This window comes from Coffea arabica, chromosome 8e (genome assembly GCF_036785885.1).
Source record: "Coffea arabica cultivar ET-39 chromosome 8e, Coffea Arabica ET-39 HiFi, whole genome shotgun sequence".
In the NCBI taxonomy this organism is placed as follows: Eukaryota; Viridiplantae; Streptophyta; class Magnoliopsida; order Gentianales; family Rubiaceae; genus Coffea; species Coffea arabica.
In genome coordinates, this window is record NC_092324.1 from 26,383,036 (window position 1) to 26,455,124 (window position 72,089).

At 38.2% G+C, this 72,089-nt stretch overlaps 3 protein-coding genes and 1 long non-coding RNA gene across 7 annotated transcripts; 1 reads left to right on the plus strand and 3 right to left on the minus strand.

The window, feature by feature from the left end:
• Positions 1-14,398: 14,398 nt before the first annotated feature.
• Positions 14,399-27,684, minus strand: LOC113704131 (putative disease resistance protein RGA1). Of its 4 annotated transcripts, none has more exons than XR_011820041.1 (4): positions 19,377-27,684; positions 18,558-18,714; positions 17,983-18,196; positions 14,399-15,713 (listed from the first exon to the last, which is right to left on the minus strand). XR_011820041.1 is itself a non-coding variant. In XM_027225795.2 (2 exons), the coding sequence occupies exon 1, from the start codon at positions 20,483-20,485 to the stop codon at positions 19,409-19,411; it is 1,077 nt and encodes a 358-aa protein (XP_027081596.1). In that variant the 5' UTR covers positions 20,486-27,684; the 3' UTR covers positions 14,399-18,196; positions 19,377-19,408. The 4 variants fall into 4 exon arrangements, 1 of the variants encoding a protein (XP_027081596.1); XR_003451584.2 differs by adding an exon at positions 19,003-19,033 and having other exon boundaries at positions 14,399-18,196; XR_003451585.2 differs by having other exon boundaries at positions 14,399-18,196.
• Positions 27,685-27,801: 117 nt separating this feature from the next.
• On the minus strand, positions 27,802-30,799 carry LOC113704124 (uncharacterized). Its single transcript, XM_027225793.2, has 2 exons — positions 29,115-30,799; positions 27,802-29,024 (listed from the first exon to the last, which is right to left on the minus strand). The coding sequence occupies exons 1-2, from the start codon at positions 30,085-30,087 to the stop codon at positions 27,922-27,924; spliced, it is 2,076 nt and encodes a 691-aa protein (XP_027081594.2). The 5' UTR covers positions 30,088-30,799; the 3' UTR covers positions 27,802-27,921.
• Positions 30,800-30,801: 2 nt separating this feature from the next.
• Positions 30,802-32,401, plus strand: LOC140012978 (uncharacterized). The gene is made up of 2 exons (XR_011820043.1): positions 30,802-30,930; positions 31,360-32,401. It is a non-coding gene; the product is annotated as an uncharacterized lncRNA (long non-coding RNA).
• Positions 32,402-59,403: 27,002 nt separating this feature from the next.
• On the minus strand, positions 59,404-61,450 carry LOC113704125 (protein NRT1/ PTR FAMILY 5.5-like). Its single transcript, XM_027225794.2, has 3 exons — positions 61,279-61,450; positions 60,629-61,134; positions 59,404-60,414 (listed from the first exon to the last, which is right to left on the minus strand). The coding sequence occupies exons 1-3, from the start codon at positions 61,447-61,449 to the stop codon at positions 59,667-59,669; spliced, it is 1,425 nt and encodes a 474-aa protein (XP_027081595.1). The 5' UTR covers position 61,450; the 3' UTR covers positions 59,404-59,666.
• Positions 61,451-72,089: the final 10,639 nt, after the last annotated feature.

Below are 72,089 nucleotides of genomic sequence, written 5' to 3' on the forward strand. Positions count from 1 at the left end.
AAGGGTTTGTTTACTTTTCTTTCCAAAAATCACTTTTTGGGTGACTTGGTACACCCTAACTCTATACCAAGTGGCGACTCCATTTTCTATTCAAAAAACCCTTTTTAAACTATATGTTTGGCCAAATCGTCGCATTTCACAATCCCACGGCCTTTTATCTTCATTTTCACACACGTTCACATACATATCTCACACTCAAAAAGTGGGGCGCGACATCCACTTTCCCCAGATTCCCGTCACCGTTACTACCCCTATACCGGGCCCGCTTTTCAAGATTTTGATATTACTCGAGTATATCGTGGCAATACTACGCAAGTATGTCAAGTAAGGTCTCTCCAATAGATAAAGTTTCATGTTTGCTCATGGTTTACTAAGCTCCTCGACCGAGCCCATGCCGGCTCGATTGGCAAAGTTAGCCGATGAGTTTGGACGTCCCCCACGAGTAGGATTGGTCGACGAGACATCGCTCCCATCGACACCAAGTCACATACGAGTATAGTTTCAAGTATGAGCAAGTCAAGTAACTAGTCAAGTAAATTGAGTAACAAGTCAAGTAAATCAAGTAACATGTCAAGTAAAGAGAGCGAGTGCGATAAAATACACACTCGTCTCGACAAGTTAAATTCACGTATTCAACTAGATGTATTTCAAGTATTAGGCAACAGGTCATGCACTTGACACTCAGCAATTCAAAATAAGTGAGTAAATAAGTCCTTTAGTGTTCCGCTCCGAGGTTTCCTTCAATATCCTCTTGAACGCCTGAAGAAATAGTGATCAATTATCACTCACATATACTCACAATCACTTAACATACAAGGAAGGAAATGTATTTGCTTAGATTTAGAACAATGTCTCAAAAGAGCTCCATTCTATTGAAATTCAAGATTCAAAAGTGAGGATTTAAAGTTACAAGGGAAAACTTGTATCCTCCATGAAGTCAGGTTTAAAACAAACTATCAATATCAAAAGGAAATGAAAAGTTCTTAAAACTTATTTCCTACGAAATCGGAAATTTTTCGCTTTACGCGATAAATTTCGTAAAATCAGATCTTGAGTTTACGAAGTCCAAAATTGGAAAACTTTATACTGTTGGAAACTAGATCCAAAGTGCTAAAATTTTTCCAGAAGACACTTTTCTAAAATTCCAAACGGAAGGCATTCATTTTTAAGCTCAAAGTTACTGATTGAAGAAGGTAAGACAGAACCAGTCTTGGTTTTCGGTAATATTTGGAAATTCAGCAAAATTCACAGAAAGTGAATCAGCTTTTGAAATTTGTAACACAATAAGAGTTCTATACAAAGTTTCAAACACAATAAGCGGAACTAAATTCGGAGTTTTGAGCAACAACATATAACAGTTTGAAGTCAGTTGATTTTTGTAATCTGATCAATGAATTTCCAGATTTTAAGAGCAACGTTTGGGGCATTATTTAGGCATCGAAATGGTATTAAAATTACACCAAATTTGGTCCACTTAAACCTCCATATAGGGACTACTTCTCTATAAAAATTCAGGTAAAAAATCAGACGGAAAGGCAGTTAATGAAACTACCAAAATTTGGAAAAATTTCAAAGCTAATCTGCCAACCGTAGTTCTCTTCCTTTCTCAAACGTTTTGTCCAAGACAATCCGCCCCAATTCGCTTCAATTTTGAAATCAAGATTCCAGAAATATTTAATAAGTAATTTATGGTTAAATGACACTAAAATTTTTGAAATATAACATCTCGAAACAGATTTGACCATTCGGTCAGCAAGAAAGGGAAAAGTTTCCAGTTTCCCGCTTTGTCGCGTTTTCGAAATCAAGCTATACCTAACTCTATGCAGCTCCAAATTGATAATGGTTGATGGCGTTGGAAACTAGGTTCAGAATGCTACAATTTATCAAAAGACCTCATTTTGAAAATTCTTTCACAAGTGGGACAAAATTGAGCCACAAAATGAAGCTTCCCAATTTCATTCGAACACATAGGCAAAGCAGAACAGCCGACTTTGCCGATTCGCTACGAATCACTCAAAATGAACTAGTAGGAGATTTTTATACCATTGAAAATCTATGAATGTCTAGTTTTGAATGCCATAAACGGCACTCAATTTTGACTTTTTTACAAAGAGTTACATTCGGACAAAGAAGCACTGTCTGAGTGCACTGTTATACGTTTTCCAAATTTGAATCTTTACCAAAACTCAAGTTTTGTGTAATCAAATGAAACGATTTTTGAAAGAAAATTTGTACACACAATATAAAACATATATCTATCAATTTCATGGTCAACCAAGCATCAAAATTTCGAAATACAAACAGGACAACATGGACAGAATTTTCGGCCAGCTTCCTTTCCAAATTTTCGTTCGATTTCTCCCTACTTTCTAACCGTAATGAATTTATATATCACATAAATAATCACAACCAAACTGTTAATCTTGATCCCTATCTTTTGATATTTACAAAATAATGGATAATACTAATATCCCTTCAAGAAATATTTTCAGTTATGAAGCAAATCAGATTCAAAGATCAAGTGCAAATGAAAGGGACAAAGGCTGCTGAAAGCTGTCGGACGCTTGGATCGAACGTCCGATAATCATTACGCAACTTCGGACGCATGAAGAAGTCCACCACCGGACAGCCGAAGAAAATAAGACATTCCCCCTGGCTCACTGACCTCGATCGGACGCAAGCATCGGATGTCCAATAGGATCGTTCAAACTCGACGAAAGCTGTCGGACGCTCACAAAGACAATACCGGACATCTGATAGAATTGAGATATTCCTTCTAACTCATTGTCTGCTTTCGGACGGAAGCACCGGACGTCCGATAGAATTGAAAAAGATTTTTCAAACTCACTGCCTATTGTCGGACGCAAGAAACCAGACTACCGGACGTCCGATACTCCAACGGCTAGTTGACTCTTTAGCTACTTTCTATCCGTTGGAAGCATTAATGAAGCACTTTCTTGGTCTCCTATAAATAGAGTATGGTCAGAAACTTCAAACAACTTTTGCACACTGAAAATACAAAAGATCTAGAGTAGTTTTAGTGAGAAAACATTCTCCAAGGAAGATTTGTAGTCTTAGTGGTGTGAGGTTCATTGTAAACTTTTCATTTGTGAGTGAATACTTCATGAGTGTAGCTCTGTGAGGGTTGTCCTGAGGGATAGTAAAACTTCCTAACTTGACTGAGTGGAGTTCTGGGCAAGGAGAATGTGAACTTTCCTTTGTACACAAGAGTGATTGTAATTCATCAATTTGAAGAAACTTGTTTGAATTAATCTACAAGCTCAAAAGGAGTTGGGTAATTAATTGGTTTGCAACTCTTTCCTTTTTATTTACTTTTTGTTACGTTTGTGATCTTTACATTGCTTATCTCTTCTACTTCTCTCAAGTGATTTTGTTCATTCATTAATTGATTCATTGTGGGATCACTTAGAAAAGAGGGTAAATTTCATATTGAGCAAAAAGTGCTCATAACTTAATTAGGTTTTTAATCAACCTAATTCACCCCTCTTAGGTTGTTTTCGATCCTTACAATTGGTATCAGAGGTTGGTCTCATTGAGATTAACGTCAATCGGCTTAGGAGTAAAAATGACAACCAATAATGCCATATTTTTTGAAGGACATTCTGTCATTAGACCACCTATATTTAATGGGTCAAATTATATGAGTTAGAAAGAAAGAATGATTATTTTTTTGCAATCAATTGATATTAAATTGTGATTTATTATTAGTGAAGGTCCATATGATGCCTCTCTTATAGATGAAAATACTCATAGATCTAGACCAAAAATAAGAAATGAACTGACTACTATGGATAAAGCTCATCTCACCTTAAATGCAAAAGTCATGAATGTGTTATATTGTGCTTTACACTCAAATGAATCTATTAGAGTCAAGGGTTGTAAGTCCGCTAAAGAAATTTGGGACAAACTTAGAGAAATCCATGAAGGAAGTGAGAATGTGAGAGAACAAAAGAAGTCTATTCTGGTTGCCAAGTATGAATCGTTCAAGATGGAATCTCATGAAAATATTGATGAGATGTACTGTAGATTCAACGACCTTATTAAGGACTTAGAGGTGCTGGAAAAGGAATACTCTCTAGGTGAGAAAAATAGAAAAATTCTGAATGCTTTATCCAAGAATTGGGAGAGTAAAGTTACTGCCACTGAAGAAGCTAGGATCTAAATTCCTTGCCCATTGAATCTCTTATTAATTCTCTAACCTCTTATGAGTTGAAACTTAAGTCCAAAGTGCAAGAGGAAGAGGATGCAAAAATAAGAAGGAGCATTGCTCTAAAGACATCTCAAGATGAAGATGATTCTGTTTCATTAGATGGAGAAGATTTGGATGTTGATGATGATGATCTAGCTCTCATCACAAGAAGATTCAAAAGAATCCTAAACAAAAGGAGATTCAGAAGAGGAGGACCTAGCAATACATTTCTAAATCAGTTCAACAATGTAAGGAACAAAGGAAAACAAGAGGCCAATAAAAAGCAAACGGACAAATGCTTTGAATGCGGCCAACTTGGACACTATATGAGTGAGTGTCCAATGAAGAAGAAGAAAGAAGGAAGAAAATCAAGATTCAACAACTTCCAACTCACATGGAATGAATGCAACTCTGATGGTGAAATTGAAGAGAAAGAAGAATCTGCTCAATTGGCTTTCATGACCATTGAAAATGATGAGGTAACAACTTGTAATTCTCAATTTGATAGTGATGATGAAACTGATGATGATCTTGAATTTTTCATTATAAAATTGCATGATAGTTTAAAAGAATCTTATGCTAGAAACAAGGAATTAAAACATAAAATTAGCTCTCTTCTTCAAGATAATGCACGTTTTTTCAAGAAAATAAAAAGCTGAAAATTGAAAATGATTCCTTTAAAAAGAATGAGATTGATTTACAAAATAAGCTTGATAGAAAAACAAGATTTTGTGAAATGTTCCAAAAAGAATAAGGTGATTTGAAAAGTAGAATGGATAATTTAAATGAATTGTTCCAACATAAAAAACACGACTGTTTTCAAGGTAATAAATCAAAGGATCATCTTGACACTCATGAGAAGAAGTTGAATTCTGGTGCAAATGAATTTGCTATTTATAAAAGAAGACAAGTAAGATTCATTAAACATGTTCATGTAAATAACTCTTTGGTTATGTGTAATTTTTGTTGTCAAAAAGGTCACATGAAAAGTGATTGCTATGTGAGGAAGAACATGAGAAGAGGCATGAAATGCATATGGATAGTTAGACATGATACTAACTCTCAAGGACCCAAAAATTAAAGGGTACCAAATATTAGTTCTTAAACTCTTGAGTAGGTGAATCTGGTGAACATCATTAAAGAATCAAAATAATTCGTAGACAGTTGATACTCAAGACACATGACCGATGATCCATCACATTTCATCAAATTCAGGCCAAATCAAGTAGTAAAGTGACATTTGGAGATGATATAAAAGCAAAAAATTAGAGAAAGAGATGTTGGTAAGAATGATCAGATTTTTGTTCATAACGTTCTGTTTTAATTTTTTTTTTAATGTTTCTGATATTTTGAACTGAGTTTCTTTGATGTTTTTAATAATTAATGGATTTCAGTTGATATGAATGTGGGTATAAATGTTGGTTTCATTGATGTTTATTGTTATTTTTTGGTCTCTTTTGATGTAATTTTTCTGTTATTGACTGATGATGGTTGCAGCTACTGTTCTTTTTATGGCAATTACTCTCTACTTTAATGATGACAAAAAAGGGGAGAAATTATAAAATGGATGTGGTTTGGGATGCAATGAGTATGGGGGAGTTTCTCCTCATTTTCCTTCCTTCCATCCATTATTTTGTCATCATCAAAAAGGGGGAGAATATTGATCTTGATCCCTATCTTTTGATGTTTACAAAACAATGGATAATACTAATATCTCTTCAAGAAATATTTTCAGTTATGAAGCAAATCGGATTCAAAAATCAAGTGCAAATGAAAGGGACAAAAGCTGTTGAAAGCTGTCGGACGCTTGGATCGGATGTCCGATAATTATTGCGCAACTTCGGACGCATGAAAAACTCCACCATCGGACGGCCGAAGGAAATAAGACATTCCCCCTAACTCACTGATCTCGATCGAACGCAAGCATCGGACGTCCAATAAGATCGTTCAAACTCGACGAAAGCTATCGGACGCTTACAAAGACAATACCGGACATCCGATAGAATTGAGATATTCCTTCTAACTCATTGTCTGCTTTCGAACGCAAGCACCGGACGTCCAATAGAATTGAAGAAGATTTTTCAAACTCACTACCTGTTGTCGGACGCAAGAAACCAGACTACTGAACGTCTGATACTCCAACGACTAGTTGACTCTTCAGCTACTTTCTATCCGCTGGAACCATTAATGAAGCGCTTTCTTGGTCTCCTATAAATAGAGTATGGTCAGAAATTTCAAACAACTTTTGCATATTGAAGATACAAAAGATCTAGAGTAGTTTTAGTGAGAAACACTCTCCAAAGAAGATTTGTAGTCTTGGTGGTGTGAAGTTCGTTGTATACTTTTCATTTGTGAGTGAATACTTCGATAGTGTAGCTCTGTGAGAGTTGTCCTGAGGGATAGTAAAACTTTCTTACTTGACCGAGTGGAGTTTGGGGTAAGGAGGAAGTGAACCTTCCTTTGTACACAAGATTTGTTGTACTTCATCAACTTGAAGAAGCTTGTTCTACAAATTGATCTACAAACTCAAGAGGAGTTTGGTAGTAAATTGGTTTGCAATTCTTCCCTTCTTATTTACTTATTGTTATATTGTGATTTTTTAATTGCTTATCTCTTCTACTCCCAAGCAATCGTGCTTTCTTACAAATTGCTACATTGTGTGGTCATTTAGAAAAGAGGGTAAATTTCATTTTGAGCAAAAAGTGCCCATAACGTGATTAGTTTTTTAATCAATCGAATTCACCCCCTCTTAGGTTGTTTTCGATCTTAAAGGGGAGTTTCTCCTCATTTTCCTTCCTTCCATCCATTGTTTTGTCATCATCAAAAAGGAGGAGAATGTTGATCTTGATCCCTATCTTTTGATGTTTACAAAACAATGGATAATACTAATATCTCTTCAAGAAATATTTTCAGTTATGAAGCAAATCAGATTCAAAGATCAAGTGCAAATGAAAGGGGCAAAGGCTGCTGAAAACTGTCGGACGTTTGGATTGGACGTCCGATAATCATTGAGCAACTTCGAACGCATGAAGAACTCCACCACCGGACGTCCGAAGGAAATAAGACATTCCCCCTGACTCACTGACCTCGATTGGACGCAAGCATCGAACGTCCAATAGGATCGTTCAAACTCGAAAAAAGCTGTCAAACGCTCACAAAGACAATACCGGACATCCGATAGAATTGAGATATTCCTTCTAACTCATTGTCTGCTTTCCGACGCAAGCACCAGACGTCCGATAGAATTGAAGAAGATTTTTCAAATTCACTGCCTGCTGTCAGACGCAAGAAACTAGACTACCGGACGTCCGATACTCCAACGGTTAGTTGACTCTTCAGTTACTTTCTATCCGTTGGAAGTATTAATGAAACACTTTTTTGGTCTCATATAAATAGAGTATGGTCAGAAACTTTAAACAAATTTTGCACACTGAAGATACAAAAGATCTAGAGTAGTTTTAGTGAGAAAACACTCTCCAAGGAAGATTTGTAGTTTTAGTGGTGTAAGGTTCATTGTAAACTTTTCATTTGTGAGTGAATACTTCATGAGTGTAACTCTATAAGGGTTGTCCTGAGGGATAGTAAAATTTCCTAATTTGACCGAGTGGAGTTCGGAGCAAGGAGGAGGTGAATCTTCCTTTGTACACAAGAGTGATTGTAATTCATCAACTTGAAAAAGTTTGTTTGAATTAATCTACAAGCTCAAGAGGAGTTGGGTAGTTAATTGGTTTACAATTCTTTCCTTTTTATTTACTTATTGTTACATTTGTGATCTTTACATTGCTTATCTCTTCTACTTCTCTCAAGTGATTTTGTTCATTCATTAATTGATTCATTGTGTGATCATTTAGAAAAGAGGGTAAATTTCATATTGAGTAAAAAGTGCCCATAATTTAATTAGGTTTTTAATCAACCTAATTCACCCCTCTTAGGTTGTCTTTGATCCTCACACAAACAATCAAGCCTCAAGCCAGCTACCTACAAGCCTCCTCAAGACCGCTAGCCTATGATTTAAAGTGAAATAAATGGTTTTCTCAAATCCTCTAACCTATTTTCTTGCTCAGGGGTTGTAAACCCATGAAGATTAACCGTTAAACTTCTTGTAGATTGAAAGATAAAAGAGGTGGAGTGGTTACCCTTAAAACCCTTGAAAAAAATCAGATTTTCTACCGAAATTTCCTCCAAGAAATTCCACAGGATTGCTTCTTACTCCAAGTTAGGATGAATCTCCAAGAAACTAGAAAGTTGGATGAAGATTTGCAAGTTAATTGGAGCCAAAGAAATGGAGTTTTTCTTCTTCCTTTTTCCTCTTGGTTGGTCGGGCTGAATGAGGTGAGAGAGATGAGGGTTTTGTGTGATGAAAACTTGGAGAGAAAGAATGGAAAAAGCTACTTTAAGATTGTGCACAACAGTCAACTCTTAATAGTGCAAAATAGGGTTTCGTACAACTATTTTCTCTCGAATTTGATACACTCATGCACTAATCCTCCAACATAATTCCTTTAATACTGTAATTACTCACTCTTACGAGTCTAGTATTAATTTCTCAAATCTCCACTTAGTCGTTTCGACGCGAAATGCGCGAACTTTCGACTCGCGCGCGATAAAACTCACTCACCTCTAATCCCTCAATTAACTTTTCTTAGTCTACTAATGATCATTCTTAATTCTCCAAAATTATTGCATTCTCGGATCGAATATTGCCTCAAACAATGTGTACTCGTTATTCCTTACTAGACGAGCCGCAGAAAAATTAAATTTGCTAATAGGACGTTTTAAAAATATAAGTGAGACATTGTTCCATGTAAATGAATTTAAAATGATTGAAATAAACTATTCGGAGAAAATGGGTGAATAAATAATTAAATAAACCAGTAAAATAAAATTAAAAGTAAGTAAAATTCGGGTCCTCACATCTTAAGTTCGGCCAAAAGGAGGAGGAAAACAATCAAAGCTCTTTGGCACACAGATTTGTTATATCACACAACTCTCTTTATGCTAACGGGAAAAATAAATTTCTTCATTTTCTTTTTTAATATTAGTAAAGGTCATAACACGCATCCAAGGTATAGTTAGGTTTGCTTGTAATAGTTGGACAATAACAGCGTGGGTAAGACTTACTCACATAATATATGCTACACTTTAGATGGAAATTAAAAAATTGTCAATTGTAGAAAGTAAATGTTAGAATCCTTCTAGAAAAACCGGAAACTTCTCATTGTATTTCAATCTTAGAGTTAAAATTTCTCAATGGCTTCCAGCCCAACTTGAGATTCAAAGCCCATATGTTGATTGAGTATATGATTCTAAAACAGACACCTTGTAAAGCCCTAGGTTCATGGGTTGATCCAAGCAATTTTTGAAATGAAATCACAAATGATAACTCAAGTTACTCAATAGTTCATGATTCATGAGTTATATACTATTCCTTTCTCTTGTCCAATCTCAACTTGGGACATTTCACCTTTAGAACTTTGCCTGCATAGAAACCACATGAGATTTGCTTTAATATCGTTTTTAATGGTTCTAAATTCACGGGTTGGCCCAAGTAACTTTTGAAGTGAAACCATGGGTTCGAAATAGTGAATCCAAATTATTCAGGAGCTCATGAGTAGTAGGTTATATATGGTTCCTTTCTCTTATTCCGTTTTGATGTGGGACATTTAAGCCCTTGTAGCCAAATTCAGTTTTATATTTTTGATCTTATCAAAGTCACCTTTTTAGTCTTGTATAGGAGATCAATATTTCCTGCAATTATTGGTGCTTATTTAAAGTTCTAATGTTAATTTTCAAGATGAAATTGTTAAAAGCAAAATGAGAGATATAATTGCTCTTTGGAAACGTTAATTTCAGTGGTTTATCCTTGGAAAAAGGCCTTTTGCAAGCCACCAACAGGTAACCTTACTCGGAGTAGAACGAGTGGGGCTTTGAAGAAAGGAACATTGATAATTAGTCCGCGTAGAAGTGCAGCTCTTCTTTTAGAAACTTTCTTTATATTAATGCTTTTGTAACTTTCTCAATTTCACTTTAACTTTCTCAATTATTGTAGCTTTAGATGCTTTTCAATCTTTTTTTTTTTCTGGAGCCTTCACATCTCTCGATCGAGTGCTGGAGTCTTCATTGCTTTTGACTGTTCATATCGTATTAATTTCATATTTTTGACCTTCTTTATCTGTCTCAAACCTTAAAAATATAATGATAATAATTTTTCCACAAGCAGGTTCAATTAATAATCGCATCAGTGACAATATACTAACCATTCAATAATCGTCATTCTAAAAAATGTAAAAATAGAATGTCGTTGCATAAAAATTGTATGTTACTGGGTCTAGATTGTTGTTGCAACACACATTAACTAACAACCATATGATCTGCAGTGTTGGTTTGGAAGACAAGTGCTCTGATTGCATGCTGTAATACAGTTCCTATTGCAAATAATTTCAATCAATGAGAAAGAGGAAAACATAATACACAAAATTCAACTTTGAAGATTTTGTTATAGCTTGATAACGCCTACGTCGTGTTCTTTGTAGGGGAAAAAAAAGACGAGAACAAAAGCAAAAGAATGGCACTGCCAAACAGGAAAATAGAATTTCCATAAATCAATCATAAATTTATCCTATCATTCAATTTTTTTCTGGGTATTATAAGTGCAAATTTTGATGCCAAATGGATAAGAGTGTCTTCTTTAACTTTATGAAAGAACTTCCTTTCAAAGTAAAAAAAAAATTATTATTAGCAATACTTTTCAATAGAAAAATAATGAGTTTGTAAGAAAGAAGAGTTAAATTATGTATTTAGAAAATGTGGCTGTCCTATAGTTGGATTTTTATTGGCAAGTAAAAAGTCTAACCAAAAGCTATTCTTTCTTGTCTACAAACGGCTTCTCCATCTTTTAATCTAATCCCTCATTTTAATTGCAAGAGAAAATGTAAAGTACTCATTCAAAAACACATTTTTATCTTTTACCTCAAAAATAGTTGGCAATTGGTGCATGTAATAAATAATGTGATAATTGATGTTCGGCAGTGTTTGTTTGATTAGTTAATCGTTGGAAAATGAACTAGAAACATAATTTGGTCTCAGTTATTGATCCTTGAGAATTAGATTTAGAATGCGTATCTTATTTTGTTTGGCTTCCTAAAGCACTGGGTGCGAGAAATTTTATCTAATCAGCTAATAGTTTGTTTTTGACTAATTAAAATACTTTATGTAAGATTGTAAAATCAATTAATTTTATGTACAGTCCAAATAAGATTTTCATGTATAATGATTGTGCTTGCCAAATAATTGGCGGTGCTATAACAAAATTTCTCTGTTGGGGTTCAAAGTTCTTCCTTTCTGTACTAACCGTATTGCATCTTCTTCTTGGCTAAATAATCAGGCTTGTGATTTCAAATTGCATATTGATTAGCACACAGGCACAGAAACTCCACCCCTATTACTACTGAGTAAGAAATTTCATTTGTAGAGGGCGCTATCCACGTTTTATCCATCTCAAACTCTAAATTATTTCTGGGTCTCAAAAAATTATTTTTTTGTTTTGAAAGAAAAAGGAGATTGAGTGATTTCAACTATGGTCATCGCCACGGCTAGAACACAGTAGACTTTTGTATTTATTTTTTCTTTTACAAAAGAAGGAAAAAAAAAAGGAAGTCTGACTAAGAATTAGGCTAGCTGACAAGAAAAAAGCGATGTCAATCGATTTGATTTTGGCCCAAGGAAAGTACATAGCAGTTGAATGTTCATTCAGTAAAATGGTCAGATCCTTCAGAATCTGAAAGTAGAAGCAATGATTCTATTGCCAAAACCTGAAATAATTTTCTGTGGTTAGACATACTTTGGCATAAAGCTTCATTTCTTTTATATAAACTCATTATCTTCCTTTTTCTGGCAAATCAGCAATAAAACTCAAACATTTTCTCCGAGAGGCCTTTAGGCATCGGCAATTGTAGCACAAGCAAAGCAATAAGATGTTCAATTCCAGCTATACATATGGCAGCAAGAGTTGCTGATCTCAATCCGCATGAAAAATGAATTGAGATGCTAATTTGAGACGAATGAATATACTACTGGCCGCATGTAATGCCCTGAATCGAAAATGGCGACCATTTCAATCCATAGAAATATGATGAAGGAAACTGGACTGCAACATGGACTAATATACTTCAAATGAAACATTGAATCCGACAAATAAGGCATGACAAGCTGTGATTAATGCCATACAAACCTGAGTTTATCTTTACGATTTATTCAGGAAGTTGCTAATAGTTTCATTAAATTAACAGAGAAGATAGTGAAGAGTGAAGAGCAGAGCCATTCCAAAATGCCAAAGAGACAGAGAGATTATAAAGATGATCAACTAATCATAATCAGCCACATACCCTTCAAGAAGGGCATCATACAGGGAGGCTTGAAAACAACTTTCAGTCCAACATAACGACATTCAACTGTTGGAGGTTCCGGTGAAGGTGCCGCACAGCGTGCTGTTGAGTTTGGCCAGAGACATCGGGAGAGATTGGGACATTGATTACGAATTGGAGCTTGGTCTCATCATCGACCTCCCTGTCATTGGAAACTTCACAATTCCCTTGTCTCAGAAGGGCGAAATCAAGCTCCCTACTTTCTCTGACTTGTTTGGTGGTGGTGGTAAATCCAAGGATGATGACACTGCAGCTGCTGAATGCTGATGATAAGAGAAAGTGAGAGATCTGCTTCCAATTTGATCAATAAAGCAGATGCATCTGGACTTGGCTGATAAGATGTTGGTGTTATTAGTCAATAAATTGGATACTGATTTGTATTAGTTGCAGCTTATGATCCTTTTTCTTACAGTCGATGATGATACGTTATTAGTAGTTGCGCCCTTTTTACTCATGGGCGTGGCAAATTGGGAAGGCAACAAGATGGTGAAATTAGCGAGTAATCTTCCTATTCTCTGTACAATTGCCCCGGAAAACTATCTTCTATACGAGCACCTGAACTTACTGAGTCACCAAGCGTGTTAATTTGCTGGATTGAATTCTTCCCTGCAAAACTAAATTCTTAATTCCACCCATATTAGTAGATTTGTTTAGTGCTGGTTCATCCAAAACGTTATTCAGTTAACCCAAGAAAATCTCGTTCATTTTGGTCACTGAAAAAAATATGCAACTGAAGCTTTAAATGTAGTACTGAAACATGGATGGTATTGAACTGGACCACCATTTGCCATGTTTGATCTTTGCAACAGCAAATGAGATGTGACACAACGGGAGAAATACCAATTTGACATTTTAAATTAGCCCAAATGATTGTTTAGTTCCGTTAGTTTAGATTGGTATGGAACCATGCATGGTTTATTAGTCGAAAAGGTTATGAAATATTGCACTTATTCATGATAAGAGTTGCCTGTAACTTACAATCGTGATGAAGAGAGAGAAGGGACCGACTCTGCATCCTACTCTGTTGTTGCTCCAATTATCACTTGATATGCTTTAAAGGAAAGAAAGGACTTTGAAAAGTAAAGACGGTGATTAGGAGCCAGCAGGGTTCCCTACAGAGCTATAAACCTACAGTCACTGCAAACCAGAAAACTCAGACTCAGGACTTCACATAGCAAATCCTGAGGCTAACTTGAAATTGCATGACATTTTTGTTTAGTGAATTATTCAGAAAGCTAAATCAATATTTGTTTTTGTTGTTCTTTTCTAACGTAAATCGGTAAGCAGATATCAAATCTTTCTGCTCAGTCCACAAGTACCAGAAGCATCACAAAAAACTATATTAGCTGAAAAAAAAAAAGTTCTATAACAATAATGACTGGCACCCACAAGCAGGAGAGGCAGAGAGTCCCAGAATTGCCTTAAAAGCGAACCATTTGAGACTGCAAGATGCAACAAGTAGAGCTAATTACGACTATTTTGCTCTTAAAATCTCATGTCATTGCTTTTGAACTTAGACTTCAGAAGAGGATAGTCTACCAAGTCTCTACTGCTTGAGAAATTGTCTTAAACATGACAATTTTTTTAAGGTTTTAGTTAATGCACTGGTTATTAAACTGCTTCAAACCCAATATTAAGTAGTGGAAGAAGATGGTATTATAAATTATCAGACCACCAATCCCACAACCAAGGGCAGTGAGAGTAACTCGATTGACCATTGGATTTAGGTCAAGAGATCATAGCTGAAGAAAGTAGAATCCCATCATTTAAGAGACATAATAAGAATACCAATAATCAAATAATTTGGAGCAAGATGATAAATACATTTCCAGGAGATGGAAGTTCAGAGCAAGCATTTCCATCCCGGTAGAATCTCGAGTTTTAAGAGAATTAGCTCCTTTCAGCAATCATGATATACTGCTGGAGGTAGCAGACATATGAGATGAGCAAAAGCAAACTGCAATTTTTTTTTATTTAAAACAAAGAATTTTGTACTGTAGATGTAAATACAAAAAGTTTTCAGCTTTGACATCATGTTTAACTGTCCACATCAAATAATCTGCTCTTGAACACCTGTATTCCATAATTGAATTTAATACATGGTTAGCGATATTGTTTTCTTCCTGAAACAGCACTTGTTAAGTTTTTCTGAATCAGACTGAAAAAGCCAAGAGAAGTTCAACAAAGCAGACTGCAAACCTTCAACAAACTAAAGTTCCAAAATCGCCAATTTACTTCGACAATTCACAGCTTATAAGGTAGTACAATTAACAATTGAGATCTCTAAGTGCAACCTGCAATCAACTTGCTAAATGATAATTCTTCAGTCCTTACTGTTACATTACTAGACAACATCTTGGAAGCAGACGTTTTAAAACTTCAGATATTTTGCAACTAAATCATCTTGCTGTACAATTTTTATCACCTGATATTGGATGGATTTCAAAATATTTAGTAATGTTTTCACTGGAGTATGTTGTTCTGAAGAGACAAAAAAACTAGAAATTGACTCTTAAAATCTTTGTCCATCATTGCCTACTTATAATTTTCTGTGTTCCGTCAAACTTTGATTTAACAATCTATTTCATAAATGTAAACACATTATCATTCTCTCCTAGCAAATTGATAACCAAATGAACTTTTAGAGTACGTATTGGATGAGGAGGTTTTAGATTGAAAATCTCAAGAAGGCATGTTTGCCTGCTTTAAATTAAAGATAGAAGAGCAAATTCCATGTCATTTTTGAGCTCAGAATCTTACAGAAAGAAAGGGTTTCTTTTTGTTGCCTTTGATCTAAAACTAATGAGCAAGAAATAAGACTTGATACTAAGTACATCTACTAATCCATTTGAAATAAAATCGCTAACCTTACAGTACTTGAAAATTTGTAAGCTTCTCATTGTCAGTCGGTTTCTCTAAAACAATCTCTGTCACCAACCAAACCGCCCATGATCATCAGCAGAAATTCACGGTAATGATGGCTCTTGATCTTGAGAAACATTACATAACCAGCAGTTTATCATGTTTTAGACACGAGGAAGAAAGAAAAATGTGCCAGTATTGTGCCATTCTAATCATATCTGTCCAATTGAAACAGGATTGATTCAACAAAGTTTTCAAAAGCTACAAGCTGCGTAATTCAGCAGTAACTAAGAGCAATTGTAGATTCTATTTGACATTTGAGCTTGAGTCGTGTTTACAATTACAGTAGCAAGTAATTACAACTCATAAAATGAAACTAACAATGGGCAATTTGTAGCGCATGGAAAGCATTTCACTTGAGGCATTGAGCAACAATAAAGCTGTGGGCCACTGAGGCACAATAGAGATCCACATTTAACTGCTACCAAAACACCATTTAGTTCTAACTTCTAACTATGAGCAGTATGCCGGAGATGACAAATTCAGTTCTAAAACATGTAAATCAGCACCTCATTATCATGACTTCATATCACCGAATCATTTGGACAATTTAAAAGAACCATACCCTAATGGATATCTCAGACTCTGGCCATATGAGGCACAGAGAAAAAGAGAATGCCATCCTAGATGTTGCTATTCAACTGAAGAAAGACGTTGTTCAGCAAGGAATTACAGGACTTTCAAAAAGTAAAGACAGTAAGTAAGAGCCATTGATGAGGTTCCCTCTTAAGCTTTGTGCCCAAAATCACTGTATTGCACAAAAACTCATACTCAAGATGGCGTTCAGGGTAGAATAAAGCAAATGAAAATTTTCAGATAATTGCAGGTTTTCTGTCATTGTGACCCCAAAAGGAGAAACTTAACATAAAAAAAGAATCAAACAACAATCATAAAAGCAGAGAGAGCTTAAGAGCCTCTATCAAGGTGGATTCATTAAGAGCAGCAAGTCACAACAAGCAGACTTGACTGACTACCAGAATGCTTCAAAACATTGCGCTTAGACTTGAATGTTGGAAGATACTGTATCAGGTTTTGTGCAACTTCATTGCTCGAACAGTACACCTTCCTTGGCTACCTCAAAAATATCTTCATGACGACAAGATTTCTTTCATTTTATACGTAATATATTAGATATTAAAGTGGTTAAAAGTCAAAATGGAGTAGTGAAAGAAGAGAAGCATATCTAAAATTACTAGAATTTTTTAACCAAAGCATGAAAGTGATGACCAACAGCTGCGAAAACTCCTCAATTGACCATTGTCTTCATGGCTCAAAAGCCAAAATCAAGGAAAAGTGAGTCAGAAAACCATCATATATGACTCTGATTGAGCAATTACTAGTCAAATAGTTCAGATAAGTATGCAAGTTCATTAACAAGAGGTAAAAGTTCAGAGAAACCATTTTATCCTCTTAGAATCACAATTTTAAAAAGATGACTTTAGCAATAATAACTTGAAATTCGCAGAAGAAGACATGTAAAATAAACAAAAGTAGACTACTAGTTGTTCTAAACGTTGATAGGCTATTTGTAGGAAAATGCAGGCCAATAGTTATTGAGTTTCCAGTCATATAGATGGTGTTGAAGAAGCTTCAAAATTCTGACCTCTGTTTGTCTAAGCAAGAGACCACAAAAATCAGCTTGGAAAGTTCTGAAGAGAGGAGTGTCATCAGAATTGCTGATCTAAAAACATATAGAAAAAGTTTCACAAATTTTCTGCATATGCTATGGAATATAGAATGCAAATACATTTTCCACAGGCAAAGGTGCAGAGAACTCATTTCATCCTAATGCAAATTGTGAGTTTAAAGCTAGGGCTAATCTTAGAAATAATCTTTCACACTGTTACTTGATTAGTTGATTTGTTTCACTTCTCTTTTATGCAGAACTTGCTTTGGTAACCCAAGAAAATCTTTTGCCTTTGGTTATTCACTACAGAAACAAGATATTAAGTCAAGCTTCCATTGAAGACATGTAACCAACGCCTATTTATGGTAATGTTTATGGACTACCAATAACTTTCAATCATGATACAGAAACCTAAAAAAGACGCCAGACAAAATTGAAAAGGACAACATCATGCTATTCTTCATTTTTGGTCAAGTGACTACCAACATAAGATTTACTCAACATCATATAGACCCAATAATTTTGGAATAACTATGAATCTTGAAGTAAGAGCATCATTCTAGACATACGATTTTTAACTGCAAATGGAGAACAGGCACTCTCATAAAATCATGTTCTATGTAATGGAGCTAAGATACAACTTCAAGAAGGGTGGGAAGTAGCTTGCAGAGGCCAACTAACAGACAATAAGCAGTCATAAGACAGACTGACAATTTTCTGCAACTAAATTGCAGCTAATTTGAGAGGCAAGCAGTATGAGACAGAATAGCAAATGAGGTCCATAATTGATGAATTACTACCTCATGTCATGACCAACAGGTTGAAGGCATCGCATTCACAATGTAGATCTCCAGCTTTGGCCATCTCAGTCACTTAGAAGCGAAAGAGAGTGCCATTCTATATGTTTGTCATCAGTTTGAAAATGATGTGCTTGAAGAAGGAATAATGGGATATTGATAGGCACGACAGTAATTGAGCCATTAAGGTCTCCCATGAGCTCTGAGCATAGCACCACTGCAAAACAGAATACTCAAAACTCAAGACAGTGTATAGAAAATGATAAAGCTAACTAGAAAATTCGGGTAATTGCAGGACATTTCTTTTCAACAAATCCTACAGAAAGTTAGAGAGAGAGAGAGAGATTTTGTCATTGATATCAAACCTAAATTAGTAAGCAGATACAAAATCTTTCTGGTCAGTCTACAAGAACCAAGTATTGTCATGAAAATTGTTCCAATTTGTGCCCAAAATTCCAAAAAAATGACCGGTTGAGTAATTTGAAAAAAAAATTGTTGCAACCAAAAAACATGACAAGCAGAGACAGCTGAAGAATCTTCATGAAGCGAATTCCTAGAGAGTAGCAACCAATTACTACCTCGAGAATCTTCATGAAGGCAAATCTTCATCAAAAAGTCCTGGTGATGATAGCTGTTCAAAAACATCCAATAAGCTGGGGCAAGGAATTTTTTCCGAGCAGCTCGTACTGGCCAGCTGACAGTCTTGAGCAATCAAAAACATAGACTGAAAACTTTCTGCAATTAGGTAACAACTAGTTTCAAGCACAAGAAGTCAGGAATTCTTATTGCTAGACCTCGTGACTGAAATGGCAGATTGACAGTGTGCAAGCTTCGACAATAAGGATATTTGGCTATTTGAGGCAGCAATATGAAAGAAAAGAGGGCCATCATAAACATTTCTGTCCAAGATACTGGGTTTGCAATTGAATGAGCAATTACTGCTAGTTGTTCTAAACGTTGATAGGTCATTTGTAGGAAATGCAGGCCAAAAGTTATGGTGTGAAGAAGCTTCAAAATTCTAACCTCTGTTCGTGAAGCTATTCTTCTATCAATCCTACAAAAACAAAGCATAGAACAGTAAAACATCAAAGCACGAAACAGAACAGGTGCTTGGGGTCATTCTAATTGATAGTTACAAGAGTATTACTATTATGTTGTAAGGAGTAAATGAAGAGCACCAATATTTTGGACCTAATAAGAAATGCTAATGCCGCAGCTTTGAAACATAATAAATAGGACGATAAAAAGGGAGAAGAGAAAATTGTGAAGAATAACCACGGAGACTTTTTAGTTTCTTTTTTTTCACGAGAAGGTTAATCAGAGGGTAAGGTGAAGAGAAGGCAAATCTCAAAACCACTGGGAGGCGAATTAGAAAAGTAGGTAAGAGGCAATCTTACATGATTGAATTTGATTTGAAGATGACGGTTAATCAAAATATGCCTAGGTATTGAATGTGAGAAACTTTGGACCACTGGGAGTCGGGGCCGCTGCTCTCAGGAGTGCATCTTTCTTTTAACAGAGGAGAACCTTCAACCTCCAGATGTTTTAGTTTGGTGAGACTTCTCATGGCATCCTCAGAGGGTAGATGTCGAAGCTCTTTGAAAAAGTATAAATATAGTTTTTCAAGAGCAGCGAAGTTTCCGAACCAATCTGGCAGAGCTTTTATACCTCCGAAGTTAAATAGCCATAGTGACGTCAGAGTGGTCAAGTATTGGATCTGATGTGGCAGGGACTCCATGTGTGGCAACCCACGTAAGCATAATACACGGAGTGCGCATGACGAAGAGGAGGAGGAGGATATCAATCTAGACCAATCAAACTCATTGTAAATTGAAGAATTTTCATGATCATCACCATCATCTGAGAAGGGACCAATTGCAAGCCTGTTTAAGCTGGTTAGAAAACCAAATCCTTTGGGCGTCATGCTTGTTTTCAGTTTGGGACACTCGTATAATTCCAGCTTCAAGAGAGAAGGTGTTTGTTGCAAATCAAGCGGAAAGGAGATAAGATTGTCGCACCAACGCACCCGAAGCTTCTGGAGGGAGGCACAAGAGTGTAGCATCTCACCGGGCAGATTCGTCAACCCATCGCAACCCCAAATCTGCAGCTTTTTAAGAGGCGTAAAGTTTTGCAGGGGAAGGAGTTCTCTGCATCTGTGGCAGTGATAAAACTCCAAACTCGCTAACTTGGGGAGTCTTGTTGTTGTTGGCAAATCCATTAACCATCGAGGAAATTGATCGCCCATAAAACCCCAAATTACCAACTCCTCCAAATTTGGGTGGGGTTGAAGGCCATCTAACACATCTTCATCATAGTTGTAGTTGTCGCATTCTCGATCACGGGCCCACTCAAGTCGCAGCCCAAATAGATTTGCCTTTTCAGATAGTTTTGCTTCCTCAGCTTCTTCCTTATCCTTTACTAGTTCCAGATTGCGTATCTCCAAATTGCCTTTGAGGTACTTCAAGCTTCCAAGCTCTCCAATTCGTCGACCCTTCTCTTGACCCATTTTAAAGAACTCTAGCGTCTGAAGGCAAGTCAGCCGTCCATATTCAGTGGCATTTGAAATTCTTTATTATTATTAGTGGTGTAAAAGTGGAGATGCCTCAAGCTAATCAAATCGCGCATCCCCTTCGGAAGATCTATAACTTCTGAGCGACTTAGCGTCAATGTCTGCAAATTATAAAGCTTGCAAAGGGAGTCCGGCAAAATACTGATTGAAGACCTCGAAAGGTTAACGTACCGCAAATGTATCAGTTTGCCAATTGAGATTGGCAAATTCTGATTTTTTGCACGAGACAAATTCAAAACGTGCAAATTCTTCAACTTCATTAACATATCGCCAGATAAGTCCCCCTTACTATGAACAATGTATGAAGTGAAGTTGATAGACTCTCCAAAAGTTTTTCTTTGTCTTCTCTGCCACCAGATGAGTCTATTGCAAGGTAACGAATCTGATCACCATTGTCTACTGTACATATATCCCGATCATTAATGACTTTGGAAGACTTTGACAATGACTCTGCAAGGTCGTGGACCAGATCATGCATCTTATAAGATGTTGATGTTTCTGACTCATCAATTATTTCTTCAAACAATGAACTCTGCAATAAAATTCTCAGATAATTAATTCCAATTTCCTCCATCATCATTTGGCTGTTGACGTCTGCTTGGAGGAAACCTTCTGCCATCCAAAGTTCGATTAGCATATCTCCTTTCATCTCAGTATCCTTAGGAAATATAGAACAATATGCAAAACATTTCTTAACGTATGGAGATGGCAAATTATCAAAACTCAACTTAAGTATTTGCATCACACGATCTTCATCTCCACTCAAACTCGAAAGCCTATTCTCCAAAATTGATCGCCACTCCTCTTTTATATGTAAAGATGATAGACCTCCGATTGCACTTGCAGCCAATGGTAGACCATCACATCTTTCGATTACTCTCTCTCTAATTGCTTGTAGTTCATCAGGTACTTCTCCCTCTCGAACTGCTTTTTCTTTTACGATAGACCAACAATGATCAACAGGTAGTGTAGTGGGGCCCACGTGCACGTCGGCCTGGCCCGCAAGCTCGGCTAGAAGGAGGTTCTCGGCCCATCAGGTCGGCTTGGGGGCCCAGAGGGCGCGGTCTCCCCAAGCGGATGGGCCGCGCGGGCTGCCGAGCCCAAGCACGCCTTAACTGAGTTATGGAGCCCTAGGGAGAGTTCTGCTCCCATAAGGACTCCCTGTTCTACTAGGAGACTACTACCTGTGACTCTATAAATACCACGCGTAGGAAAAACACAAGGTACGCTACTCATAGCATAAGCACTACTCTTTTATTTACAAGTCTGTTCTGACTTGACCGTCGGAGTTGCTTCAGGGGACTCAGCCCCGCAGCTCATTTCCGTGCAGGTCGAACGCTTGACCAGCTCGATCCCCGATCACGAGGCCAGTTCGGACCTTCACCTCGGCAGTCGCATCAATTGGCGCCGTCTGTGGGAACACGTTACTTTTCTTCATGAATCATGCCGAAAACTAGGTCGCAAAGAAACGCTGTTGGATCCAAGGGGATGGAGCGAGGCGGCCCCCAAAACTCTCATCGGGATCCGACACCTGAAGAAGGAGGGGCGGGGCCCTCACGAATTTCGCCCGAACAGCTGGTTCAAACGGTGGCAGCAAACCTGCCCACCTTCGAGGCGATCATGAACTACCTCAAAGAGCAGTCGGGAGGTCAGTCCGACAAGGAGCCTAAGGTCCAAGGAGCCGACCTGTCAGGGTCCCGAACTGGTAGTCCCAATCACGGGGCCAAGCGGGCGCATCGGGAACTCACGCGTGAGCAGGTCGAGGTCGTAGAGCCATCTCACAAGAACTCCCGAACTGAACATCCGGAGCCCGTCCGGAGGCTCTCCCCCCGGAGGGAGCGACAACAGGTACGGGACGAGCTGGACCTAATGCTCGACCCGGAGGCGGACAGGTACATTGCTTCCCCCTTTGCGCTTGACATCGAGGAATACCAACTGCCCGCGAAGTTCAAAATTCCAACGATGAAATCTTACGACGCCACTATGGATCCGGAAGACCACCTGTTCGTGTTCATGACGTAGATGCGCTTACAAACGGCCGCGGAGGCGGTCAGGTGCAAGACCTTCCCGATGTTCCTAGAAGGAAGGGCTCGGCAGTGGTTCCAGGGACTTCCCCCCAGATCGATCAGTTCTTTCACCCAGCTCGCGCGACTGTTCTCAGCACAGTTCGTTTCCTCACGAGCCTTCTCTAAAAGCACCGCTCACCTTCTGACCATCCAACAAAGGGTCGAGGAATCACTGCGTGAGTACATGGTGCGGTTCAATAACGAATCCCTCCAGGTCCGCGACCGAGACGACAAGGTGGTCATGGCTGCCTTCATTAACGGGCTACGGAAGCAGAAGTTATACACCGAGCTCGTGGAGAGACCGCCCAAGTCAGTTCGGGAGATGCTGGATCGAGCTCATGAGAAGGCCAATGCTGAGGAGGCCAATCGCTTGAAGAGCGCTCAGGAGAGGCAGAGGGATGACAAGCGCCGAAGGATAACCGACCAAGGGGACGTGCGACGTGACCAAGGGCGGAAGAATACCTATGACCACCCGCCTAGAAGCCGGCCCTTAGGGGGGGACAAGCCTTGGACTTCCCTCACGGCCCCCCGAGCTCGGGTCCTTGCGGTGATGGAGCAGGAAGGGCTTTCCCGACCTCCCCGACCCTTGGCCGGGGATAGAGGCAGACGAGATCAGGACCTGTACTGTGCATATCACAGGGATGTGGGGCACGACACTGAGGACTGTCGTCACCTAAAGAAGGAGATCGAAAAGCTGATACGAAGAGGTCATCTCGGGCAGTTCGTCCGTGACGGGCGAGCAGATCAGAAGCCAGGGGGATTCAAGCGAGATCGGACGACCAGCTCGCACGACCGACCTCGAGGTCCCCGTGATCGGACTCCGGAGCAGGGGGTTCAGAACCTAGCCGGGGTAATCAACACCATTACAGGGGGACCTGCGGGGGGAGATAGCCATACGGCTCGGCGGAACAACCGGCCTCCCCCCAGCGGGGAGAGCTCGAACAAACGTTTAAAGATGTACGAGAAGATCATCTATGGGCTAGAGGACGCGGTACCTTTAGCCTCCAACAACCATGAGGCGATTGTGATAGAAGTCATCACGTGCAACTACAAAGTAAAGAAGGTATACATCGACAATGGGAGCGCCATCGATGTGTTGTATTACAAAACTTTCAAAGAGCTGCAGTTGGAGGATAAGCAGCTCATTCCAGTTCGTACTCCTCTGATAGGATTTGCAGGTCCGCCCGTAAGACCAGAGGGAATGATAACTCTCAGGGTCACTGTGGGGGAATCGCCGAAGTGCCGAACTATTCCGGTGAATTTTGCAGTGGTAAAGGAGCCGTCCTCCTACAACATGATACTAGGGCGTCCAACATTAAACGCACTCCGAGCTGTCTGCTCGACCTTGCACCTCAGCATGAAGTTTCCAACGCCTGAGGGGGTGGCTGAGGTGCTAGGAGACCCGGAGGTAGCACGAGCCTGCTATATCGCAACCCTCAAGGGTAAGGAGAAGCTGGTGGCGCAGACAGTCCTTCTGGAGCCCTGGGAGCCTACTGAGAAGGAGGAGAGGTTGGAGACGGACGAGAATCTGGTTGAATTGCCTATCTGCACCGAGCGACCCGATCGTGTGGTTAGGGCGGGATCTGGACTAAACGAACTGACGCGGAGAGCCCTGGAGTCTCTCCTGGAGGAGTATGCCGAGATCTTTGCTTGGAGTGCTGATGACATGCCGGGAGTTCCTCCTGAACTGGCAGTTCACAAGTTGCATGTGGATCCAAGCATCCGGCCAGTGAAGCAGAAGAAGAGAAACTTTGCACCTGAACGCAACGAGGTTGTCAAAGAAGAGGTAGGCAAGCTGTTGGAGGCCAGAATGTGAAAGAGATCTACTATCCGACCTGGCTGGCCAACCCGGTGCTGGTCAAAAAGGAGGACAAGGCTTGGCGAATGTACGTGGACTTCACCGACCTGAATAAAGCTTGTCCGAAGGATTGTTATCCCCTCCCTCGCATCGACCAGCTGGTAGACTCGACTGCTGGATGCGAGATCTTCTGTTTTCTGGATGCCTTCAAAGGGTATCATCAGATAGCCCTGGATGAGAAGGATCAGGAGAAGACTGCCTTCATCACCGAGTACGGCACGTACTGTTATACTACCATGCCCTTTGGGTTAAAGAATGCTGGCGCGACCTATCAGCGGCTGGTCAACAAGATGTTCAGAGGCCAGATCGGCCGAAACATGGAGGTATATGTGGATGACATGCTGGTGAAGAGCCGGACTCAGGAGCAGTTGATCAGCGACCTCCGGGAGATCTTTGGCGTCCTAAGGAGCTCGCGGATGCGGCTAAACCCCAAGAAGTGCACTTTCGGGGTCAGGTCGGGCAAGTTCCTTGGGTATATGATATCTAAGGGCGGAGTAAGAGCTAATCCCGACAAGGTAAAGGCTATCATGGATATGGCTCCTCCCCGAAGCATAAAAGAGGTCCAACGGCTGGCGGGCAGGATGGCGGCCCTAAACAGGTTTTTGTCCAAATCTGCAGTTCGGGGTTCCCCTTTCTTCAAAGCTTTGCGAAGAGGGCCTCAGTTTGAATGGACCCCCGAGTGTCAGCAAGCGTTTGACGAACTAAAAGCCCACATCGCTCAGTTGCCATCCTTGACCTCTCCCGCGCAAGGAGAAACCTTATTCATCTATCTGGCAGTAGAGGAGGAGGCAATCAGTGCGGTTCTAGTTCGGGAAGAGGGCAAAATCCAGAAGCCCGTATACTACGTCAGCCGGGCTCTGCAGGGCGCGGAGCCAAGGTACACCTCGATTGAGCGGTATGTTCTGGCATTAGTTCACGCGGCCCGGAAGCTCAGGTCGTATTTCCAAACTCATCCCGTGATAGTAATGACCGACCAGCCTCTCAAGCAAATTCTTTCGAAACCCGATGCCTCGGGAAGAATGGTGAGGTGGGCTGTGGAGCTGTCCGAGTACGATCTCAGCTACCAACCCCGCACGGCCATTAAAGCCCAAGCATTAGCAGATTTCATAGCCGAAGGAATTTCCTTTGGGCAACAGGAATCGCATGCCGAGCAGTCCAGAGACGCAGCTAAGGCCGAGCAGGCCGGAGAGGCTGCCGAGGTCGCGCAGGCCACCAAGTTCGAGCTGACCCAAGACGCAGCTGAGGCCAGGCAGGCCGAAGAAGCTGCCGAGGTCACCAAGTTCGCTAAGACTTCCAAGGCCGAACAGACCATAGACGCAGCTAAGGCCGAGCAGGCTAGTGAACCTGCCGAGGTCATACAGGCCACAATGGAAGCCACGGACGATCTAAACGGAAACGCAGTGGAGGCCGAGCAGGTCAGAAAAGCTGTGAAATACGAACAGGCCGCCGGAAAGGTGGGTCAGTCCATTCCAACCTGGACTCTGTTCGTGGACGGCTCGTCAAGCCAGGAAGGATGCGGAGCAGGACTTCTCTTGACCAGCCCCATGGGGGATGAATTAGCCTACGCCCTAAGGTTTGATTTCAGGGCCTCCAACAACGAGTCCGAATACGAGGCCCTGGTCGCGGGGATGGTGATAGCTCGAAAGTTGGGGGCCGAATCAATAGAAGTCTACAGCGATTCGCAGCTGATAGTAAACCAGGTAGGGGGAAGTTTTGAAGTCAAAGAGGAGCCACTAAAAAGGTACGTCGCAAAAGTGCATGAGCTGAGAGCTCAGTTCAAACTGTTCACGCTCAAGCAGGTCCCGCGAAGCCAGAATAAAAGGGCAGACGCACTGTCCAAGCTCGCCTCCACCTCAGTCGGCACATTGAACAAAAAGGTCTTGGTGGAGGTCGTCAGGAGCCGGGCATATGATCAGGTAGATGCGGCCGTTATTCAAGTAGTGAGCTCCTGGATGGATCCCCTCGTGCGATACCTGGCCAATGGAGAGCTCCCCTCAAGTCGGGTGGAAGCACGACGAATCCTTCTCAAGTCGCGGGGGTACGAGCTCTCGAATGGGGTACTCTACAAAAAATCATACCTGCGTCCATGGTTGAGGTGCGTAACTCCGGAGGAGGGAGACTATATCCTGCGTGAGCTGCATGAGGGTATCTGCGGGAACCATGTCGGACCAAGAGTTTTGGCCAAAAAAGGAATGTTGTCTGGATATTACTGGCCCACTATCTTCTTGGACTCAGCCGAACTGGTGGCTCGGTGCAAACCCTGCCAGCTGCACGCTCCGATCCACCACGCCCCAACTCAGGAGATGGTGCCTCTTCAGAGCCCTTGGCCTTTCTTCCAATGGGGGATAGACTTGCTGGGTCCGTTCCCTCGAGCTCCTGGGGGCTATGAGCACGTGGTGGTGGCTGTGGACTACTTCACCAAGTGGGTGGAGGTCGAGCCCCTTACCACCATTAGCAGCAGGTCGGTCCAAAAATTTCTCTGGAGAAATATCGTTTGTCGATTTGGTATACCTCGGGTCCTGGTCTCAGACAATGGGCGACAGTTCGCGGACAGTTCTCTCCAAGGCTGGTGCACGGAGCTCGGGATCCGACAGCACTTCACCTCGGTAGGTCATCCCCAAGCCAACGGGCAGGTCGAAAACGTTAACAGGACTGTCCTGCACGGTTTGAAGACGCGGATGGAGTCCGCTCGAGCGGGGTGGCTGGACGAGCTGCCCACCATCCTATGGGCCTACCGAACCACTCCCCGAACTGCCACTCAGGAGACTCCTTTCGTTCTGACCTATGGAACGGAGGCTGTGATTCCTGCGGAGATAGGTGTTCCTTCGAACAGGGTTCAGAACTTCATAGCTCAGGACAATGAAGATGAGCTGCGTCTTAACCTGGATTTGCTTGAAGCAAGGAGAGAAGAAGCGGCTATACGCATGGCTAAGTATAAAGGACAGGTTGCGCGACATTACAATGCTAGGGTGAGGCCTCTATCCTTCAAACCAGGGGACCTGGTCCTAAGGAAGAACAGCGTAAGTCGGTTTCGGGGCACGGGCAAGCTGAATCCAAATTGGGAAGGACCCTATGTGGTGAAAGAAGCGGACCGAGCTGGATACTGCAAGTTAACTCACCTAAGCGGAGAAGAGGTCCCGCGTACTTGGCACAATTCCAACTTAAGGATTTTCCGTTAAGCTCGCGCATGACAGTTCGTTTCAAGGTCAAGACTTTGATTAATGTTAATGTATTTGGCTAGTAAGTTATTTCAGCTTATAGAATAGCTCGTTTAGGTTGGCATAGGGCCGAACTGGTATGTCTTATTATGAGAAACCTTGCGAATGCGATTAAGTATAAAGCAAGAGGAAGGCTTTTCATTTCATTCAATAAAAACTGTACAAGGAAGAACAGAGCTCATACAAAATGAATTGCCTACTGACAGTTCGGGTCATATCCTAAGTCTTACTCTAGTTCTCCCCCTCCTCCTCCTCCTGCTCGGATTCGGGGGTGGTCACTGGCAGCAGGGGGTCAGCGACCAGGTCGGTCAATTTCCGTCCATGAGTGTAACCCTCTACCAAGCGGTCGAGCTGCTCCACGGCCCGGGGATTGTAGCTGGGAAAGTTTCCCAGGTCGAACCCGGGCAGACCTAGCCCTTGCACTTCCTTCAGGGCTTGGGAATACCCATGTTGCAGAACGGGGGTGTTTAAGATAGCCAGATCGCCCCTGAAGTCATCCGACCTGAGGAAGGCCCGCACGCCCTCCTGGCCTCCCTCAGCCCTGGCCGCTTCCGCCTGAGCCGCCAGCTCGGCTGCCTTCTGCTGCTCCTCTTTCAGCTGGGAGGTCAGCTCGGAATTTTTCTTCAGCTCTAGCTCGAAGTTTGTATGGACCTGCGCGAGTTGCTTCTTCAGGCCTTCAGCTTCGGCCACAGCTGCTTCGTTCTGGCTGAGCAGTTTCTCGTTGGCCGCCTTTGTTTCATTCAACAGGGGGAGCAGGCTTTCGTAGCGCTTGGCCAGTTCGGACCCAACCAGGTTCACCTGAGCCGTTCCCGTGTAGAAGTAGTTGAGGAGGTCGGATGACTCCATGGCCTTGGTCAAATTGTAGTCCCGTGGGAGGATGGCCCCGTGAGCGAGCTCCCGCGCCACCTCGGGGAACTGAGCCCGGTCATTTATGGATAGCTTCCACTGGGGGCAGAAGTGCATGGGGTGCTGGTGCGTCGTCAACCGAGTCTGGGGGTCGAAGAGCAGGGAGCTCTGGCGTTGCCACAGGTTAGGGGGAGCTTCAGCTCGGGCTTGCTCTTCGGCGGTGGTCACGCCGTAGTGGCCGCCTTGGGCAGGCTCAGGTGTTGACCTCTCCTCCCTAGCTGGGGACGAGGGCGTCTCCACCCTGGCTCTCTTAGCAGTTGTCTTCTTTTTCTTTTTCTTTCCAGCCTCAACCGCCTTGGAGGATTGGGCGGGAGCTGGCTGAGGTATGGGAGCTGGCACCGAGCTGGCTGGAATGGCCGAGGGACTCTGAGTGGTAGCGCCTGGGTTGGTAGTACCACCGATGGACAGAAGTGAGGAAAACCGCTTCACTGCACAAACAGAAGTCCAGGAGGTCAGCAGATGCCCATATATACAAAAAAAAAAAAAAAGAGGAAAAGACGGAAGGGCAGGATAGTTACAGGTGTCCAGCTCGCCCGGGGTGAGTGGCCTGTCCTCTGGCGAGGGATCCGAGGAGCTAGCTCGGATCAACCCCGCCGCCCAAAGCTGGTCATTGCTGAACTCTTTCACGTCCAGCTTCACGTCCGAGCTGAGTAGGCGGCTAAGCTCGGACACGGGGAGCAGGGATGGAAGGGGATCTGAGACTTGAGTCTCTGCTCTCCAAGTAAGGGGAGGAAAACCTAGGTTCTTCACGAAAAAGAACTGAGGCTTCCAGTCCTTGATAGAGGAAGGTGCCCCCGTGAACAGCTCGCGGGTGGGGGTTTTTGCTCCACTTCGGCGGGCAAAGTAGAACCACCCAGGCACCTTCCCGCTGACCTTCATCTGGAAGAAGGCACGGAACAGGTCGAGAGAAAAGGGAATTTCGAGTGTTCGGCAAAGGATGAAGAAGCCTATGATAGAGCGAACAGCGTTGGGGATGACCTGGGTTATGCGAATACCCCAGAAGGTAAGAATGAAGAAGAGGAAGTTGGGGATGGGCAGACGGAGGCCAGCCATTAGCTGGTCCCTGTAGATCGCCACGAAACCAGTGGGAGGTCGGATGGCAACCTCCCCTGGATGCGCGGCCCTGGGCTCGAATTGGGCTGGGATTTCATATTTTTCCGCCAGCTCGTCAACATCTTTTTGCTCCAAGGCTGGGGGAATAGTGTCGACCTCTCCGAAGTCGCCACTTGGCCCCCTCGAGGTCCCCGCTGCCATCTGACCCGGAGCTGCCTGATCAGCTGCTCCGACTAGAGGCTGGGCAGGTCGCTCGGCTGGGCTCATTACTCTAACAGGGGACAGGTTAGGAGAGGCTACTGGTCTCGGTCCAAAGGAAATAGAAGGAGAAGAGCTAAAGGAATCTGAAGAGCTGCTATCTAAGAGTATGGGGCTAGCTGCTCTATGCCTATGGGTTGAACTGGTGACGTCAGAACTATCAGAACTGTAAGAAGACATAAAAAGGAAAGGGGGACTTACTGGTGAAAGGATGACCTAAGGAATGCGCGGGCTGATTCTGGGCTCCTAGGGCGGGGCGACCCGACGTGTTCTCGAAGAGAAAAGGATGAAGCAGCGAGCTAGGGATTGAAGGAGCGAACTGAGGAAATGAGAGAAGGAGAGTGAAAATGACGCTTGGAGGATCCTATTTATAGGCAACGACAGCGCGGGAAAGCGAAGAGGCGCGCATTTATTCGAACAGTTTATGGGGAACCGTTCCTAACCGCCCTAATTAGCCGAGGCGACGGTTGAGGTGACAGGCGCGAACTGACGCGACGGTTGCTTGCGCCACTCTCTGACGGGGGGTCCCACAATGAGCTGACACGACCTCCTGGAATCCGGCCTAGATTCACGCGCACGATCGATGACTCTAGACCTGAGGGGGGGCTAGTGTAGTGGGGCCCACGTGCACGTCGGCCTGGCCCGCAAGCTCGGCTAGAAGGAGGTTCTCGGCCCATCAGGTCGGCTTGGGGGCCCAGAGGGCGCGGTCTCCCCAAGCGGATGGGCCGCGCGGGCTGCCGAGCCCAAGCACGCATTAACTGAGTTATGGAGCCCTAGGGAGAGTTCTGCTCCCATAAGGACTCCCTGTTCTACTAGGAGACTACTACCTGTGACTCTATAAATACCACGCGTAGGAAAAACACAAGGTACGCTACTCATAGCATAAGCACTACTCTTTTATTTACAAGTCTGTTCTTCAGGGGACTCAGCCCCGCAGCTCATTTCCGTGCAGGTCGGACGCTTGACCAGCTCGATCCCCGATCACGAGGCCAGTTCGGACCTTCACCTCGGCAGTCGCATCAGGTAGTTTTCCTAATCGATAGGCTTCATTTTCCATCATGAAAACTCTAGACACACACTGCGCCACTGGACCTGGACGAGTAGTGACCAAACACCAGCTTCCATTGGTTGGATTGAGCCCCTTCAAGGTGTTGAAAAAGTCCTCCCACAATGCTTGATCATCATTCCACACATCATCAAGGACTAGGAGATATCTTTTTCCCCCTGGGTTGTTCCCAATTTTTTCAACGATGACGTCCCTAAGATCCACTTCAACCTTTTCTTTCGTCAAATGCACTAATATGAGTTTGAAAAGCTCCTCTATTGGAACTTTTTTCGATACACAAACCCAAATCTTTATGTCAAAGTGTTCATCAATTTGCTTGTTGTTGTATATGGATTTAGCCAAAGTTGTTTTGCCTAAACCTCCCATACCAACTTTGGGAAGAACAGAAACAACCTTCTCAGACAGGCTCAACAAAATCTTCACTATCTCTGATTCATCATCGGCTCTTCCAACCATTGGAGCAACAACAGAGTCGGTCTGCCGACCTCTCGTGCCTCCAACAGCAGGAGCAGCAGGGAGGGCAGCAGGCACGACTGACTTACTTCCAGTCCAAAATCACGGGCTTGTTGATTTATCTCCTTCAACTTCAGTTTGACGTCCCTGACCTTAGAAGCCATTCTCCAACGAAAAGCAATATTAATGTTAGAGAAGGAGAAGAAGCAGCATACCTTGAGCTTGTGTCGGTTTCGGGACTCCACCTGGTGACGAAGAGATTCGTAGTGGAGCTCATCCAACACATTCTGAGCATCATAAGCCACCTCCTCGAGACACTTCAACCATTCATGCACTACCCGGTCCTGGTTTTGTTGCTTTTCCTCAGCATCAGACAAGCGAGCATTGATAAACCGAAGAGATCGAGTCATGCTGGCCAGATCCTTCTTGAACCCAACTAACATACCAATCCTATCAGAGGCAAGAGACAGTGCCGTTTCCAATGTGACCTGAATTGTGGCACCGATAACAGGGTCGGCCATTGGTGTTGCCTTGGATTCAGTGTTGAGAACAAGATGTTTTTTTTTTTTTATGGAAGGTTTTTTGCAGCGAGGAACTGGTAATCTTACCTAGGCTACTATAATTGGTTATAAAGAACGGAGCGTTAATAATTATTGCGCGTAGACCTGGAGTTCTTCTCTGGCAAATTTGTAAGCTTTTGCATGGGCGTGTTTACAGAGTAACTTTCTCAATTATTGTAGTTGTTGGGGCACATGTTTTCTGATTAAATGCCGGGGCCTTCAGAATTTTTGGTTGTGGACCATATTTGTTTTTGTCCACGATCAAATCGTAAAAAGGAGAGTGAGATTCTGCTTTGGTTACATGCATGTCATTGTTATTTGTTAATCCTTGGAAAATGAATTTATGACATAATTTGGTCTGAATGTTGTTCGGTTTTGGGAAGCAATAATAATAATGTTCTCTGTTTTCGCACTAGCTATGATGCATTTTGCTTCTTGGCTTAGCAATCAGGCTTGAGATTTTAAATTACCTTTTGTACTTCAGCGTTTCAAGTATATAACATGATCGGTATGAAACCCTAGCCTTCTACTCCTCTCTTTAAAATCTGATAGTCTTTAATTCAAATCGATATTAATCCTTTTTGTTATATTATTTCTTATTACTTTCCTTTTCTAGTTGATTTTGGATCCTTTTTTTTATTACTTTTCTAAATTTTTCTCCTCAAACTGGATGTCTCTCAATCTCTCTTGTGGGAATTCAACATACTTTAAGATGAATTTCATTTTGTCATTATCAAGTTTGCACTTGAAGAATTAAAGTTCATATGGGGCTAAGTCATACTAATTTCATATCTTTGACATTTATTTATCACAAACCTCAATTCTTCTTTCCTCTAGTGTTTCTTTTCTATATCAACTCTCCTTAATCCCATTATTGTCTCACAGCATAATCCAGAAAGTGTCAGTATATAAGAATTCTTTTGAAGTAATTATTACTAATATATAGTTTCCGTTTCTTGTGGAATGTTCTGAATCTTTCCTAAAGCACCATTTTCCAATTTGAGTTCCAGAATTGTTGCAAACTTTTTTGATTTGCGCATCACTTTGCATGTAAGAATTCAAAATTTCACCACCAATTAAATATATAGTTTTCCTCGCAACTTGTCCCGTTTGGATTGCTATTTTTAGGAATTTTTAGCTGTTGCTTGGCATTTTCAATTCACCTTTCTTTGTAGTGTAGTAGTTGCCGGGATTCTTCAGCTGCCGTTGATCCACATGCCACATGCTTGGGGGGCCATCGGATGTGGAAATTTCCACCCAAGAAGGAAAAGAAACCGTGTTGAATGATGAAGAAAAGAAAATGGCAATCATCATTGACACTCTAATAATTGCCATGGAGAAGTTTGCCTGGCAATTTCACTTGGCTTTATTGATCAATGCTTAGCTGGGTATTTCATCTTTTTCTGATTGAAAGCTGGCTGGGGCCTTTGGCTGTGGAAAATATCTCAATAGTTTGTCGGAGCTGTGGTTTGACCCAAGACTGACCCCCGCCACAAAAAAAAAAAAAAAAAAAAAAAGCCTATGTTCAACGATCAAAATGTAAAGGAGAAAGAGGAAATGACAACCATAGCTGGTGACTTTGCAACATTAATTGCCTCAGTCATTAATCCTTGGGAAATAGACTAAAAACGTTATTTTGTGGGGGAAAAACTTAAAAAATAATCCGTGGTTCACTTGTCAAAAACATGAAGTGGAGTTAGCAATCAGGTTTGGCATGTAGCGACATAATTGGCCAATGGTTGGGTGCTTTCTTAGCTTTTTACACTTGTGAAATTGCCAAAACAGTCGCTCGTAATTCCACAAGCTTTCTAGCACTTTAAAAATTCAAACATTTTGTTTCAAAATGTCTTGTTTATGTACAGCATACAAAATTTAAGTGGTGAAAGTTTAAGGCGTTTCTTTATTACTATATTTTTTTGAAGTACAATATACAATCAACTGGAGTTAGAAGTAAAATAAACCTTTAGCTCACACTATGATTATAAACTTTGACTGAATTGGATGTTTTGGGAAGAGGGAAATGAGCGTGTTCTTGCAGATTTCAATTTTTACAATTGAATTATTTGCCTATGATATGATCACAAGTTTAACTTAAATGGAGTTGCGATAATAGAAGATTCTCGAAAGAAGACTTCAAAAGGTGGAAATTGAAAATGAGTGGAAATTAATGAGGAATTAACCAATTATTTGGATTCCCATTTTTGTATCCGACTCTTTTATAATTAGTTTTTCTTATAGTTTTTCTCGCTCCTAACAAATTTATCTAAAAAGATAAATTTGAATTATTTGTTCTTATGGTTCCTCTCTCTTCTAACAATATGATAAATTTGTATAAATTTGTTTATCCATATGGATTAACTTAGTGTTAAAAAATTTTTAACTGTTAGCTGATAGATTTATCAATATTGCTGGAAATTAAATATTTTTTGATGTAGAAAACAAATCGCAAAATCTTTTGTACTTAGTTAGGTAGGAAAATGTAACTAGGTTTATGGTTATTATAAAAATTGTAATTATCTAAAAAATATCCGTACACAAAAAGGTAGAATATCTATTGATTTTTTAATATGTGTTATCATATTTGATGAATATTATTATATTATAGTAAAACTATGTAAAGAAGTTTTTAAAAATTAGTATGATAGTTAAGTATAATTATTCCATTAATTTTCTAAAATTAATATGAATGAACTTGTAAGATCATCATTAATTTTTTATTTAAATTATTCATGCTTGCACGAATTCAGAAGAAAATAAAAAAATAAACCATGCCAAGGCAAATGCAAGATGCTCGTTCAAATTAATGTTGTACACGTATAGGAGTCACAAAACGGTTTGGTGCACTAGCAGACGAAAGGGGACATCTAAAGTATTAGGACAAGTTTTACATTAAAGTGGGAGATTTGTAACGCAATTGAGCGAAAACAAATGAGGTTGAGGAAAACTTTATATCAGTTGCAATACATTCATAAAAGCTATGGCACATTCGTTAAAATAAGAAATATTTATTAATTTGGTGCAGTGTAATAGCAAACCAAGGAAAAAAAATATGAATGATCCGTGAGAGGGAAAGATGTCATTTGACTTAAAATAAAAGTGTGATTGGATAGAGGTTTAGATGAACAAAAAAATTAGATTAATATTGTAACACTTTTTGTGGCTTGATATAATATATATGAGATAGAATGATGACTGGTAAAATAAAAAAAATGATTCAGGTAAATATAAATAATTTTTTTCATATATTTGCGTAATGATGATAATGACAGGGTGAAAACAATGCATGCAAAGACGAAGGTTGATAATAATAATGATAACTATGGTGAGATAGATAGCAATTGCAAGTTGCACACCATGCAATTAGTGTTTTAGATTAGGTAAATTTGCACACCACTATTGCAAATAATTCAGTCAATAAGAGATAGGAAAACATAATGCACGAAATCCAACTTTTAGAATTGTGTTATAGTTTAATGATGACTATGTGGTGTTTTTGTAGACAAATAAACAGAAAAACAAATAAATATACAAATTTGATAAAGAAAGGTGCACTTCTACAGGACCGAAACTAATTGCTCTTAGGTCCCATTTTGCTATTTTTTAAAGTTTTTATAGAGACTTTTTCGTTTGGATTGCTATTTTTTGAAATTTTTATAGAAAAATGTATTGTAGAAATTTAATATCTATGAGATAAAAAAGTAATTAAAATATGTGTTTATGAAAAACATTAAAAATATTCCGTAGTAGACTGCAATCCTAGCATGGCTTGCGATTTGATCAATATGAAATAAAAAAGTAATTAAGAAATGTGTTCACAAAAAATGTAAAAAATTTGCCTTAGAAAACTACAATCCAAACAAGTAGTCTTCTCCCCGTTCAAGAAACGCAATGAAAATATTTGTTGAATAATTAAACTTATCCTTTCATAAGCCACTTATACCGGGGGAGGTATGGAGGGAGGCAATGAATAAAAAGTCTTGGGTTCGATTCCTCCCACTTACACAAAGAAAAAAGTATAAAATAAAATAAAAAAAAAACCACTTATACTAGCTAAGAGTATTTTCTGGTCACGTCTCGTGTTATATATTATTAATCCTATCATATTATCCAAAAGCATTTGTTGGAAATTGCATTCTTAATTTAGATTAAAAAAAACAATAATGAAATATTTGTTGGAAACGAAGGAAAAGTGACGCAACCTTTCCAATTTGTAAATTCAATTAGGCTTACATGTAAAACTATTAAAGTGTATCAGCATGAGAGAATTTAGTGCTTCATCTGACGCTTGTAAAATAGACAAATGAAGTTTTGAAATTCTAGCACTTTTGGACCAATACCTTTTTTTTAAGGCAAAACCAATACCTTAGGTAACCACAAGATCTCATCTTGATTTGCTGTTTTTCTTATTAAATGTTGAATCTAGAAAATCATGTCTCAGAAATAACTACATATACCTGGAAAAAAAATTTAGTGCTAGGATAAATATACTGCTAAGTTATGGAAATTCTCTTTTCCATTTTAGCAATTTGATTCTTTGGACGCATGATTCTATCTGTTATATTTGGCTTCAAAATATGTTACTTTAGAATGGTGTTTGGATGTGGATACATAATCTGTAATTATTCTCACCTATATTTATTTTCTAAAGGTCTGTCCACTTTATTCGGATTTCTTACCTATTTCACTCACAAATGCAGAGGTAGCCATTGGCGTTTTACGGTGAAGAGAAGCCAAAAAAACTACCAACCCCTTTATTGCTCTCTTTCATCTTATTTCTCCATCTTTCATCCTTCTTTTTCGTTGTGACCTACAATTAGGACTGCAAACCACTCAAGCGCTAGCGAGCCAACTCAGTCAAAAGTTAAATCGAGTTCAGGTAATACTGAATCCGAGTTGAGCTCAATCCAACCAAGTTGAGCTACCGAATTCAAGTCGAACATAAAGAAATTCAATTCATTAATTGACGAGTTAGCTCGAATATATATATTTATATATATTATTTTAATATTGATATTACACATATATCTGCCTAATATTTTTATTATTTACTAAGCAAAAAATGAATATTTTATTCTTTTTTAAAAGAAACAAAATAATTATTTTTTATTTTTTAAGGTCGAGCAAGCTCAAGCTTGAGTATTCGAGTTTGATTAGACTCGAATTTGAAGTCGAGAATGAACTCGAATTTTACATTGAAAACTCGTCGAGTTCGAATTTGGTAAAACTGAGTCGAGCTTGACTTTATTAAGCTAAAAGTGGACTCAACTAGTTCATTTGTAACCCTACTTACAATGCTTTGATCACCATTTTAGAAAGTTTAGTTGTGGGCCTTGGTGAACTGTTAACGGGGATGCAATTTGTTGACATGCAATTGGCTAATCATCCAAGTATTGCTACTGCTCTATACAGTTTTAACAAAGTGGCCGAAATTGATAAAAGGAAAAACTGTTACAGCATTAGTGATTTATTGGTTGTAAACACTTGCCACAAGAAAATGCATTTGCTTATCCGAACACTATCCATGAACCGTTCAGTAGGTGCTTGTCTTCAATAATTTCTGAAAGATTATATAATGTGTGAATGTTTCAAAAAGACAATACAATATGCAAAAACTATTCACTGATAGTTTCCAAAAGGAGTTTAATTAAGCTTTACTTGTCGGTTTATTGTTTGAGACTCTGACTTAGCATCTATAAATGAATGCAATAACTGGTAGGGAAAAAATCATTCGATTGTGATGTATTTTTTGATTTTCTTGAAATAAAAAATGCATAGGGAAAAAAATATTAGAGATTTATCCTTTGCATGGAGTTCATATCGTTACTACTTTTGCTACGTGGAATACCTTGTCTGATGGATGTCTGCTTGAAATATGCGTTAACCTTTATGGCTTCCACATATTGTATGTTTATCCTAATAAATCATCTTGTATGGTGCTAATATTTCAAACAAGTTTTGGAATTTTGCTGCAAGTTTATCTTCTCAAAAGATAAGTCAATCGATTTGATTTGCGTCCAAAAATGTGGGTGGAGTTTTGTTTCTAAATAAATACTCAGATAAAACCAATCCAAACAAACATATATATGCTTTGCTGAGGCCGACAGCTGTTTCTGATTGACAAATTTTAAATGCTGGGGCATTCAGTTGTGGAAAAAAACTCTCTGACCCAAGAGCACAAGAAACTGTTGTCTTTAAGGATAAAAATGTACCAAAAAAATAATAATAAATAAAAGGAAAATGACAATCTACTTTGGCTACATTGTTCAGCCAATTTCCAGTTCTTGAGAAATAAAATAGACGTTCAACGCCCATTTTCTAATTCGATTCAGTTCTGTGACCCCTTTTTTTAATTTTCTATAATTTGAGGTATATATATATATATATATATATATATGTATATGCCAATCATATCCCAATGCCATTTGGTAGCTTTGCTTGGTCACTATTCAACGCTTCCCTATATTTGTTCTATTGTTCCCGTCATTCAGAAACAAGGGGACAAATCCTTATACTACTGTATAAGAATAAATTGTGGTCAAATATGATTTGAATTTCAGCCATATGGATAGGGACTTTTTGAAAATATGAAATATTGTGTAATTTTTTAAAATCTTTTGATACAATTGAGGGCAGCATGTATTTAGATATATTTACCGAAATACAGTCATTTTGGTACATTTAAAACTTTGATTTATGGGGACATTTAGGTATTTTTGGAATATAAAATTATTTTGCAACCATTTTTGCATCGAGTACAACTCATATAAACTTATGTGTTGATATAATTACTGAAATGATATTATTGACATATTTAATTAAAGTGTGATTTTTGTTGTACAATTAACACAAAGATATATTAACACATTGTGCAATTAAAACATTGCTATAATTAGCCATTAAAGGATATTTCTTTGTTTGAAATAATTTATATCTGCTCTTGGGCAATTTTCAATTAACATCTATAGGGGCTTTTTAAGAATGATAAAATTGTAAAAGTATTGATAAAGTAAAATGTACAAGTGTGTGCTGCAATTAGAATGTACTATTATTAGTTTTGTCATATTTGATGACTATTTCTTTTCGGAATATATAATTATTTATCCAATAAAAAATTCTCTCTAATCACAAGCACCAAACATCAGCACGATGCACTGGCACTCCCTAGTAATCACAACAAAGAGAGGAAGGCAACCGAATTGATCAAGAAAGTGGAGCGATCGATTACAAATGAATAATGTCATATTGCCGCATATTACTACTGCCTTATTACCATTAGATAGGCAAAATATTTGTACTTTTCAATTTTCTATTTGGAGGTAAGGTCTAATATCCCCTTCCTTTCTTTGTAACTTTTTCGATGATTTTATTAATAAAATGGGTATATAACCCCACCCGCCAAATATAATTGGCGGTTTTTTTTTTTGGTTAAAAAACTGTCATACTGCAATTAGTTGTTCCAATCATTGGGTGCAATACTCTGCGTAGGGATGTACGCGAACCGAGCTACTCGCGAGCTACAATGACTTGGCTTGATCGAGTTCAAGCCGAGTCTCGAATTACCCGAATATACATTCAAATCGAATTCGAGTCACGATTTTGCAGCTCGTGACTTGACGAGCTACTCGTCAAGTAGTATAATTTAAATAATATATATGTATTATAATTATAAAATGACCGTTATGATTATAATTTATACTGAATTTACAAGCAGGGTACCGAGTCAAAAAGCTCAATTACTCGACTCGATAAGGTTTGACTCAATCGTCGAACCTTATCAAGTCGAGTCTCGAGCTTTTAAGGATCTTCTTGAGTCAAGCTCGAGTTGAAATTCTCCGACTCGATCAAGTTCAAGCCGAGCTCGAGCATAGTTATTATAGGCTGAATCGAACTCGAGTGTAGCAGTACTCAACCTCAACTTGGCTCGAGTACAACCCTAGCTCCATATGAAGAAATGGGTGTGTTACTAGAAGAAAGAAAAGAGACCTCATGGAGTAGAGTTCACATGGAGGTGCGACGTGTTAAATTTATTCACAGACAAAGGACCGCACGTGTCCCTATTTTTAAAATTCCTTTTTCAATAAATGAGCCTCATGTATTACGTTACGGGCAAATGCAAACCCCATATTTTGCAAAAGAGCAGAGGGGCTCTTTTTTTTTCTTTTTTTGGTGCGTCACAGAGGTGCTCTTTTGCAAAATAGAGAGCTGCATTTGGTTTTCAATTTTTTTAAAAAAATTAACATTTCCAAAACAAATTTAAAATTACCAAAAAAGGGTTTGGATGCCGCATGTATGCATGGTGCCAATTGTGCCAAAATCGACATCCCTAAATAAAGAAAATTACCACTTTTTTCTCATTTTGATGATTTTTTTTTTAGTTTTTTAACAGTATTATAAGAACTTACTCCATAATTTGCAGATGTCACTGCAATATCTAAATTAGAGAGGAAGTCCTTGCAAGTTCACACGTTTTCGGTGAAAACTCTGTGGTCCATCAAGTCCGTACATTTCATTTATAGGAGCCTGAATTCCTTGGCGCGGGATACAGATGAACCTTCCCGTGTAATATTTTTTCAATATTTTATAATTCTAGGTGAACTATTTATACATCCTTATAATAGATGTGTGACGTTCTGTTAATGTTCACGTGAGATTCTATGTATAATAATTACGTTTCTATCGTAAAATTTTATAAATAATTCACATAGAGTTATATTCCGTTCAAAAAATGTTACACCATTTATAACATTTGTCATACTCATACCCCTAATCTGAATTCCGCATGACACACTTAATTTAGTTAGAAGTTAGAGCTTGAGGTGTTAAACATTTCGCGACTTTGATGAACAAGGTATGCCAGCCCCACTCGACGGTATGGGTATCAAAAACTCTCACCGAACCGTGGACGAAAGGCCTTCTTTATTCGGTAGCAATATGGTGGTTATCTTAGAATTTGGTGCATTTCGAGCCCTTTTGAATTGCTATTTTCTGACATTTTCGTAGAAAAATATATTATAGTAATTTAATATACGTGAAGTAAAAAAGTGATTAAAAAAATGTATTCATAAAAAATGTAAAATTTTTTTGAAAAAAAAATGGCAATCCAAATAAGGCTAAATTTCTTCTTCTTTTTTTTTTTTTTTGCCCTTAACTAGAATTCTCAGCCAACGTATTTTAGGTGATTTTCGATAAAAGGTTTATCCAGTTTATGTAAGGACAGCATCATCCTCACCAGCACCAATAAACAAAGAAAAGAAAGAACACATACATCTATTGAATTGTTGACGAAATAATAAACAGAAGGCGAGGTGCCCTATGAGGCAAGGGAAAATGAAGACGTGGACTACTCCAGTAGCATTGAGCAGAGACAAAGTCGTAAGAAACGAAAAGGGATATAATTTTTTCTTTTTTCTTTATAAATTTTTCATTAAATTTTCTTTATTTCATGGACTATTAGAAAATTGTGAGGAGGGTTTGGTGAAGCAGAGAAATAATTAGAAAGTGTTGGCTGGTCCATGCACGCTATTAGTCTTAGCAGTAGGGTCGTGGGCCGTTGGAAGAAGGGGGAGAATGACAGGACAGCACACCGTGAGCTAGCTACTAGATTGGACAGACTTTTTTTTTTCTTCTTTTTGTTTTTCGGGTAGTGGAGAGTGGCACAAGAATTTTCTAAAAGAATTTAAGAAGATATATTCTAAAAGAATTTTAACAGACACAAGAAAATTTTCCAGAGATACGGATGCCCAATTATTTTAGTGGAGATCTTTTCATGAAAATATTTGTCTGACGATCTTTTTTTTTATTTATCGCAATAATAAAATTTTTATAATCTAATTTAATCTAATCAAGAAGAAAGGAGAGGGAGATTCGATATGAGTAGAGACTCCATAAAAAATGATCAATTAAAGTCATCACACATAATAATAAATTGATGGAAGGTAAAGATTGAACTCTTTCACCTCCCACACTATCAAGACTTAAGTCTTGTGTGGTGACCACCGGGCCGCCAAAGGCGCAGTGTTATCACCTTGAGTCTTGTTCGGTTACATTTCATTTATTTTCATGGACCCGCCAGTGGGCATGACAGTTGCCATGAAACTTGGATGCTATTCTATTAATTGCCATGGAAGTTGCTTGGGATTTTGACTTGACCTTTCTTAATTCGTGTTTTGCTGATTGTTGGGGCCTTCAGTTGTGGAAAAAATCACAGAAGGTTGTTGGAATAGTGATCTGACCCAAGAGGCACAAGAAACTGTTGTCCTTAAGGATAAAAATGTACCCAAAATAATAATAATAAAAAAATAAAAGGAAAATGACAATCTACTTTGGCTACATTGTTCAGCCCATTTTCTAGTTGTTGAGAAATGAAATGAGAACATTTATTATATTTGGAAGTTTTCAAGCACATCAAACTTAAAGGAATTTAACAAGTCGTAACAAAACTATACGGTTACTTCAAATCCGTTTCTAATGTTATTGAGGATATTTGCGTAACATCAATGTTTCGGATTTATATTAAATATAGAATCTTACTGTATTGAATTTTCTTATGAAACAGAGATTTGGATTAGGAAGACGGTACATAAATATTAATTTGTAAAGCACTGTCGATCGATTTGATTCTGGTCCAATACTTGGTTGACCAAGAAAAATACATAGCAGTTGGATGCTCGGATTCAACATCTGCTTTTGATACACACGCTTGCGGGGCCCTTGGATGCAGAAATTCCACCCAAGAAGGACAAGAAATTGTGTGTTGAATGATGAAGAAAAGAAAATGGCAATCATCATTGATCATTGAAACTAATAAATCTCTTTTGACAAGAATTTTCATAAACAACACCTAAGTTAAACCCACAAGATACAACTAAAAAGCTGACTTTTGGTTACACCCATAAAACTTAAGTACTACTCACGCACACTCTTAACAAACAATGTGGGATGCAGAGATAGGAACAGGGAGAGTCTCTACTAAGCACTAAGGAGCACTCATTCACTCCGATTTTTTACCTCTTCAACAGGTCTTTTTTTCTTTTGACAAGAATTTTCATAAACAACACCCAAGTTAACTCCACAAGATACAACCAAAAGGCTGATTTTTAGTTGCACCCATAAAACTTAAGTACTACTCACACACATACTCTCAACAAACGATGTGGGACGCAGGAATAGGAATAGGGGAGCCTCTACTAAGCACTAAGGAGCACTCACTCACTCCGATTTTTTACCTCTCCGATTGAGACTAATAAATCTCACTCCTTAATTCTTTGGACATGATCGTACAATTAATCATGTCATCTAAATTGCTTATATTTATTTGAAACATTATTTAAGTACTCCTTATTTTGTTTGCTTTCTGCAGAGCATTATGCTATGAAATAATTATTGTAATATTTTTTATAATATAATATATATGAAATAAAAAATAATAAAAAATATAAAAAATAAGTTAGAAAAAATATATATAATACAAATAAAATATTATTTAAAATAATTGGGTATTGAAACACCCCCGGAGTTCTCTATTTCCATGCTAGCTATATATTTTCCCTTTTTGTCCAGTTCGGAATAGCTAGAAATTTACAGTGGGTGCTTTTGTTTGCTCTTCAACAACCGGAAAAAATGCTGCGGTAGTGCATCTTTGACAAACTTGCATGCCATTATTGACTTGGCCTTTATTGATCAATGGTTAGCTAGGTATTTCATCTTTTTCTGATTGAAAGCTGGCTGGGGCCTTTGGTTGTGGAAAATATCTCAATTGTTTGTCGGAGTTTTGGTTTGATCCAAATCCCCCCCACCCCCCGCGGCAGCCCAAAAAAAAAAAGCACGCCAGAAAAGAAATGTTCAACGCTCAAAGTGTAAAAGAGAAAAGGAAATAACAACCATGGCTGGTGACTTTGCAGCATTAATTACCTCCGTCATTAATCCTAATAGACTAAAAACGTTATTTTGCAGGGGAAAAACTGAAAAAATAACCGCTGGTTCACTTATCAAAAACATGGAGTGGAATTAATAATCAGGTTTGGCATGTAGCAACATTATTGGACAAGGATTGAGTGCTTTCTTAGCATTTATGCTTGTGAAATTGCCAATATAGTCACTTGCAGTTCCACAAGTTTTCTAGCACTTAAAAACTTTAGACATTTTGTTAATGCGCAAATTAGGCAGTTTATTTGTTAATATTTCCCCCTTTATTTTGACCAAATGTTGTGATAATTTGCTAGATTCTACTTATATTTGAATTTTTGTGTGATTTCTAGGAACTTCAAGTCAATTGAGGCAGAAAAGGAGAAATTGAAGCCTAATTGAGGAAATTCCATTAAGAAAATCTTGATACAAGTTTCTTAGTTGATACTTGAAAACCGCTACATCAGGGATGATGGGGTGTGGAAACCACCCAGGAGTATTCATCTACAATGCCCTATTCGGTTGATGATTGTTACTGCATCAAGTTAGCAAGCATTTTGGGCTTTTGCTTTTGGTTAGTTTACGGCAAAGAACAGTACAATTGATGCAGCAGAACGTCCGCATCCCATTGAGCTTCAATTGCACACGAGGCCCATTTTTGGAAAAAAAAGAAGAAAGAAACGCTAAAGAAGCCCTGGGGGGACGCGAGGTAAAACAGGACCTCTGGTTCAACTGAAGAGGATAAAAGAGGAGAAAACGGAAGGGCAAAAAAAGGGGAGGACTTTGAAAATCAACGCAGGCCATTCTGTTCCGTCCCGTTTTTCCTTCCTTTTCCCAATTTATTTTCCTTTTTCAATTAAGAACTCGAGTAGTACTTTTGGCTGCAATTCAACTATGAGGAGTGGCTAATTTCTTCATCTAGTCAGAGGTTAAATCGAAGCTTGGGTTCGACAAAACTATGAGATCGAATTGATTTGCCTATGTTCTTTAATTTGCAAGTATTTATATATTTCCTGTTCACTTATGCATATGATTATTTCTTGCAATTAAATACTTGATCACTGTTTAATTGTGTGAGTAATTAACAGCCATCTAAGAGTGCTCAATCCGTAATTGTTGGATAATTTTAGTGCATGTGGCAATTGACATGATTCAATTGTAGTAGAAACTTTTGAGTTGTTGTTGCGGAAATATATGATATAGCCTAAATAAATCGAGCGTGTGTGTTTGTTGGTTATAATTGGTGGCCAGTCTAATGATTAATGCTGTCAATAGGTTAAATCCTAAGAGCGTGTTTAGGACTGCTTAATTGGCTAGGGCAATAACCACAGAGCTTGTTATGGTTATCGAATCAGGAAGGTTAGGCAGGTTGTCAGAACTTGTTGACAACCATAACCAGTTTATTTGTAAGTGAAAGATTTTATCTCTGCATCTGTGATCAATGATTCGAACCATTAGTGGAGATTATACCTTTGATTAGAGATTTTCCTTCCGTTAATTTACTTTATATTTATTGTTATTTATTTTATCTGCGATTGTCTTATTTTTAATTTGAGCAATTAAATTAGACAGTTCCATATCAATTCCCCCCAGTTTTATTTAATGTTACATTCATTCAAAATAAATTCCCAAGTCCCTGTGGATTCGACCCTGCTCACTGCTATATTCGAATTTTATCTTTCACGTAATTAAGATACTTTGGTATATCGGATCAAGCAAACTCTGGCACCAGGGTGAAGTTAGTAACCCATTGCACAGCCTAAGTCCCTGCTCCAATACCATAGTGGACTTAATTCGTGACTTAAGAGTAGGAATTTTATTTTTGCTGGTTTGACACCCACCACATTTTGTGTCAAAATGCTTGTTTTTGTGCAATATACAAAATTTAAGTGGTGAAAGTTTGAGGATTTTCTTTATTATTATTCTTTTTCTTTTGGAGTACAATATATAATCAACCGTAGTTAGAAGTGAAATCGACTGTTAACTCACACTATAATTGTAAACTTTGACTAAATTTGGATGTTTTGGGAAGGGGTTAAATGGCGTGTTCCTGTGGGTTTCATTTTTTACAATTGAATTATTTGCCTATGACATGATCACAAGTTTAACTTAAATGAAGCTGCAATAATAGAAGATTCCCGAAAGAAGACTTCAAAAGGTGGAAATTGAAAATGAGTGGAAATTGATGGTGAATTAATCGGTTATTTGGATACTTGAGTTTCACCTATTTTTGTATCGGATTCTTTTATAATTAGCTTTTCTTATAGTTTTTCTCGTCCTAACAAGTTTATCTTTTAAGATAAATTTGAATTATTTGTTCTTATGTTTCTTCTCTCTTCTAACAATATGATAAATTTGTATAATTTTTTTTATCTATATGTGATAGGACACAATTTGTTGTTAATTTTATGGTTAATTTTCCTCTTTGTCCTTGCCAAATATTGTTTTAATTGTTGAAATGTACTTATATTTGGTATTTGGCCCTAATTACAGGAAGTGGAGCAAGCAAGTGGTAAAAAGGAGACTTTATTGAGAAAAACACTCCACACATGGGAAGTTCTAAAAGGAAATACAAGCCGGGCTCCACAGGATGCTACAAAAAGGGATTTCCTATCTTTATGCTGAAAATGATGGACTTATACTAGGAGTCTTACAGGTAAGAGGAAACTAAAAACAAGGACTTTGGCAGAGCTCCAATTCTTTGGCCCTTGGACTCTCAATTCAGTGGAGACCACCGAGGGAAGTTAGGCAATTGTTTAGATTAGGAACAATGGGTGATTACCTTATTCTTTTTCTCTTCTTATTCGGTTAGGAGACTAATCACGTAGGTTTATATATTGGAGGCTAATGAGCCGCAGGGAAGGGGGGGCTTGGACAGTATCACGTTGGAAATTTTCTCAACAAATGAAGAACTAAATTCTTATTTTCTAGTCGAAGGTCAATTTGAGGACTCGGTTCCGAACATCTGTGAGATCTAATTATTTTACTTATTTCTTCTATTTATTGGTATTTGTACGTTTCCTGATTTAATTGCTTATGATTGTTTTGTCATTTGAATGTCAAGGGTCCGATATTCGAATTAACCTAATAATCTGCTGTCATATTAATTGATTGAATCCGTAATTGTTCAATTGATTAATTTCAGTGGCGACTAGCGTGATTGGTTTCATGTTAGGGAAACATATGATCTAACTTAAACAAACCCTCGTAGCGTGTTTGTTGGTTAGGGTTGGACTTTTCTAATTATTAATGTAATCGAGTAATTAAATCCTACGGTCGTACCTAAGATTATTTCTTGGTTAGAGAAATAGTTAACGGTCATACCTTAACTATCGAGAAATTAAGAAAATGCTGGTTGTTCATCGCGTGTATGACAACTATAACTAATCTAGTAATGAATAATTGAGTTATCTTTGCATCGATGATCAGTTGAATGAACCATGTCTGAAAAATTGTACCTTTTACTAGAGTCATATTGGATATTGATTATTTCCTATTTATTTCTTTTAGTTGTTTCATTAGTTAGTTAATTAGTAATTTTATAAAAATCCCCCATGTACTGAACTTTAGAAGAAATGAATTATCCCCAGTCCCTGTAGATTCGACCCTACTCACCGCTATATACATAATCTGTATTTTTCTCGAGTAGGTAATTATTATTGTACAGGCTCGACACCCTGTCAATTTTTGGCGCCGTTGTCGGGGACTGGTGCCAGATTAATTTGTTTCTTTTTGAGTTCATCTTGTTTTTATTTTTTATTTATTTTTTTCTTATTTTTTTTATATAGTTTATGGCTTCCAACATTCCGTATTTTGGTGATAGACTGGATTTTGTTTCCAGGGTAGGCAATGAGGCTTGTTTTTTTTCTGAGTTTGCATATTCGGAGGCACTAAACTCTCTTAGAGAAAGAATGGCTGCTGCAACCTATGAAATTTGTTATGCCAGGGATCATTCAACCGATATGTGCCCCGAATATCAAGACTACCTGAGTGAGTATCTCAAAAAAAAAATTTGGAGATTCTTCACCTCAATCTCAAATGTGGTATGACCCTTATTCAAACGGGTATGATCAAGGATGGTGGGATAACTCCAACGTTAATTATGAAAAGGGGCCAATGAGTTTTCAACAGCAAGAGTCTCAACAATCGTCATTCATGTCAGAATTGCCCTCACAAACCATCAATGACTCTAAGGAAGGTGAGAGTGCAATTATCATGACAAGTGATATGGAACTGCAATGAGTCTCAAGAAGGAGGATCCAAAGATGCAGTTGAAAAGGAAGTTGAAGGGGAAAACATGAGACTCCAACATCAAATTACCCTAGTGAACGAATCTAGTGAGTAAATGCGATGACACCCCCTCCATCCCTTAATCTATATTCCCCTGACTCTTACTCTATAACTTCTGTTAATGAGATTGATTTTGTTATATCGGAAGTTTTTGAGTCTCATTGCAGAAATGAGTTAAGAGTAGCTATGGTCAAATATCTTGAACCGTTGAGTGCTCTTGATGGAGGAGTGAGTGGAGAATTCAGATCATTGTTGACTTATTTGGCGCCATCTACTAGTCCATGGAAGACCGTAACTCGTGTGCTCAAATATTACTCTATTTACGAGGGCTATCAGGAGTATATAGAGGATGAAACATTAAAACGAGCCACAAGATTTTATCCTCCATGAACAAAATATGATAATGTCTAGCCAAAGATATTAAAGAAAGACGCTTTTTGGGAGGCAACCCAATTGTTGATTTTGTTATTTTTGTGTTCAATTTTTTTTTAATATGTCGTTTCTCACTTGGATACTAGTCACTCTTGATGTTTTCTCACTATGACCAGGATAGGTAATCTTGGCGTGCCCATGCGAGGAGGGCACGCGTTAAGCATCTAAGTTCAAGACTCATGGGCAGTTGACGTTTGTAAAACATGGCGCGCCCACGCCGTGTTGGTAAATTCTCAACTTCTCGCGACGGCGGCAGAAAATGGAATCTTGGCATGCCCACACGAGGAGGGCACGTGTTAAAGTGCGAAAAGTGACTCAAGGGCAGTGGACGTTTTACAATCTTGGCGTGCCCACGCGATGTTTGACGACCCAAAAATGAATTTAAAAATTTTTTTTTTCAAAATTCACATTGAAAAAAAAAAATTCAAAAATTCAAAAAAAAAAAATTTTTCTTTTTCTTTTTCTTCAAAGATTCAAATTTTGAAAATTTAAATTCGGGAAAAAATTTGGAAAAACCATTGAAAAAAAAAACCCAAAAACTATTTTTTTCTCTTTTCTTTTTCTTTCTTTCTCTTTTCTTCCTTTTCTTCCCCGCTTCCCCTTTTCCCCTTTTCCTTTCTTCTTCGCCCGCCTCCCTAGCGAACGCCGCCGCCCCTGCTCCCTCTGCTCTCTCCCTGCCGCAACCTCGCACAACCGCACGCCCAAGCGCGACCATCGCGCCGCTACTCTCTCAGACACTGCGCCTTCCTCCAATTCGTTCCCACCTCTGCAGCAGCCTCAGCTCCACCGCCGCCTCCAAGCTCCAAGCTCCACCTCACGGACCACCACCAACTCTCCTTCGCACGCTGGTCGCCGGCTAGCTCTTCCTGCCGCGACCACGCTCGTCCCTCCTCCTCACTCTCTTTCTCCTTGCGCGACCATCGTGCAGCTGCTCCACCTCGCGCGACCCGCTGCTACTGTCCGTCACCACCCAAGCCGAATGCCACCAGCAGCTCCCAGCTCTTCCTCTATTGCCGCACGTCCAGCTCCGCCGCCGCTGCTGCTGTCCGCCATCTCCTTGCTGCGCATCACCACCTGTCAAAACTTGACAGGTGGAGGTATTGAAATTTCTACCTCGATCAGTATTTTTCGGGTTCTTCTATTGCTGGAATTTGAGCTTTTGTGTTTGGGTTTCTTGATGGATAAAAGAAGGTGTTGATTTGGGCATTTTCTAGGGTAAATTTGGACAGATTTGGGTTTAATTGCTGCCATATGTGGGGATATTTTCTAATTTTTGTTGAATTGTTGGTCGTTTGATTTAATTCCTCCCTGTGTATACACCAGTGGTACTGGTTGCGGTGTTGCTTACAATTCTTAAATTTTCTCGAATTATAATCGGTGGTTGCTGGAATTGCCTGTTTGCTGGGATTCTTAAAATTCTTAAGGTTTGGTCGCTTGAAGTGGGTAATTGAATGTCCAATTGGTGACATTTGTTGAGTTTCCCTTGCTCCAATTGGTTGAATTCATTGCTCTGTTGAGGTCCCTGTTAGTATCGCTTGAGTTCTGCTTTGTTAGTTTCTGTATTGTGCCCCTTGATCTTATTTTGACTAAATTAGAGACCCAGTGCATATTCATTCAATTTGCTGTGTTGTTAGGATACTTTTCTAGCCTTTGGGGTGCCTCAGTTGTGCATTTTATTAATTGGATTGGCCATGTGGTTCACTTCTTTCCTGTGCATGCACCAGTGGTATTGGTTGTGCTAATTTGCTTACAATTTCTTATTTCGATATGGTTGAGCATCTGTGACTGAGTATCCTTCGATTTGCTGCTTTGTTGGGATTTTTTTTTTTTTGGTGTCAATTGAGTATCATTTGGTACTTTCTGCCTGGAGTCTATTGAGCTGCCTTTGGTTGGGGTTTATTGCATTTAATTGGTGCATTGGACAGCTCCTGTGCCATTTCCGTTGCTTATTGAAGTAGGTTGCCTCTATTTGCCTTGTGTGGGAGTATTTTGTCCTTTTCATTTCAATTGCTAAATTCATTGGAGCACTTGTTGTGGTTTTGGGATGCATTGTTATTGCATTTGGCTAAGCAGGGGACCACCCAGGGGCTAATGACTGGGTCCAACTCCGAATGCAAGTTGAGAGACTGGAGACTCGAGTGACCCACATTGACGCCGACTTGCATAACATGGCGCAAAATTTGGCAGCACTCCGCCCGACCCACCCCCTGTTTTGACAACTTCAGGGAAGTACCGTTGCCCTTCTCTTTCCTTTTGCTGTTAGTTTATCACATTGAGGGCAATGTGTGAATTAGGTGTGGGGGGGGGATCAGTTTGGATGCTAGTATTTTCAGTTTTCGATTTTTAGGTGTTTTTTCTTTGTTTTTAGTTTGATATTTATCTTCTTTTCGTTTATTTCTTTTATTCGTGATCAGGTCTTATTTGAATACCAAATTTTAATGCTGGATCATTGTCTTTAATGCTGCTTTTGCCAAGTTTTAGTAAAAAAGGGTGATGCGGATACGGGGTATCAAGTTAATGCGGTTGAGTTCAGAAATATCTCTTTGATGAATATTAGTAATTGCTTGACTTTTCTAATTTTTGGTTAACTTCTCTAGGCATAGGGAATGATTGTTGGCATTTTTCATGTGAATTGGTCCAATTATTAATTTTAGTCTCCATGCTTGAGAATTTGAGGCTGGCTGCTGCTACTCCTGTGTTATTTTTAGTTATATTGTGTTGTTTGGCTATGAATAAAATCGACTGTGCTCCGCTAGTCATTACTACTGAGTAACCGGGGATCTTCACCAAAAGTGTCGATTCTCGCATTAAAAAGTAGTAATTGCCATGAGTGCGTGGTTGTATAGTGATAGGAGCTGAGTAATCGGGCTCTTTCATCGGACAAATGTTGGAGTTCGCGTCAAAAGGCTCCGATGGCTAAAGACTAAGTCTTGGGTTACCATTATCATTCAATAAAAAAAAAGAGAAAACAGAAAAATATGAGAAAAAAAAGAAAAATAAGTCAACTTGCCTATTTGTGATTTTAATGTGAGATTTTGATTAATATTTGGACCATTTGCTGGTAAATGTGAGCAACCATTCCTTTTTCTTAGATTAGTTGCTTTAAATTGGAGGAGTTGGTGGTTAAGGGGCTAACCGAAGTGATTTTTCTTTAATCTCGACCTGTGATGCTTGATATTGGTTTTTCTTGGGTATCTTGGCAATACGTTAGTTGGAGCAATAGCCATTGTCGAATTTTTGGTGTTTCATTGCTGTTCTCATGCTTGAGGGCAAGTATGATTTAGGTGTGGGGGGAATTGATAAGGCACAATTTGTTGTTAATTTTATGGTTAATTTCCCTCTTTGTCCTTACCAAATATTGTTTTAATTGTTGAAATGTACTTATATTTGGTATTTGGCCCTAATTACAGGAAGTGGAGCAAACAAGTGGTAAAAAGGAGACTTTATTGAGAAAAACACTCCACACATGGGAAGTTCTAAAAGGAAATACAAGCCGGGCTCCAGAGGATGCTACAAAAAGGGATTTCCTATCTTTATGCTGAAAAGGGTGGACTTATACTAGGAGTCTTACGGGTAAGAGGAAACTAAAAACAAGGACTTTGGCAGAGCTCCAATTCTTTGGCCCTTGGACTCTCAATTCAGTGGGGACCACCGAGGGAAGTTAGGCAATTGTTTAGATTAGGAACAGTGGGTGATTGCCTTATTCTTTTTCTCTTCTTATTCGGTTAGGAGACTAATCACGTAGGTTTATATATTGGAGGCTAATGAGCCGCAGGGAAGGGGGGCTTGGACATTATCACGTTGGGAATTTTCTCAACAAATGAAGAACTAAATTCTTATTTTCTAGTCGAAGGTCAATTTGAGGACTCGGTTCCGAACATCTGTGAGATCTAATTATTTGACAGGTTGTCGAAGCCTGTGCAATAATAAAACCTGCTCAAACTAAAAGTTAATTTCTGTAGATAGCAGTAAGCAGGGTCGTATCCTCAGAGATTAGGTATATTCGCTTCTTAAGAAATTCAAAGTAACACAGGGGGGTGATTTTTGTAGGAGCAACAGCAATTAAATAACTTCAAATAAGAAAATAAAAATGAATAACTAACTAGCAATTAAACCACAATTCACTGAACTTAGAGCAACAATAATTAAAGGCCTAAATCACTTAGAACAAGGAAACAATTAAAAATAAAATGAAGTAGGCAACTAAAAAGTCAAATGGCAATTTACTAAAATCAAGGTAATATTAATTAAAGATCTAGCCAAGAAATAACTTCAGCAATGGTTCACCTAATTGATCATTGAAGTAAGGGCAATTCCAATTATTTATCAATAAATAGGTTATAACTACCAAACAAGCGATGACAGTCAGCTCCTCCTTACTGTGTCGGTGATCAAGGTACGCCCGTTAATCACTGCTCTAATTGAGAAATAATCCTAAGTACGCCCGTAGAATTTAATTCCCCAATTGCCTTACGTATTAGAGGAGCTCTATTCTAACCAAATAACACACTACCAGGGTTATTTTAGGTTAGCCCGCGTATTCTCCTGACACAAACCCAATCATGCCAGTTATCACTATTTTTAGACAATTAAACAATTACGGATTTAACGTCCCAATTGATAATAGATTATCAAATCAATTAATTATCCGGATCCAAGACAATCAATTAATTAAATAACCATAAGCATAGCAATCAAGAAATATGTGAATACCAATAAATAAAAGGAAAAGATTAAATTAAATCGATCTCACAATTTTAGGCGATTCAAAGCATCCGTTGTTCCTTGACTAGAGTGAGAAAATTAGCTCATGTTCGATGCGAGAAACCCACAAGAAATTGTAAAGAGAGCTGCGGCCATTGTCCCTTGAAATTGGGGAAATTCAATTCGGTTCCAATGTTTGTAAAGATAGAAAAGCTACAGCAATTGATTCTATGGTTTCTACTTGTCCAATCATACGAGAAGGAAAAGGAAAAGCTACTTGAGCCCACAAGGAAAAGTCAAAAGACTAAGCTAAAAGAGACACAATCCAAAGCTAAGCTCCTAAGCAATCCTCCATACGTAATAAGGAATTAGCTAAAAGACAACGGGGCCATCCACAAAAATGCTCAGCTCTCTACTTGCGGCCGCTCTTGAAATTGGGGAAATTCAATTCGGTTCCAATATTTGTAAAGATAGAAAAGCTACAGCAATTGATTCTATGGTTTCTACTTGTCCAATCATACGAGAAGGAAAAGGAAAAGCTACTTGAGCCCACAAGGAAAAGTCAAAAGACTAAGCTAAAAGAGACACAATCCAAAGCTAAGCTCCTAAGCAATCCTCCATACGTAATAAGGAATTAGCTAAAAGACAACGGGGCCATCCACAAAAATGCTCAGCTCTCTACTTGCGGCCGCTCCTCTGTGGTAAAATGAGAAGTTTCCAGGCCGTGCTTTTCTTCCCCAGCAATTACCGAAATGGGCCCAAGTGTTTTTTTCTCTTGCCAACAATGCCCTTAGGGTAAGTTTTATCATCTGAACTTCTTTTCTGTCGAATTAGCACCTGTTAGTATATTTTCGTTCTATTCCCTGAAATAAATACAAAATACTAAAAATGAGTAGAATCCAGTAATTAATCCGCATCATGTCAGGTAATAGGGAAAATTAATAATAAAATAAATGAGAAAATTACACCCTATCAATATTTTACTTCTTTCTTTTATTTATTAGTATTTGTACGTTTCCTGATTTAATTGCTTATGATTGTTTTGTCATTTGAATGTCAAGGGCCCGATATTCGAATTAACCTAATAATCTGCTGTCATATTAATTGATTGAATCCGTAATTGTTCAATTGATTAATTCCAGTGGCGACTAGCGTGATTGGTTTCATGTTAGGGAAACATATGATTTAACTTAAACAAACCCTCGAAACGTGTTTGTTGGTTAGGGTTGAATTTTTCTAATTATTAATGCAATCGAGTAATTAAATCCTACGGTCGTACCTAAGATTATTTCTTGGTTAGAGAAATAGTTAACGGTCGTACCTTAACTATCGAGAAATTAAGGAAAGGCTGGTTGTTCATCGCGTGTATGACAACTATAACTAATCTAGTAATGAGTAATTGAGTTATCTTTGCATCGATGATCAGTTGAATGGACCGTGTCTGAAAAATTGTACCTTTGACTAGAGTCATATTGGATATTGATTATTTCCTATTTATTTCTTTTAGTTGTTTCATTAGTTAGTTAATTAGTAATTTTATAAAAATCCCCCATGCACTGAACTTTAGAAGAAACGAATTATCCCCAATCCCTGTGGATTCGACCCTACTCACCGCTATATACATAATCTGTATTTTTCTCGAGTAGGTAATTATTATTGTACAGGCTCGACACCCTGTCAATATGGATTAACTTAGTGTTAAAAAAGTTTAACTATTAACTGATAGATTTATCAATATTGCTGGAAATTGAACATTTGTTGATGCATAAATAAATTGCTAAATTTTTTGTACTTAATTAAGTACGAATATGTAACTAGGTTTATGGTTATTATAAAAATTGAAATCATCTAAAAATTATCCATACACAAAAGGGTAGAATATCTATTGATTTTTTTATATGTGTTATAATATTTGATGAATATTATTATATTATAATAAAAGTATATAAAGAATTTTTTAAAAATTAGGATGGTAGTTAAGTGTAATTATTACATTAATTTTCTAAAATTAATATGAATGAACTTGTAAGATCATCATTAATTTTTTATTTAAATTATCCATGCTTGCACGAATTCATAATAATTTTTTTAAAAAATAAACCATGCCATTATTTGAATGAGTATCATTATTTTTAAATTTCACTATTTTACTATTTCACATTATCAAAATTTTCTTCTTTTCTACTGTTTGCCTTTTCATTTTTATATTGCACAATAATTTTATATTTATAAAATTATAGTTTACATTAAAAATTACTTTATACTTTACTACCCACTATTATATTTATTTTTACCTTTATTCTTATAACAACCCACTGCCAAATAATAATTTATTTGTATATTTATTCAGGTAAATATCAATTTTCTATATATTTTATAAAAAATATATAACCAAATCTTATACATAATAATTTCAATGATTATTTTTCAAAGATTTGGGAAATGCATCTTCTTGTAAATTGAATGAGTTTTTTTTTTATTTAAAAACTTTTTTTAGGGTTTAACATAAAATAAAAATAATTGATTTAGCAAATTTATCTGGACCATTTTCTTATGTTTGAACTTAAAAAAAATTAACCACAAAGGTAGCATAAGTTTTTAATTTAAAAAAAAAGTAAGCTGCAGGCCGCCGCGCTGAGCCTGCAAGTTTTTTCTTTTTTAAGAGAAAGTTATGTTCGTTGACCGCCTGCGGCTTTTCTTAACAAATTTTCATGGCCTTATATATATATATATATATATATATATATATATATATAAAGAATTCTCTTGTCTACCGACCCGGTAGGCATAGTATTATACTACAATGTTGTCAGAACAACATTGTTCCGACTTTTTATTTTTTCGGCAATAACCAGAGTAATTAGCAAACTAGAGAAAAAGTAACGCCAAAAGCTTCCACGGAATCCTAGAATTTACTGCGCCTTCGCCTGAGTCTTTCTACAATGCTGCTACCCTACATGCATTTGTCTTTTCTGAGTCTTTCTATAATGCTGTAATAATTTTCTCAGCTACCATATTAGTAGATTTTCTCAGCTACGCTAGTCTTTCTATAATGCTGTAGTAATTTTGTCAGCTACCATACATGCGTTTATATTTTATTAGGTCTTCGCTGGACTCTATATAATGTAGTAGTAATTTTCTGTGCTACTATACATGCATTTGTCTTTTCTTAGGTCTTTGATAGATTCCTATTCGCTAGACCATACATGCATTTGCTAGAAATTGAACAAAATTTCTTGCTCAAAGAATTAAGGGCATGTTCCAGGATAGTTACACGTGAAGTAACTATAATTAAACATGTCACAAATGCGTAAGAGTTAAGAAAATAGTATGGTCTAAGGATAGCAGTCCAAAAATTGAAATTGCTTAAAATTGTGGAGGCAGAAGTGGCTGAACTAGCCTTAATCTTGATGATTGTAATTGCTTCTAGATATTGTACTGATTGATCCTATGCACCAATGGTACTCGCGGGAGACATGATTTGGAGGATTTTGCAGTTTCAAAATATCCTTTATTTCCAGTGCATTCAGTTTCAAAAGACAAAGAACAAAACTCAATGAAATTTTCTCTATGGTCACAGACATTAGGATCTCTTTATTGTCAGCCAAAAGCAGAAGAAAAATAAAAATAAAAATTTTCAGAGAAACCTGGCTTTGGTCCTGGCCAAACTCGTTCAATGATAATTGCTTCAGGTGCAAAAGATTATAGCAATAATCATGTTCATAAGGACTAACTACACTTTACACCTCTAAATTTGCACTACTTTTTTGTATTATAAATTTTAATTTTGGATGCTTTGTGTTTTAAATTCTTAATTTTGGACACTTTGAATCTCAAATTTTAAAACTGAGGAGGATAGGTGCTGGACTAAGGGTCTGTTTGTTTTGGCGGAAAATATTTTTCACATTTTCCGTTGTTTGGTTATCAATTAATTTGGGGAATTAATGATTTCCGATGGAAAAGAACTTATACCGAGAAAAGGAAAATAACTTTCTTGTCTATCATTCTGAAGTTATTTTCCTTTCACACAGTTTTCACCGAAAGATGGAAAATCACAGCCTCACTCCACCTCCCATTAAGACAATTGAAGACCCACTCCACCACCCAGCTTTCCCCCTCCCCCCCTGCCCTTCTCTCTCTCTCTCTCTCTAGGATATCAAAACACCTATATTATCTTTTCTTGGCCCCTAGCAATGCCAAACTTGAACAATAGTTTGAAGAGTTAAGAACTCTGGTTTCCCAATATCAAGAAAATAGAGTAGTATTACTTTGAGTTCGGTCAACTTTGATTAGTTTTCATGAGGTACTAACTACACAGTGGCTGCGACTTCTGGTATCAGGTACCTTTAATTTACTACCTTTAGTTGCCATAGTTCACTTAATTAATGATTATATGCATGCAATCAATTAATAATTATATTAAATTTTCATAGTCATCAATTAAACTTTCAAATTTTCATAAAAGAGACTCTTCTCCCCTTAAGGATTTTTTTAAAAGGAAGATAAAAAGTCAATTAATTAGTATCATTAATAATTGCATTTAAGAATTCATGGTGTAATATGAATAAATATTTTATAAAAATGATAATATGATTATAATGGATAGAAACTAAAAATAACTTGTAATAAAATGAATGTTTTGAAAGTAGAAAACATTTGCAACATATCAAAAAATATTTTACTGACAAACCAAACACCGAAAAATGATGAAAAAAGGAATTTGGAAAATATTTTCACTAAATAACCAAACACTGGAAAATTATGGGGAAGGAAATGATTTTTCAGGAAAATGACTTCTTTCCCTAGGAAAATATTTTCAGTCCAACCAAACGGACCCTAAATCACAAATAAACTGGATTAAGGTAAACACAGATGCAGCTCTGAGTAGTAAGAGCAACAAGGCAGGCTGGGGCATTGTGGCTAGGAATTGGCAGGGGACGCCGATTGGTACCTGGGCAATCCCAACTAGAAGCTGCTCAAGTGCTCAACTGGAGGAAGCAATGGCAATTAGAAGGTCAAAAATGGTGAAATGCACTGTTTGAATCTGACCGTAAACAAGTGGTGGACAAGTTAAATACAAATGAAGAGGAGGCTGGCATTGCTACCATTCTATTGGACATTCGAAAACTAAAAGAGGATTTTGACGAATGTTGCTTTTCCTTCACAAAGAGGAGAAACAACTCTGTAACTCATCACGTAGCAAAATTTGCTATTAGTCTGATTGATATAGCTCAATGGAAGTACGACTTCCCAATTTGGCTGCTGGAATTAGTCCAAGCAGATTCAGTCGAGCAGTTGCTCTAAGTGTGTACTTTATATGGGGTTAATAATATGTTATCATTTTGGAAAAAAAAAATCTCAAATTTTCAAGTTTATCCTATTTAAATCCTATCAGTGACAATGAGAACATAGAAACTAGAGAAAATATCAGGCCAAAAGGATCCAACAAATCCTGCAATTGACTCAAGTCTTTGCTAAATTCGTTTCATAATGCTGCAGTTATTTCCTATGCTACCAAACATGAATTTGGCTTTTCTCATTTAAATCCCCGCTGTCAAACATAATTTATTAAATCAGGTTTTGCAAATATAAACTAAAGGAAAGTCATGCACGAGCCTGGACTTCTCTACTATAAGCTTATTACTACAAACAAAAAATTTGCATCTCCACATTAATACGAAAATTGCTAATAAAGGACAAATTATTCCTTATTAAAACTCAAATACTTGACTGTTTACTTCATTGCTTGATGCTTAAAACTAAACTGCATATGTGTGAACACACAAAAACATTTGTTTCTGATAGTTACAGCCTTAGCCAGGCCTTATCAACATCTCATTCAACCTGCCTTAGAAAATAGAAAGAAAATCACATTCAATTCTCAATTCTTTATTTTGCACTATTTTGTTGGGTGAGCAATTAACAGGCACGTGAAATAGTGGCTCAATGGGGGAAGAAAAAACGAGGGCTATTCCTTTTTTGTTTTTGGATTGCGTGATCAATTAACAGGAAACGATATAAGCAAAACAATTCTTCATGTTCAGGCCCTTGATTTTCCTTTGTGAATAATGAACTGAAAAAAGAAACTTAAAAATACTGGTTCAATTGAATCTTAAAATTAATGCAAAACATGGACATGAATGCTGTAGTGTCTGAAGTACAATCTCGATTTAGTACAAGACCTCTGAAACTTGAATACATAATGTTCCAGTTCCCCAATTTTAAAACCTCTCAAGCCTGGCCAGATTCTTCAATTCTCGATTCTCAATTAATGGCTTCATGTATTTTCCGTTATGAAATTGACAAAGTCTCCATTCTGGAGCTCATTTCCAGTTGTCTCGGATTTGGTATCACTTGAAACTGGTCTGTATCAGGGCCGTCAACAAAAACCAGAGGAAATTTGCAGCGCTCAGACCGGCAAGCACCCAATAATAGTAATTCAAGTGACTCTCATTCAAGTCATGCTGAAACCAACTCTTTTTCCCTCCTTTCTCGCTAATCTTGCCCACCAAATGAACTGATAAAACACTTCCCATGATTCCCAGACCGGATAATCCAGGATTGAGGTAGACAAGGTACTTTTTCATCGATGGGGGACTTTGATCATTCAAGAATTCTGCAACACTGTTCTCATAAAATGAGTCTAGCCCACCAAGAAGAAAGAATTGCGGAACAAGCAAAAAGACAGTCATGGGGATTTTCTCGTTAGGCTTGTCAATTAAACCATCACTTCTTATCACATGTATCCCGTGAGTTTCTGCAATGGCCGCAAATATGCAACATAATGCTGAGCATATTGTAGCTAATGCAATTCCAGTTGCTGGTGCATACCTTCTTCCGCCTGCCACTTTCATACAGTTGTATACCCTTTTAAAACCCAACTTCGCTGCTTCATATAGCAACAGAAGGGTTGAATCAGGAAATTTCAATTTCCCAACCTTGTAATTCAGGTGGCTTGCTTGCTCTACGAAGTATGTGTTTCCCACGGAAGTAACTACAGAACAAATTATGCAGGTGATCCAAACTGGAAGCATACAGATTATGACCCGTCTTTCTTGACTTTGAGTCCTGAATCTGATAATATCCCTGTCAGAGAACCTAAGCAAAGGAAGAGAACAGCAAAAAAATTCCTATGGTCAGAAGTTTCATTATCTCTTACTTGAGAACAAAGAAATAGATCTGTATTTGATTTATGGAACACCCGACACTCTATTCCTTTTCAAGTGAAAGTTGAAAAACAGGGAAGAAGGGCAAAAATTAAGACTATGATCAGGAAGAGGAAGATGGAAAAGGAAGGATGTGTGGGGTGAACCCAAGTCTGCTGCCCTGGTATTCGCATGAACCCTGAATGAAAAGAAGTGTTGCCGCCAGTGTGAAAATTGCTGGAATTCCAAACCGAAGTTTCCATGGGTGTATGTATGGAAGTGCAATTAGTGCAATAACCGCGACAATGAGCACAAAGATAACGCCTAATGATCTTAGGCCCGATATGCTGCTTCCGTTTCTTTGGTTCTGTCTCTTAACAAGCTCCATCATTGCTTCTACTGGTTGAAACTGAAGTTTTGATATATCCTCTTCAGGTTGAGGGCTTTGTTGCCTGTTGCTTGTTTTATCAACAACTTGGCTCCTTTCAAGCTGATCCAATGCAAATGCAGCTAATGAAACATTGTGCCCACTCACTCCAACAGCTGTCAACGCCAGACCTGTGTAAAAGATAGCCTTCTGTGTGTGACCAATGCAATTAGGCTGGTAATTAGCACAGATGTGCATTAACTTGTGCAGTGCTGGTGGCGTAGACATTGACAGAAAACCCAAGCCCTGCTCATAATTTTGGATAATCAGTTCAAGAAAGTCCAGTAAAACTGGAAGCTATACTTCTATCAAGTTAGGCCGTGAAATTGATGACTAAATGGAAGGAGGGGAGGAAGAACTGTGAATGAATTTGCCGACAGGAGAACTTACAGAGGAAAAGGCTATACTTGAGAGAAGCAGTATCCAGTAGTTATCCACTCCAAAGTCCCCAAATAAGAAAAGAATAAAAGGGACCAATTTAGTTAGGCCAGTGTATACATTCATTATTCCTGCAGCATGAGTAAACCCAACTTTCCAAACATCTGTTAAGTACTTCTGCATTATCCACGTCACGTAAGTCGCCAACAAATCAGCCCATATCAGAACTGTTAACAAGCAGAGGAAGTTAAAGAATGACAAGGCCTTTGATGACTCTGAGATGAATTAAAAGTACCCATTATTCTGACAAATGCCATTGCTTTTTCGAACTTCTCGTTGAAATCCTGAGTGTGAGAAAAATACTATCAGAACAAAGGAAATTAAGCTGACGAATAGAGCAGTTTCAGAACCATATGGTGGCCATAGCAAGCTGAAAGAAACCAGAATTAATAGTTTGGATTGAGGTTTTTCTTTAATTACCTCCAGCAGCTATGTGTTCTGCTGGTCTGCGAGGGAAAAAGAGAGACGGAGAAACTTCTCTGCAAGAAGTCGTTGTTAGGAAACTAGTTTAATTTCTTTTAAACAGATTCCTTATTTTGTGTGAAAGTAACTAGATTTCTAATTGATTTTAGTTACTTAAATAGTAGTCAAGGAATTTCCTATGTGTACGAGTTTAGGAAAAGGAGTTATTTCCTATTCTAAATCAGGGCAGGAATTAGGAATGATTTCCTATTATTATTTGGGTTTTGTCCAAATAATGTTCCTTATAAATAGGTGGGTTAGCATACTACATACAAGGGCACACAAGGGGCGACATGTAGCCTTATACATGGATGGTGAAAGAGGGTTCTTGGGAGATGAGAGATGATATGAAAGGATTGGATTTGGATTCAAATTGTATTCTTGTATAGAGTTTTTCTCTCATAATGAAGAACGAGTTTCTCTCCGGGGATGTAGGTTTAATGGTAGAGTCGAACCATGTTAAATATTGTGTGTCGTTTATCTTTTATGCTTATGGTTTGTTTATCATTAAATTATTATATACTTGATATTTCAATAGTTGTTTGTTCCGCGCTTTAATCCTAACAAGTGATATCAGAGCTTGGTTGTGAGATTGAGCGGCTCACAAGTACTTGAATCCCAACAAACTGAATGGTTGAATTAAGAGTTTATTTGTTCAAGGTTGGATCCTGGTTAATTATTGAGATCAAGTGCGTTGGTGGCTGTTACCAATTGAACAATTTAATGGGTGTTATTCTTATTTCAAAAGTTTGGTAAGAAACATTAAAAGTGAAGAATGGAAAGTTGAAAAACATGAAGATACTTGACAGTGAATCTATACCGGTGATTTAAGAGTCAAGAAAAAGATGGAGTCTAATGTCGATTTTTGAACATAAATCGTTGGGTTGATATCTGCTTCGGAAGCTGCCTGTCCTTCAACTGTATATCTATTAGTCTCCACAGTCTTATTGCACCTTTGCTCTTGACTATCTTAACTCTGTGGCCTCATCTACAGCTGCACTTCCGCACCTTCTTTCCTTCAAAACCCATCCTTCTATTGTTTCAAATGAGGCAACATCGTAGCTTTGGATAATTTTATATGTGCTCACAGTTCACAATTTGATACATTGAAATTATCTTCTCCATAATTTCGAGACCACCAACTGTGTGGCTCCAAATTCGAACTTTTATTGGCCTGGTCCAGTTTGCTTAGTAAACCGAGAGTTCGCCTCTCACGATTTACAATCCATCTATTTGTCTATTAGCAGCTAGGAAAAATGACTTGTTTCGTCTTTTACATTTTGATGAAAAATTAATTTTATTATTTACTTTTAATATAAAGTAAATTAGTCCCTCATATTTTAAAGTGAACCAAGTTAGTCTCAAAATAACCTGATATAGTCATATGGATCTTACACTTAATCAACATAAAAAGAAAATAAATTTAAAATTATAACATAAATTACAATCCATTTTCTCTAAAAAAAATTAAAATTTTTTTAAAAAATGACATTAAGCTAACGTAGGAAGGGAAAAATTAAAATTCATATCATAAAAGAAACCCCCAAGTTACAAAGTTTTACAACTAAAAAATGTTTAACTTTTTATAGAGAATGGTTTGTTTTAGATGTTATAATTTTTAATTTTTCTCTTTTTTAGAGAGAATAGTTTGTTTTAGATGTTATAATTTTAATTTCTTAAGAGATAATTGTTTATTTTTGATGTTACAATTTTTAATTTTTCCCTTTTTATGTTGACTTAATAAAATTTCCTAATGAATTTTTAATTTTAAATTTTTTAAAAGAAAAGGGTTTTTTGTCATAATTTTTAATTTATTTCATTTTTATATTGACTTAATCACATGTGCATATCAAGTATAGTTAGATTTGGAAGAAATTAAAGTGACTGTTTCTATTTCACCCCTAAAATCTATATCAGGTTGTCATTTTGGGACTAACTTGCTTCATTTTTAAATATGAGAAACTAATTTGATTCATTTTTAAAAGGGAAATTTGCCAAATTGGTCCCTAACATTTACCAAAAACACTTTTTTAGTTTCTAACATATAAAATCAGCCAAAATTGTCCTTCACATTTAAATTGTGATCCAATTTGGTCCTAATGCTCATTTTTGCTCCTTTCTCCGGCTAAAAATAGCACGCCTCTCTCACGTGGCCATATTTTCAAGGGCAAAATTGGAAAACACAAATCCCAGATCCACTGGGGACGATCCCTGACCTCACGATCTTTATCTTGTTTCGATTCTCTAAGGACAGGTTCACCACAACGGTGACTGAGTTCACCTGAACAGAAGCATATTTGGAGGTGATCAAAAGAGGGAGTGAAGTAAGGTGAGGTGAGGTATGCGACGCGCGCCAGTGGCGTCGAGCAGCGGCGGCGGCTGCTTCTCGTGGATGCGGGCTGCAGCGTCGGGGCAGGCAGAGGATGAAAGAGAGCCGCGCAGTGGCGACGCGCTGAGCAGCGGGCGGCGTGCGCTGGGGTCGCGGGTGAGCTGGTGGAAGGATGCGGTCGACTAAAGAGAGAGACGAGGGCAGTGCGCAGGGCAGCGGAGCAGAGATCGCGCGACAGTAGAGAGAGGCGGCGGACAAGCGAGGTTGGAGGGGCGGAGGATGCGGCGGCGGTGATGAGGGCTCTCGGTCGCGATGGAGAAGAAGAAACAGGGGACAAGAAGAAAGAAGAAAGCTTTTGTTTTCCAATTTTGCCCATGAAAATATGACCACGTGAGAGGGGCGTGCTATTTTTAGCCGGAGAAATGAGTAAAAACGAGCATTAGGACCAAATTGGATCACAATTTAAATGTGAAGGACAATTTTGGCTGATTTTATATGTTAGGGACTAAAAAAGTGTTTTTGGTAAATGTTAAGGACCAATTTGGCAAATTTCCCTTTTTAAAATGTAGGACAAAAAACATTTTTTCCAAGATGTGATGATTGAAATTCATCAGACCATCATATTGACTTAGAAGAAAATAAGATGAAGGCAAAAGGTTAATTGATGATTGAAGTTCACTATATTATTGACTGAAGACGGAAAAAAAAAAAGAAGAAAAAGTGGTTACGGAAATGAAGACAAAGCTGAAAACAGAAAAGAGCCCCAATATGCTCTGGAATATGAGGTGCGATTTGGGGAGAAGGGGTTTTTGTCAATGGTGTAGACAATATGCGTTTCCTTTTTTACCCACAAATAAAGAGCAAGATTATACCACTCTTTCCACCCAAAATAACAAAAAAAGAAAAAAGAAAAAAGAAACCACATACACAAACACTCAATTTTATTTTATTTTTACAGTCCTAATGAAACTTTTAATAACTGCCAATAGCTTACTATCTTCGAAAAAGCTTAGTATCTTCTGAAAAAAAGGAAAAAAAACTCTCATTATAGGCCTAATAAAACCCTCCAATACTTGCCATTGCTTTTTTTTTTTTTTTTTTTTTTTTTTGTGTTAAAGGTTTTCTTCCCACTACAGCAAGTGGTTCTTGGATGAACCCAAATTTTGTAGGAGGCAAAAGGCTGGGCCAAGATAGGACTCGTATAAGGACTTAATGGGCAACACTTCTGTGGGTGATTGGAGTAACGGCTAATAGAATGACAATCGCCAAGCAATCATTGCTGTGTGAAAAATGTCCTTTCCGCTTTAGTATTATAGTAGTCTGCGGGCCCGCGCCACGCGCAGGGTAGGCATATGTAACCCCTGTTAATAATTTGTGTTTGTCTAGTAATATTTTGTAAAGTTTGTTTTGTAAATATTGATGTAGGAAATAATTTTATAATATGTAAAATAATTGTGAGCTAGTTATTTTTGATTAAATGAGGATTATTGGAAGGATTGTTGGTAGGTTATTGTATAAAATGTAGTTTAATGTTGAATAAAAATATAGCATATATGTGCTGAAATAGTAGAATATGAGAATAGTATTGAACGGTGAAAGTGTAATCTTTATAGTTATTATTTTATATTGCAGGAACTTCTACAAGTTTGACATCCAATATCTACATTTGATATTTGTTCATAATTATGAGAATATAGTCTGGACTAATAATATGGTATTGTAGCATTTTTTTCGAACTTTGATGTTCCAACATCTGTGTTGGTAAGAAAAGATGAATATGCTATTTTTGTTTGGCAATATATGAGCAACATCGTCGTGTTAGAGTTCTTGCAAAATAAAATAGATGATTACAGTAAACATGTATGATTTTTTCTTTTTTTTTTAATGTCACCATCCAAACAAAACTTCTGTTGTTTGAAAGGATAATCAGCATTTAATGCTAGAGAAAAAGTAACACTATCAATGGGAAATAAAAAAAACGCAAACTCAAAGTGAGAATTTTCCAATGAAGAAGGCTGCATTCAATATCACATGAGGAGCTACCAGGGCACCGACGCAAATGGACCGCAATAGCCCAAAAATATCAATCCATACCGAAATAACCAACGGACACCCTTTTTCTGTTCATTCAGTCAACTCTCACTTTTATATAGTTAGATTAGATTAGATTTGGAGAATTGTTAACGGCACTCTATTTTTTTTTGCTAGTGACATTTCCATTATTATTTTTAACATATGATATTTATTTATTAGACTATATGATAAAGTAAAAGATGGGAATGCGATTAACAAATAGTGAAGTGTGTTAATATTTCCATTGTATTTAACGGATAACTAGAGTTTTATGTATTAAACTTTGTCGTGCTTTATGAGTAGTCACCTTTAAATGTCGAAAAAAATGTATTGTTCTTTAGTACACTTAGTGATGATTAGAAAGATAAAAACATAGTGCTAATATGTATTTTTAGTGATATTGTACATAAAAGCGTGTTACGGCAAATTCTTACTATGGTTAATTAAAATTTTAGTTTCATGGACACATACCCACATTACTCTACTTCAATCAAAATTACATAATCATCAATCATCACGATCAACGTACTTTCAAATACAATTTGCAAGAGAAATTTTTTCCTCATAAATTTCTTAATAAACTGTGTCAAGGGCAAAATTTTTGAATTTAATGGAAGATATTTCTTTCTTGTTATATGAGATAAATGTACTTGATAAATTTCTTTTTTTATATTATTGAAAGGATTTGTCACATTTGAGATCAAGTGAAGGTGTGTATTTTATATGTGTTTAACTTAGCCAAAGAGTCTCTTTCTTGAGTAATTTAGTACAGTCAATTTGTTCAAAACGACATCATATTTATATTATGGAGTTATATATAACATGTTGCGAAAAGAAAAGAAAAAGTTGGCTATTAACATCTTGAAAACATAGAATGTAAAAGAAAAGGCCATAAATAAAATACTTTGTTTTGTTGTGAAACTATATCTTATCTCTGTTAGCATTCATCAACTTTAGAATAACGTAGCTTGGAATTTAAAATGGTACTATTAAAATCATGTTAACACTTTGAATAAATTATAAATGAGCTCCCCTATTGTTTAATGCTCGTTTGTATAATCCTTTACTAGTTACAAAATCAATAAATGAGCTCCACTACTTGGGCTGCTGGAAGTCATCCACTGTAAAGAAGTCACTGAAAATGTCAAGGCTACCCCATTAAAAGGCGCCACAGTTACTGCCCAAAAATTCTGAAGTTCTCTATTTTCTTCCATTGGCTTCTTAGTTTCTACTTTCTATTACAAAGGTATTAAGGAGGACAACTTCCAATAGTTTGATACTTTCAAAGGGCTACGTGTAACTTTTGAAACATAAGAGATCGTGTGATAAACTTTAAATTGCAGTGATTTAAAAAGGATAGGTTCATTAGTTTGATACTTTCAAGGGGGTTGCATGTAATTTTTGAAATATAAGAAAATCATGTGAAAAAACACTAAATTATAGATCATTAAAAAAAATTTACCCCTGATTCTTTCTAATATGGTAAATACACATTAAATCATACCATAAGCTCTTACACATGCACTGAAAGAATAAGGGGGCAAGGTGGAGAGGAAATTTAATGACACAAAACCCCCTAGTGTTTTGCGGTATTAACACATTCCTACCCATGACAGAGATTCTATGCTCTGCTATTATAACTTTTGAAACACACACAACAACTGCTGATTATGTCAACTGGTTAGTTTTACATCGTCTCTTGAATGAAAACAAAGAAGATGCTTGAGATTAGGACAAATGGGAAGAACCCCAGCTTATGTAATGTTAAGCAGACTGTACAAATTGACCATTTCATTTGCGCCTCACAACATCTGTTTCTGATTGTTGGGGCCTTCAGTTGTGGAAAAAATCTAGGAGGGTTGTCGGAATAGTGGTCTGACCCAAGAGGCATGAGAAACTAGGGCTGTCGATCGAGTCTAATGAGTCGGATTTTCATGAGCTTGAGTCCAGTTCATTTAATTTATTATATTTTTGGTCTTCGAGCTTAAGTTTCGAATTAATAAATGTGAAATTCATATTCAATTCACATAATATTCGGATTGTGAGCTTTATTTAGGCTTAGCCCAAGCTCACTTATTACCTTAATTTTCTATCTTAATATAATTACTGTGACGCCCCCACTTCTCCCTAAGGCTAATCAAAGGGTATCCGCGGGACGCCTGCCTAGCTCTCGCCAGGACTCAAGCAATTCCATTCAAACTTATTATCGGACCACACAATACGGTCAATAACTTAGATACAATAAATGCGGAAGCGTTCAAGTTTAATAAAAGTCATCCGTTATCCAACCCGCACATCGGGTGTTCAACAACCATCATAAATTCCAAATATACATCATGCCCCAAAAGTTACATTCGGATTCCAAAAATACAACCCAAAAGCCAAAATATAGTCAAAAGTAATAGAAACCCTAAACAAAAGCGTATCAGGAAGGTTTCTTCGATACCTCGCCAAGTTCAATCCTGTTAAGGAAAACAAATCTACAGGGTGAGCAAAAACGCCCGTGAGGCCAAGAACACAAATGCAGGCACATAACTCAGGTAACAAGTCCCAAGTAACAATTCAAGTAATAATTTGCAAGTAATTAATAATGCCAACAAAATATAACCAAAAACAATTCAAGGATATGGTAGCTCTCAGGAGTTAAGTTCCACATTTTGCCGATGTCATTCGTATACCTCCCCGCGATGACTCTCCGTCAACCGGGTTGATATTTCATATCCGTAGTTCACCACTTACTTCTCATCCGTCCACCCCACACCGCTTCAGGCCCGCACGACATTTAGAAGGCTATACTCCACGAGTATGCCAAGCGAGATCTCTCAAATAGATCAAGCTTATCATGTAATTCTCATGGCTCACCAAGGTTCCCGACCAGGCCCATGCCGGCTCGAGTTCCAAGGTCGGCCTATGAGTTTGGGCATCGCCCATGTATCATGTAAGTGTCGAGGAGATTCACTCCAATGACGTATGCAGCCATAACATACCATGTCATGTATTCAAGCATTTGATAGATCTAAGCAGGTATTTCAAGTCATGTAAACCAGGTAAATCATGTTATGTATGAGTCATTTGTTTTCAAATGAGAACGAGTGCGATAAAGTACACACTCGACTCCATTTTTAAAAAAAATCAAGTAGGCTAAGCATGTAATCAAATCCATAGAGTTTAAGTAGTCAAACACTTGACACTCACCAAGTTACGCAAGCAAGCAGGTTGGATTGAGTGTTCAAACTTCCACGGTAGGGTCCTCTTGGAGGTCCTCGTGCGTGCCTGAACATCGAATAGAAGACCATTACTATAGGTCCCTAAGAGACGAGGAGATCGAACACAAATGTGGTCTGGAAAAATTTTGGAAATTTCGTTTGAGTTCGTCTTTGAAGTTGGATTCGCAAAAAGGTACGAGACTCGAGTAATATCGGATTATTATTCTTGAAATCATTGGATGGAAACGAGTACGTGCGAATAAATCTCAAAACGAACGACCGAAGTTGAAAGTGGACTGGCCACATCACAATCCGGCCGGAATCTGGCCGGATTCAAGGCCGGATTCTAGAAAAATGCTTCCCACGCGGATTTCTTTTGAAATTCCAGAATTCTCGATTTTTGGTAAAATCTTTGAAAAATCATAACTTCTTTTTTACTAGTCAAAAATTGATAAACTCGGTACCGTTGGAATCTTCTTTGAAAGTACTAAAAGTTTTTAGAAGACACTGTTCCATGAATCTAAATGGAAGGTATTAAAAAATGAGCTTAAAGTTGCTGTTCCAGATCACCCAGAATTGAGCCGGGGTTGGTTTTTTGCTAACTTTGGAAATTCGGCAGAATTCACTCGTTGCAAACCAGCCCTTGAAATTTATAGCTCAATTATAGGTGCAAGTACGGTTTAGGACAGAACAAGCGGATTGAGAATCGGAGTTTTGATCACCAAGATATGGTAGCTCAAAGTTGGGAAAAATTCAAGACTGGAGAAGAATTTCCAGATTTGAACTTCCAACATTGGAAGTTTAGTTAGGTATTGAAACGAACTTGGATTGGTACCAAAATTGGCAGTATTTTACTCTTATATGAAGGGTATCTCTCTATCAAGTTTCATAGAAAAATACCTTCGGGAAGGCAGTCAACGAACCAACTGAAGTTTGGAAAAATTCTTAAGGCAATCTGCCTTTAATCCATTTCTTTCCAAATCCAATCGTTTGGCTAAGAAAATCCTCCAATCATGATTCATATGTGAATGGAAAGTCTAAGGGACATTCATGGTACATTTGGTAGGTGTTTAACACCAAGAATTTCATTTAGTAAGACCACAACAAGTCTCATCTCAAATCTGTCCAAAACTAAGTTTTTCCAAAACAGAGCAGTGTTCTTGTTTTGATCACAACTCAGTCGAATTAACTCGGAATTGAGAATGGTTTATGGCGTTGGAAAATAAATTCATAGGGCTAAAAATTCTCAGAAGAAAACGTTTTGAAATTTGGCAAACAACCAGCTCGAAATTGAGCCTCAAGTTGCTGCCTCTACAAATCATTCCAACAGAATGGAGAAACAGGACAGCTATCTTAAAACGAATGGTTCGACTCCTACATATGGAATCAGAAGGTGCATTTTATACCGTTGGAAAGGTATGGATGTCTAGTTTCAAATGCCACCAACGGAACTCGATTTTGACATCGGAGAACAAAGTTATGGTCGAAATACTACCGCTGGACAGGGTTATCCGAAAACAGTTTTCCAGCTTGACTAGTTCACAAATAAATTCATTTGCCCAACCAAACGTTAATGTTTTCCAATGAAAATTTTTACACATCTACTACAACATATAAACATCAGGTTCAAGCCATTAGATCATCAAAAATTGGCCTTATCATGGCCGAAAAAAACAGGGGCAGTTTCAGAAATTTTTGTCATGGCCTCAACTTTTGAGTTTCCAACAATAATACTCCATAAATCTATCATTTTAACCACTAAACTACCACTATAAACAGCATCAATCACCATAACAGCCATCAAGACAGAGGTGGGAGTTCATAGAGCCCACCTTCCATTTTTTTCAACAACAACAACAACCCATAAGAAATTAAGAGCTAAAAGATATACTAGAACTTCCAAAAATTGAAGTTAGAAGGCTTGATCATGACTTACTCTAGTTGATGTTCAAGTCAGAAATTCAGTCCCTCCTTGCTCCTAAGTGAGCCGTGAAAAGCCTCCCCTTTTTAGCTAGATATGAACTCCAAGGCTTAGGCTAAGTAGTGCTAAAATTTGAGAAGATTTGGTGGTGATTTGAGTGAGTTTTGTAGAGGAAATGTTGGAAAGTTTCGGTTGTTCCTTTGCTGTCTGCTAGCCGGCCATGGAAGCTTGGAGAAATGAAATGTTTGGTCTGATTCTATTGTGTACAAAGAAAGCTTAACGTCTAATAGTTTAAGTGCGCAAAAGTCATCCGCCAATAGTGCGCATACGCGTGCGTTTTGTGCTTGATTTCTCTTAAGTTTGTTGCACTAGTGCACTAAACCTCTAGGGCACTTACATTCATATAAATATTATTCATTCTTAATTGTCCCAAAATAATGGTCCAAAGTCCCTCAATTAAGCGCGCACGTGAAAACACGTATTTCCAATTTAGGCGCAATAAAGTAAAATTTTCGAGAAATTCTTATAACGATCGTACCACTAACTATCATATGAGTATTTAAACCTAAATTTACCTATTTTAGGACCATTGTATATGTCTCAAATTTTTGAGCTTATTGAACTCCCAATTGGCTAAAGTTTTCAGACACGTTTTCACTTTTCCACTAATCAAGCTTTTAAGAAAATAATTTTTGAAACGAGACACTTTAAAAATATAACGAAACGATAAAACTATGTACTTAGGTCTAATAAGGTTAGAAAATATTATTCG

Excerpts from the sequence above, each read along its gene's own strand:
- LOC113704125 (XM_027225794.2), bottom strand. The coding sequence starts at position 61,449 with ATGCAGAAGTACTTAACAGATGTTTGGAAAGTTGGGTTTACTCATGCT. Across the intron at positions 61,135-61,278 it reads CAAGTATAGCCTTTTCCTCT|GGCTTGGGTTTTCTGTCAAT; the intron begins GTAAGTTCTCCT and ends AATTATGAGCAG. Across the intron at positions 60,415-60,628 it reads TACCAGGGCAGCAGACTTGG|GTTCTCTGACAGGGATATTA; the intron begins GTTCACCCCACA and ends TCCTTTGCTTAG.
- LOC113704131 (XM_027225795.2), bottom strand. The coding sequence starts at position 20,485 with ATGGGTCAAGAGAAGGGTCGACGAATTGGAGAGCTTGGAAGCTTGAAG.
- LOC113704124 (XM_027225793.2), bottom strand. The coding sequence starts at position 30,087 with ATGTCTTCTTACAGTTCTGATAGTTCTGACGTCACCAGTTCAACCCAT. Across the intron at positions 29,025-29,114 it reads CCCGGGCGAGCTGGACACCT|TGAAGCGGTTTTCCTCACTT; the intron begins GTAACTATCCTG and ends CTGTTTGTGCAG.